The sequence below is a fragment of the Pipistrellus hanaki genome (assembly GCF_964339955.1).
Source record: "Pipistrellus hanaki genome assembly, chromosome: 11".
NCBI classification, from domain to species: Eukaryota; Metazoa; Chordata; class Mammalia; order Chiroptera; family Vespertilionidae; genus Pipistrellus; species Pipistrellus hanaki.
In genome coordinates, this window is record NC_140513.1 from 343,552 (window position 1) to 407,920 (window position 64,369).

Sequence of the window (64,369 nt, forward strand, 5' to 3'; positions counted from 1 at the left end):
CTGGGGCCTGCCAGGGCCACAAACCCTTTGGGGCTGGGGCCAGCTCTGGGCCCTCGGTGAGCCCTGGGAGCAGTAAGCATCCTCAGGGCTGGGGGGCTGGGGGTCTCCCCACGGTGAGCCTCCATCGCAGAGAGAGGCGGGAGGGGCTGCACAGGATGTGGGCCCATCAGCCTCAGGCCCTGCTTCCCTCACTGAGGAGAACGGGCGGAGGGGGAGCCCGCCAAGTTGCGGCCGGCTCCGCGCCAGGCCCGCGCTGGGCTCCGGGGGCTCAGCCGGTGTGAGAACGGCAGGGGGTGCGAGGGGAGGGGGCTGGCGGGCCAGGCGTGGACCTCCCCTCTCCTTGCTCAGAGTGGCACTGAGGAGTGGGGGCGACCTGCTTTGTCCCCACTGGGGGGGCTTCTGCTGTTGGGAATGCAGCAAAAGCCCTAGTTGCTATTGGAAACGGTGATGTCACGGGCAGGGGCGGAGCTTCAGTTATCCTTCTGGTTAGGGAAGGGGAGCAGGTCTGGGGGTGGAGGGGACAAAGAATTAGGGTCACCCGGACCAGAGGGAGGAGCGGGACTCTGGAGGGAGGCAGGATGGGGGTGCAGGGAGGGAATTAGGAGGCACCTTCGGGGGGGGGGGGAGCAGAAGACACACGACTACCCGCAGGTCCCTCCTGGAGTCTAACCTCAGTCCCCTCTGCTGCTAACGCCACTGCTGCCTTGGTCTCCCCATTACGGGGTTGGGGCCAGACCCCCGGACTCTGCTGGGAGGTCCAGCTCGCCCGGCAGCCTGCCATCCTTCTGTTCCCTTCAGCCTTTGGGGGGGGGGTGTCCAAGTCTCAGGCCAGGCAGGTGGGGAGTCCCTCATGTCTGAGCTTCTGGAGAAGAGAGCCCCCGCCCCCCCTCTTCCAGGAGGATGTGGCTGAGGCCCCTCCACACCCTGGGTCTCCAGCCCCAGAATCTTCCCGAAATATCCCGGAGGAGGAGGAGGGGGAGAAGGAGAAGGAGGAGGAGGAGGGCTCGTGCCCGCAGGCTCGCACACACGGGCACGCAGCATGCGGTCGTGTTCAGAGCCACCCGGGGCCGCGCACCGTGACGCGGGAAGCCCCCCTTACTCCGCCCCCCGCGGGCCGCTCACAGCTCGGCTCCGTCCCTGCAACGCCTCCACGGAGCGCGCACCCGCACCCGCACCCGCACCCGCAACGCCGGGCTCCCCCGCGCGCCCCGCGCTGGCACAGGCTCGCCGGCGGCGCGCTCGCTCCGGCGCGGGAGGCGCCCCCGCGGCTCCGTGTTAGGAAGCGGGGGCGGCGGGAGGGGTGGGAGACGCGGTCCCGCTCCCGGCTCCGCAGCTGCCGCAGTCGCCACAGCGTCAGGACCCGCACCGTCAGCACCGCGGACAGCGCCGGCACTCGGTGCCCGGACTCGCGCGCGCCCAGGACGGTCCCTCCTCCGGCCGAGGGCGCCGGACCCCCTTCCCTCCCGAGGACGCCCCGGGCCTGAGGCTCCGGGGACCCGGCGCCCGCCGCCCGCGGGGTCGGGTGCGCGCAGGCCGGCCGGGGCCCCCGCTGGGGCCGGGGAGGCGCTGGGCACCGCGCCGCCCGCCGCCCATGAGCAGGATGCGGCTGCTGCCGCTCGCGCTGCTCTTCTCCTGCTCCTTCGCCCGCGCCGCCTGCGACCCCAAGATCGTCAACATTGGCGCGGTGCTGAGCACGCGGAAGCACGAGCAGGTGTTCCGTGAGGCCGTGAACCAGGCCAACAAGCGACACGGCGCCTGGAAGATCCAGCTCAACGCCACGTCTGTCACCCACAAGCCCAACGCCATCCAGATGGCCCTGTCCGTGTGCGAGGACCTCATCTCCAGCCAGGTGCGCTCCTGCCCCAGCTCCCCCTCCCCGCCTAACCTCACCTCCCCCCTCCCCCTTCCCCCTCCCCCTCCATCCACCTTCCAGCCCTCCTCCTCCTCCTCCTCCCCCCGCCCCCCGCGGAGAGGGCCCGTCAGCTGCCTCGGGCTGGAGGGGCTGGATTCATTGGCAGCCAGCGTCCATCTGGCCCCCAGACTGGGAACCTGCCACCCACCAGCGACCAGAAGGGCTCAGGCCTGACCAGTGTGTGCAGACGTGTGACAGGCAGTCAGTGTGTGTGTGGGGGGGGGGGGGAGGGATGGGGCTCCGGGTCCAGCGGAGGCGCCTGTCCAGCCAGAGAAGCAGGGCTTTGAGCAGGATGGCGCCCCGGGCATCATCGCTCTGGCTTCTAGTCCCCCTTCCCCTCCTCCCGCCCCGGCCACGGGTCTGCTTGTTTGGGGACATGCCAGTGCTGGAGGCGGGAGCAGGGCTGGGGCAGGAGGCAGCGGGCACAGTGGGGGAGCCAGGCACCGAGGCTGCGGGGGAGGACACGACTGGGGTGGCGCGCTGGGAGCCATCCGCCCAGAACGACCGCTGAATGCCAATGAGCCTGCGGGACACCGCAATGCAGCCGCTTATGTAAGAGCAGGGCAGCCCTGGACCTGCACCCCCACTGCGAGGGGGCGGGGCCTCACGCTGTCTGTGAGGGGGCGGGGCCTCACAATGTCAGCGAGGGGGCGGGGCCTCAAACCTTGTCTGTGAGGGGCGGGGCCTCACCCTGTCTTCGAAGGGGCAGGTCCTCACACCCTGTCTGTGAGGGGGCGGGGCCTCAGCCTGTCTGTGAGGGGGCGGGGCCTCACACCCTGTCTGTGAGGGGCGGGCCTCACACCCTGTCTGTGAGGGGGCGGGGCCTCAGCCTGTCTGTGAGGGGGCGGGGCCTCAGCCTGTCTGTGAGGGGGTGGGGCCTCAGCCTGTCTGTGAGGGGGCGGGGCCTCAGCCTGTCTGTGAGGGGGCGGGGCCTCAGCCTGTCTGTGAGGGGGTGGGGCCTCAGCCTGTCTGTGAGGGGGCGGGGCCTCACACCCTGTCTGTGAGGGGGCGGGGCCTCAGCCTGTCTGTGAGGGGGTGGGGCCTCAGCCTGTCTGTGAGGGGGCGGGGCCTCACACCCTGTCTGTGAGGAGGGGGGGCCTCGCCGCTGACTGTCTTCAGTGCCACCAGACTGCCACCTCTGCCTCTGACTCACCCGCCATTTGTGGATCTCAGAGGCGGTGCGGGGTGCTGCCTGTGGGCGCTCCCCGTGCTGTGTGGGCACAGATGGCGCACCCGCCTGCCCCCTGCCGGACACGGCCCGGGTGAGGGCACGGCCGCCCACGCTCGCGCTGACGCTGACGCTCACGCTGACGCTGTCCTCTCCGCAGGTCTACGCCATCCTCGTCAGCCACCCCCCGACCCCCAACGAGCACTTCACGCCCACGCCCGTGTCCTACACCGCCGGCTTCTACCGCATCCCCGTGCTGGGGCTCACCACCCGCATGTCCATCTACTCCGACAAGGTGAGCCTCCCCGGCCGCCCGGCCGCCCCGCCGGCCTGAGACCACGGCGCCCCGGCCATGGCCGTGCCTGCGGGCTCACGGGCGGCTGCTCAGACCGGGCCTGGGCTCAGGGACACAGGGCGAGGCGCCAGCACATGCAGCTGTGCGAGCTCTCACCCTCACACCACACCCTCACACACCCTCACACACACACACACCCACACACACACCCTCACACACACCCTCACACACACCCTCACACACACCCTCACACACACCCTCACACACACATTCACACACACCCCCTCACACACCCCCTCACACCACACCCTCACACACATTCACACCACACACACACCCTCACACACACCCTCACACACACATTCACACCACACACACACCCACACACACCCCCTCACACACACCCTCACACCACACCCTCACACACACACCCATACACACACCCTCACACCCCCCCTCACACACACCCTCACACACACCCTCACACACACATTCACACACACCCCCTCACACACCCCCTCACACCACACCCTCACACACATTCACACCACACACACACCCACACACACACCCTCACACACACCCTCACACACACATTCACACCACACACACACCCTCACACACACACCCTCACACACACCCTCACACACATTCACACCACACACACACCCTCACACACACCCTCACACACACATTCACACCACACACACACCCACACACACCCCCTCACACACACCCTCACACCACACCCTCACACACACACCCACACACACACCCTCACACCCCCCCTCACGCACCCTCACACACACACCCACACACACATTCACACCACACCCTCACACACACACCCTCACACACATTCACACCACACACACACCCTCACACCACACCCTCACACACACACCCTCACACACCCTCACACACATTCACACCACACACACACCCTCACACCACACCCTCACACACACACCCTCACACACCCTCACACACATTCACACCACACACACACCCTCACACACACCCTCACACACACATTCACACCACACACACACCCTCACACCACACCCTCACACACACACCCTCACACACCCTCACACACATTCACACCACACACACACCCTCACACACACCCTAACACACACATTCACACCACACACACACACACACACCCCCTCACACACACCCTCACACACACACCCTCACACACATTCACACCACACACACCCGCACACACACCCTCACACACACATTCACACCACACACACACCTCACAGACACACCCTCACACACACCCTCACACACACCCTCACACACACCCTCACAGACACACCCTCACACACAACCTCACACACCCTCACACACACCCTCACAGACACACCCTCACACACACCCTCACACACACACCCTCACACACACACCCTCACACACACACCCTCACACACCTCACACACATTCACACCACACACACACCCTCACACACACCCTCACACACACACCCTCACACACACATTCACACCACACACACCCCACACACACACCCTCACACACACCCTCACACCACACCCTCACACACACACCCTCACACACATTCACACCACACACACACCCTCACACACACCCTCACACACACATTCACACCACACACACACCCTCACAGACACACCCTCACACACACCCTCACACACCCTCACAGAACACACCCTCACAGACACACCCTCACACACACACTCACACACACCCTCACACACACACCCTCACACACACACCCTCACACACACCCTCACACACACACCCTCACACACACACCCTCACACACACCCTCACACACACACCCTCACACACACACCCTCACACACACACCCTCACACACACCCTCACACACCCCTCACACACACACCCTCACACACACACCCTCACACACACCCTCACACACACCCTCACACACACCCTCACACACACACCCTCACACACCCTCACACACACACCCTCACACACACACCCTCACACACACACCCTCAAACACACACCCTCACACACACCCTTACACACACACCCTCACACACACACCCTCACACACACCCTCACACACACCCTCACACACACCACCCTCACACACACCCTCACACCACACCCTCACACACACACCCTCACACACATTCACACCACACACACACCCTCACACACACCCTCACACACACATTCACACCACACACACACCCTCACAGACACACCCTCACACACACCCTCACACACCCTCACAGACACACCCTCACAGACACACCCTCACACACACCCTCACACACACCCTCACACACACCCTCACACACACACCCTCACACACACCCTCACACACACACCCTCACACACACACCCTCACACACACCCTCACACACACACCCTCACACACACACCCTCACACACACACCCACACACACACCCTCACACACACCCTCACACACACACCCTCACACACACACCCTCACACACACCCTCACACACACCCTCACACACACCCTCACACACACACCCTCACACACCCTCACACACACACCCTCACACACACACCCTCACACACACACCCTCAAACACACACCCTCACACACACCCTTACACACACACCCTCACACACACACCCTCACACACACCCTCACACACACCCTCACACACACCCTCACACACACCCTCACACACACACCCTCACACACACACCCTCACACACACCCTCACACACACACCTCACACCCCACCCACACAACTCACACACACCTCACACCACACACAACACCCCACACCCTCACACACACCCCACACACACCCTCACACACACCCTCACACCACACCCTCACACACACACCCTCACACACACACCCTCACACACACCCTCACACCACACCGTCACACACACCCTCACACCACACCCTCACACACACCCTCACACACACCCTCACACACACCCTCACACACACACTCACACCACACCCTCACACACACACACCCTCACACACATTTACACCACACACACACTCCTCACACACACCCTCACACACACATTCACACACACACACACCCTCACAGACACACCCTCACACACACCCTCACACACACACCCTCACAGACACACCCTCATACACACACCCTCACACACACCCTCACACACACCCTCACACACACCCTCACACACCCTCACACCACCCCTCACACACACCCTCACACACACACCCCTCACACACACCCTCACACACACACCCTCACACACACCCTCACACACACACCCTCACACACACACCCTCACACACACCCTCACACCACACCCTCACACACACCCTCACACACACCCTCACACCACACCCTACATACACCCTCACACACACCCTCACACACACACCCTCACACACACACACCCCTCACACACACACACACACACACCCTCACACACTCTCACAAACACCCTCACACCACACCCTCACACACACATTCACACCACACACACACCCTCACACACACACACACACACACACACACACACCCTCACACACACCCTCACACATATCCTCACACCACACACACACCCTCACACACACCCTCACACACACACCCTCACACACTCACACACCCTCACACCACACACACACCCTCACACCACACCCTCACACACACCCTCACACCACACACACACCTTCATACACACACCCTCACACCCTCACACACACACCCTCACACACACACACCCTCACACACACACACCCTCACACACACCCCCTCACACACACATTCACACCACACACACCCTCACACACACCCTCACCCCACACCCTCACACCACACCCTCACACCACACTCTCACACCACACACACACCCTCATACACACACCCTCACACACTCTCACAAACACCCTCACACCACACCCTCACACACACACCCTCACACACACCCTCACACCACACCGTCACACACACCCTCACACCACACCCTCACACACACCCTCACACACACCCTCACACACACCCTCACACACACCCTCACACCACACCCTCACACACACACCCTCACACACATTTACACCACACACACACCCTCACACACACCCTCACACACACATTCACACCACACACACACCCTCACAGACACACCCTCACACACACCCTCACACACACCCTCACAGACACACCCTCATACACACACCCTCACACACACCCTCACACACACCCTCACACACACCCTCACACACCCTCACACACACCCTCACACACACCCTCACACACACACCCTCACACACACCCTCACACACACACCCTCACACACACCCTCACACACACACCCTCACACACACACCCTCACACACACCCTCACACCACACCCTCACACACACCCTCACACACACCCTCACACCACACCCTACATACACCCTCACACACACCCTCACACACACACCCTCACACACACACACCCTCACACACACACACACACACACACCCTCACACACTCTCACAAACACCCTCACACCACACCCTCACACACACATTCACACCACACACACACCCTCACACACACACACACCACACACACACACACCCTCACACACACCCTCACACATATCCTCACACCACACACACACCCTCACACACACCCTCACACACACACCCTCACACACTCACACACCCTCACACCACACACACACCCTCACACCACACCCTCACACCACACCCTCACACCACACACACACCTTCATACACACACCCTCACACCCTCACACACACACCCTCACACACACACACCCTCACACACACACACCCTCACACACACCCCCTCACACACACATTCACACCACACACACCCTCACACACACCCTCACCCCACACCCTCACACCACACCCTCACACCACACTCTCACACCACACACACACCCTCATACACACACCCTCACACACTCTCACAAACACCCTCACACCACACCCTCACACACACATTCACACCACACACACACCCTCACACACACACCCTCACACACACCCTCACACCACACCCTCACACTCCCTCACACACACCCTCACACACACCCTCACACCACACCCTCACACACACCCTCACACACACCCTCACACACACCCTCACACCACACACACACCCTCACACCACACCCTCACACACACACACACCCTCACACACACACCCTCACACACACACACACACCCTCACACATACACACCCTCACACCACACACTCAGTCTCTCTCTCACACCCTCACACCACACCCTCACACTACCCACCCTTAAACCACACCCTCACAAACACACCCTCACACACACACCTTCAAACACACACCCTCACACCACACCCTCACACACACACACCCTCACACACACCTTCACACACACACACTCACACACACTCACACACACTCACACATACCCTTACACCACATACACACACACCCTCTCACACACACCCTCACACACACCCTCACACCACACCCTCACACCACACACTCAGTCTCTCTCTCTCTCTCTCACACACACACACACATACACTGTCACACCACACACTCAGTCTCTCTCTCACACACACCCTCACACCACACACTCAGTCTCTCTCACACACCCTCACACCACACACTCAGTACATGTGATCGACACACTGCTTGGTTGCCTCCCGCACCCGTCTCTACCCAGGCTTGGACCCTGTCCTGAGGTCCATGCCCTGACTGATCATTGAACCCAAGGCCCTTTGATCTGTGGGCCAAGATCTAACCAGTTGGCCAAACCAGTGATGGCCAAAGGGCCATTCTTGTTTTTTGATTTTTTACAGAGAGGAAGGAAGAGAGATAGAGAGCTAGAAACGTCGATGAGAGAGAAACATCGACCAGCTGCCTCTTGCACACCCCCCACCGGGGATGTGCCCGCAACCAATGTACATGCCCTTGACCGGAATCGAACCCGGGACCTTTCAGTCCGCAGACCGACGCTCTACCACTGAGCCAAACCAGTTTCTCTTGTTTTTTAAAGTATATTTTTATTGATTTCAGAGAGGAAGAGAGAGAGAAAGAGAGAGAGAAAGAGACATCCATGATGAGAGAGGATCATTGATCAGCTGCTTCATGCACTGAGGATTGAGCCCACAACCAGGGCATGTACCCTGACTGGGAATCGAACCCAGGACCTCTTGGCCTGTGGGAAGATGCTCTAACCACTGGGACGACCAACCAGGGCTGAAGAGGTATTCCTGCCCTGGGCTCCAAGGCACTGCCCCAGGCCACGGGGTAGCAGGTGGAAAGCAGTCTGCAGGTCCCAGGTCCACAAGATTGGGGGTCACAGAGACACCAGTGGGGCGGCCAGTGCTGCCTGGACAGTCCGGGGACCAGCTGGGAAGATGGGGCCCCTTCTCACTTCCCCCCCTGGAGATGCTGAGCCCAAGGGCAGGGCAGGAGGCACAGCCTCCTGACATATCCTGGTCACCTGACACTGGGAAGGACCTGGGGGAAGCCCAGTGGGGATATCTGAGAGGCTGAATGTCAGGGAGAACCATATATATATACTAGAGGCCCATTGCACAGAGATTCCTGCAAGAACAGGCCTTCCTTCCCCTGGCTTCGCTCCCAGCCACCACCCGGAGCCTTTGCAAGTCTTCGTTCCCGGCCAGAGTGCAGCTCCTGTAGCTCCCTCTGCTCCCTACCCTCCCCATAGCAAGTGTCCTGCCCTACCCTGCCCTGCCACACCTGCATATGCAAATTAACCCACCATCTTTGATGCGTTAATTTGCATACTTCTGATTGTCTGATGGATGTCCTGGAGGTACGGTCAATTTGCATATTTCTCTCTTATTAGTGTAGCTACTATAGGCCCAGCACATGAAATTGTGCACTGGGGTGGGGCCTTCAGCCCAGCCTGCACCCTCTCACAGTCCTGGAGCCGTTGGGGGATGTCCAACTGCTGCAGAGGAGGAGGAAAAGGCAGCATGAGCCTGGCTTCTGGCTGAGTGGAGCTCCCCCTGAGGGAGCACACTGACCACCAGGCGGCAGCTCCTTGCCCCCTAGTGGTCAGTGTGCATCTTAGCGACTGGTCCTTCTGCCATTCGGTCGATTTGCATACTAGCCTTTTATTATATAGGATATTATTGATCTCGGAGAGGAAGAGAGAGGGAGAGAAACATCAATGATAAGAGAGAATCACGGATGGGCTGCCTCCTGCACGCCCCCAACTGGGGATCCAACCCACAACCCAGGCCTGTGCCCTGACCAGGAATCGAACCCTCACCTCCTGGTTCATAGGTCGATGCTCAACCACTGAGCCACACCGGCCGGAGTCAGGCTCAGGGAGCATTTTCTGAGCCCACATCACCCCATGGCGGCAGCTGGCCGTGGGGAGGTGGGGCTCCGTGGGGTGCTGAGGGGGGTGCGACCGTGGGGAGGAGGGGGGAGCAGGGGGAGCCGCACACTCAGCCGCCCCCCCTCCCCCGCAGAGCATCCACCTGAGCTTCCTGCGCACCGTGCCGCCCTACTCCCACCAGTCCAGCGTGTGGTTCGAGATGATGCGCGTCTACAGCTGGAACCACATCATCCTGCTGGTCAGCGATGACCACGAGGGCCGGGCCGCGCAGAAGCGGCTGGAGACGCTGCTGGAGGAGCGCGAGTCCAAGGTGGGCGCGGGCGGCCGCCGCCCGCTGTCTCTCTCCATCCTGCATGCCAGCACCTCGTCCGGCGCCCGCCCCAGCCTGTCCTCGGCTCATTTCACTCGCTTCTGCCATCGAGTCCGAATCTCCTCTGTGTCCGTCCCTGCGGGCGAGGCAGGGCCGCCTGGAGCTCCGCAAACACCCGCCCGCCGCCCTCGGGGTCCCCTGGACCCCCTCCTGCCTCTGAGTCCCCAGCCTGCCCTCCAGGGTCCCCGTCTGGACCCTCCTTCCTGCCCCTGAGTCCCCCAGCCCACCCGCCGGGGTCCCCTGGACCCTCCTGCCCCTGAGTCCCCCAGCCCACCTGCCGGGGTCCCCTGGACCCTCCTGCCCCTGAGTCCCCCAACCCGCCCCCCCGGGGTCCCCGTCTGGACCCTCCTTCCTGCCCCTGAGTGTCCCCAGCCCACCCTCCAGGGTCCGTGTCTGGACCTCCTCCTGCCCCTGCAGTCCCCCACCAGCCACTTTCAGTACTGGGGCCGCTCCTGCCCCTCCCCAGCAGCCTGCCCCGGGGTGCACTGCTCAGGGACCGCCCCTCCCAAAGGGCCCGGCTGCCTCCCAGCTGCCACCATTCAACGGCCCCTCCCTCCACCTCACAGCGCCCATCACCCTCCACCAACCTCCACCTGGATCCTGCCCCATCAGGCCCCACCCCCTCTCTCACCTCCCAGCACAGGCTGGCTCCGCCTGGAGGCCATGGGACACCTGCTCCTGGGGTACACAGACCCCTCCCAGCCCCACCCCCACGCTGTAGGGCTGCTGAGCGACAAGAACCGCAATCTCTGGGGGTCCGGGTGACCCCCCCTCACTGCCCGCCCCCTGCCACCTGGTGCTCACCAGAGGCCCAGGGAGGGGCTGCCGCAGCCAGAGCCTGGCCCTCAGCGCTGGCCCCAGCCCCGGGGGGCGGGGGCGCCAAGCTGGCACAGAGTGGGGAGGCAGAGAGGAGGGAGGCAGAGGGGGGAGTGCAGCAGGCCAGGGGGTGGAGGAGCATGTTCTTGGGGTGTCAGAGGGCGTCAGCAGGCTTAGTGCCATAGACCCCGAAGGAAGAGTGGGTGCTGGTTGGGGGTGAACCTGAGAGCAGACCCAGAGGGCCTGGGGGTGTCTATTTGGGGGTCAGCTGAGGCTGGAGGGAGGGAGGGCTGGCTGCTAGCACCCCAAACTGGGCAAGCAGGTCCTGTGGCGAACCACCCGGGTCTCACACACTCACATGCCCAGTGTACACCCACCCTCACCAGACACCCCCCACACCAGCCACACATGCACACCCTCACGGTCACTCCACACCTCCCCCAGACCCTTCCCTCAGGCCAGCCACCGGGCACCGGGGCACAGGCATGTGGCCTTGGACACACTCACCCACCAGCTCACACACATGTTCCTGTGTACACACACACACACACACACACACATGCCCTCACACACACCCTGTGGCTTATGTAGGCTCATGCTCCCAGGCACGTGCCTGCCCCCCTGTGCACACGCGTGTACACAACCCCTCTCCTCTCCAGAGGGCAGTCACTGAGTCACTGAGGACAGAGCACGGGCCCTTAGGAAGGCCCGGGAGGGTGTGGGGAGGCGGGGAGTCAGGGCAGGCCCCGGAGAGGCTGCTCACCCCATTCAGGACTGACGTGGGCACAGCAGGTGCACGGCGGGCGGGGCGGCGTGGGGACGGGGGGAAGAGGGGGTCCCTTGGGATCCTTGTGGCATGGGGGAACAGGGGCGCCTTCCTCCCACGTATGACTGACTCGAGAGCCAGCTCCGCGGCCCCGCCACCAGCACCCCGCCCCGCCCCGCCCGGCCCAGGTGTTTGCGAGCTCCAGGGACGCGCCATCTGCAGACGTCCGAGGAGGTGGTGTGATTGCTTTGGCGCCGTCATTTCAACCGTTTATAATCTTCTTCTGTGTCTGCATATTTTCTCTGTGCACATTATTCATCAGAGTAAAAAAAGGAACTATGACAACCTCGACCAACTGTCCTATGACAACAAGCGCGGACCCAAGGTATATATGCATGGACTGCACGCCACCCACGACAGGGGCTTGGCCGGCGCCGGCCCGAGGCCGCCCTCCGGCCCGGGCCCAGGCGAGCGCAGGCCGAGCAGTGACAGCGAGGTCAGGAGCAGGCAGCCGCAGGCAGCAGCGGGCAGGCTGCGCGGGTCCCGCCGGCCGGGCCCTGCGGGAGAGCAGGCCGCTGCAGGAGGAGGAAGTGCATGCGAATCACGGGGCCCCCGGGTGTCCGCGTGGAACCCAGGAGGGAGCTCGCCCGGCCAGCCGCCCGCTGGGGTCCGGGCCGCTCTGCGGGGCAGCGGAGCCGGGCGGAGAGGACCTCCGTGGTCTGGGCCACGTCCGCCCCGTCTCCGCTCCCGGTGCGATCCACACCTCGCCCGGTGTCGTCCGCTGCACGCTCTCTGCGTCTCGGCCCATCGGTTGCATGCTCGGCACACAGAGGACCACAGTGGCAGGCGGAGAGAGAGGCCCGAGAGCAGGCAGCGCAGGCCGGCGAGCAGGCGCAGGAAGGACGAGGTCAGGCAGGCCAGGCGCCAGGAAGGCGCGTGGACAGGGCAGGTGGCAGGTGCAGGCCTGGGTGGCCCTAGCGGCTGCGGCCCAACGCTCGCCCCCGAGGCGCTGTGTCCCCGCCCGGCCGCCCGCTGACGCCCCCGCTCACACCACAGGCGGAGAAGGTGCTGCAGTTCGACCCGGGGACCAAGAACGTGACGGCCCTGCTGATGGAGGCGCGGGAGCTGGAGGCCCGGGTCATCATCCTCTCGGCCAGGTGAGGCTCCGCCCCCACGGCACCTGGGGCTGCCCCCGGGCCAGAAGCCCCCCACCTGGGCCAGGGCTGGGGGCACCACTGCCCCTCAGCGTCCCACGGGCCCTTGCCATAGACAGCCCTCCACGGGGACCTGGTGGCCTGGAGACCTCACAGGGGGACGCCTCTCTGCCCACCCTCCCTGCCCCAGTCACCACGCCCCTTGCCCTGAGCTGGGCTGGGTGGCCTCAGGACCAGCTCCTGCCCTTAGGAAGTAACACTGCCACTGGGACCGGACTCAGGGAGGGCTCAGGGGTCGGTGTGTCCGGCAGGAAGGCCTGTGGCAGGGGCAGGCCTGGAGCGGTGGGAGGAGGCGGCAGGGGAGGGGAGCACGTAGGGACAGTGGACCCAGGGTGTCCTTGGCAGGGCCCGGCCCCGCCCCCCCCCCCCCCCCCCAGGGACCAGGGACAGTAAAAATCTCCCCTTGCCTGGGCTGGGCCTCCTGGGGAGGGAAGGTCCAGGCCCCAGAATAGCACCCGGAAGAGGCAGCCAGGAGGGGGCGGTGGGCCCACCGCTGGGCTCCAGCCGAGGGCAGAGAAACAGCAGGACCACCGGCCCAGAGGGCGCCCCGAAGCTGCTGCCCTGCAGGCGAGTGGGCGGGCACACTGAGTCCCAGGCAGGGACCGCTTGCACAGGGACTGTTTGGCACATCCTGTCAGCAAGCCTCGGGCTCAGAGCTAGGTGCCCCTGACAGTGGTGAGCATGGTCTCAAGAGTCACGAGTGGCTTGTCCACGCTGACCGTCCAACCCCAGGCCCCCTGGGGAGGGGGGCTTCGGAGAAGGGTTTAAAAATCCCCCCCCAGGCAACGTCAAGAGGGCACACAGCCCCTCCCTGAGAAAACCCACCCAGAGCAAGCCCCACCTGGACCTCCCCTGCCCAGAGAAAGCCCCGCCCAGAGAAAGCCCCGCCCAGAGAAAGCCCCGCCCATGATAAACCCGCTGTGGACAAGCCCCGCCCAGGACAAGCCCCGCCCAGGGAAAGCCCGCCTGGACGCCCTCCTTTATTCCCCATTCCTTCCACCCTCACTGGTCCTGGGGCTGGAGGGAGCTGGGAGGCTGTGGTGGTGGAGGTGAGGGGCTGGTGGGTGCACCAATGGGCAGACAGGCCAGTGGACAGGTGACTAGATCAGGCCCTTCACCCAGAGCACAACCGGAAGCCGTGACCTCAAACACAGCTGTTCAACTGGGTGCACATTGGCAAGGCCAAGGTCGTGCCACCCAGGCCTGCCCATCCGCACGCTATAACCGGAGTGGCCAGCAGCACATGAGCCAACCTGGGACCCCGCCACCCCAGGTCCTCTGGGGAGGGGGCCATCTCCTCCGTTTCCCTCTGCTCCCTGGGACCCTGCACCACGCGCTGCAGGCAGAGAAGGGGATGGCCTGGGAGGGTCGTGTCCTGTGTCACTAGTCAGTTTGCCAGATGTGGCTCCAAAGAAAGTAACCGTCAGCTCAGAGAAGGGGACGTAGTCACAGCAGATAGAGACAGTCACAGGAATTATGTGCACACCACACACATACAAACACACACCCTGTACACCGCATGTACACACATTATATGCACACACCATTGTCACTACCACACACATGCAGACACCATGGGCACACAATACACACCAAACACATGCACATACATGAACACACAGCATGCATATACAGTATACATGCGAACACACACATTCCTATAGACATACACATGTGCAATATAGACATCATATGTAATGTGTGCACATGCTCACACACAGGTACCATAGACATCATACACAGGTGCACACAAGATAATGCATGTGTGCATAAGCAGGCAAATCACACACAAATGAATACATAGACAGAGTCATGCACACACCTATGTGCAAGTACACATATGTACTCCAATGTAATAGTACACGTGTGTGCGTGGTATGTGCATAACCACACGCACCATACCACATGCTACCTCTGTGCATACATCCCGCACAGGTAGGTACACTGCCCACCAAGGCTCGGCACTCACAGCAGCCACCACCCACCAGCACCCTCTTGAATTCATCCAGGCAAGGCCTCCGGGCTGGCAGGCCCCTCCCCTCACACGCTGGCTCCTCGGGGCAGAGGCCAATCTCACCCAGAGAGCCGACCAGCCCCAGAGCCCTCCGCCCCAGACAACCAGCGGCAAGGCTGTCCTCCACTGTCCCCCGGGAATGCCAGCACCTGTCTCCAAGACCCTGGCACTCCGGTCTGACACATGTTGGCTCCTGCTTCATGGGCTTTGTAGAGAAACCCCATCAAGCCAATCTTATTATTATTATTTTTTAATGTTTTATTGATTTTTTTTTACAGAGAGTAAGGGAGAGGGATTGAGAGAAATATCGATGAGAGAGAAACATCCATCAGCTGCCTCCTGCACACTCCCTACTGGGGATGTGCCCACAACTAAGGTCCAACCTAGGACCCTTCGGTTTGCAGGCCGACGCTCTATCCACTGAGCCAAACCGGCTATTATTATTTTTATTATTATTTATTTTTTACCAATTTTCTACCAAGTGCAGAGGATTCATTTCCAGACATTTCCTTTTCCTCTTCCTGGGATTTTTGCTGAGACGGCTGTCTCATGAACCAGGTTGATGACCTGGCCAGGCTTCTGTCCACGCTGTTATTGATGAACCACTTACACGATATACGCTTAGGTGTGTCAATCCACTGCCCACATCACGGGCCCTGCCAGGCTGGCGGGCACACTGTGCCCCACACCCACGGTTTGGTTTTGCCTTTGCTGGTGGTTGTGGCGGAATGCTCTCATTTAGGCGACCCAGGTGCCGCTGCCCTGCTCGGCTTTGCTCACATCTGGCGCTACCATTGCCATTTTTTAATTAATTAATTATTTATTTATTAATCAATCTTTATTGTTCATATTATTACAAAGGTTCCTCATTTCTTCCCCCTTCCACCAGGTTCCCACCCCACCCTCCGCCCCCTCCCACCCCCCATTGTCCTCATCCATAGGTGCACAGTTTATGTTCAGTCTCTTCCTCCCTCCCTTTCCCCAGAACAGTCAATCCACTCCCCTCCCATATCACCGACTCTACTACAATGAACTGCTATTATTGTTCATCAGGTTTTTCAATCTTCTTTTGTTTTGTTTTTTTGTTTTTTTTTTAAATTAATAAACTTTTACACTTCTAAGAATAAATTTTAAAATCTAATAATTTTAAACCTTGTTTTTTTTCATTGCCATTTTTTTTAAATATATTTTATTGATTTTGTACAGAGAGGAAGTGAGAGAGATAGAGAGTTAGAAACATCGATGAGAGAGAGTCATCGATCAGCTGCCTCTTGCACACCCCCCACTGGGGATGTGCCCGCAACCAAGGTACATGCCCTTGACCGGAATCGAACCCAGGTCCCTTCAGTCCCCAAGCAGACGTTCTATCCATTGAGCCAAACCGGTTTCGGCTCATTGCCATTTTTTTAAAAAATATATATATTTTATTGATTTTTTTTACAGAGAAGAAGAGAGAGAGGGATAGAGAGTTAGAAGCATCCATCAGCTGCCTCCTGCACACCCCCTACTAGGGATGTGCCCACAACCAAGGTACATGCCCTTGACCGGAATTGAACCCGGGACCTTTCAGTCCTCAGGCCATGCTCTATCCACTGAGCAACACCGGTTTGGGCTTACCATTGCCATTTAGAGCGAAGGCTTTCCTATCTCCACCAGCTATTCCCTGAGAACATTGGGACAGACCTCTTAGGCAGCTCAGCCCTTGGGCGTCTGTCCATCGCCTCTGACCCGCTGCCCCTATGAGGGACCTGCACGGCCAGGTCCACATGGGGCCAGCCCAGCCGGCAGGACTCCCAGCGCCCGCCCCCCAGCCCCCCCGCAGCCCCATCAGCCCAGGTCCTTGTCCTGACCAGACGGCCCCAGCCCCGGCCCAAGGGATGAGGACGCTCCGAGGTCTCAGAAGCACGTGTGTGCCCAGGCATGGCATGTGCTCTGTCGGGCCAGGGGTCCCGGCCCCGGGGCAGGCAGGGCCCGGCCACTTGCCCAGACTCCGGAGGGAGAGCAGCAGCCCTCCTGCTCGCTGTGGCTTCTGCTGCGATGCCCAGGGCAGATCCCAGGCTCTGGGTCCCACCAGCTCCCAACCAGCTGAGAGCCCCCAGCCCCTCACCCCAACGCGGCCGTGGGAGCCAGAGGGCATGTGGCTGGTCCCGGAGCTCAGGGGAGCAGGGGCACCGGAGTGAGCGGCTCAGGCCCAGGCCCAGGCCGGACTCAGCCCTCATCAGCACTCACCAGCCCTGGTGCCCATTTCCCCTCCTGACACTGGGGGAAGCCTGCCCCTTATGCAGCACTCAGAACAGTGCCCCCTAACGGGCGACTGAGTGATCGATAGAAAATGATCCATCGCCATCCCCGCTACCCTGTCCTGCTGGGCAAGGGCAGCAAGAGAGGCCTGGGGAGCTAGGGTCTGGGCCGCACCCCGCCTCACTCTGCGGTGGTTCCAGGCCCCCTCAGGGGAGGGGCGGGGGAGAGGCAGGGACCGGAAGGGGACCTAGGAATCCGGAGGAGCCGCCGCCAGCCGCCAGCCTCGGGAGGGGAGGGCGGGAGTCCCGGCCCATCACCCCCGTCTGCCCCACAGCGAGGACGACGCCGCCACCGTGTACCGCGCCGCCGCGATGCTCAACATGACGGGGTCGGGGTACGTGTGGCTGGTGGGGGAGCGCGAGATCTCCGGGAACGCCCTGCGCTACGCCCCGGACGGTGAGTGCGGGGCTCTCCGGGGCGGCGGGCGGTTCCCCACGCGGGATTCCCGGCGCTAAGCCTCGCTCCCCGCAGGCATCATCGGGCTGCAGCTCATCAACGGCAAGAACGAGTCGGCCCACATCAGCGACGCGGTGGGCGTGGTGGCCCAGGCCGTGCACGAGCTCCTGGAGAAGGAGAACATCACCGACCCGCCGCGGGGCTGCGTGGGCAACACCAACATCTGGAAAACCGGGCCGCTCTTCAAGAGGTGGGCGGGGCCGCTCTGGGAGTGGGCGGGGCTGCTCAGTGTGGTTGGTCAGCTCTTGAAGAGGTGGGAGGGGCCGCTCTCGAGATGGACAGGGCTCTTTTTTTTTTTTTTTTTTTTTTTTTAAATATACCGTTTCCCCGAAAATAAGACAGTGTCTTATATTAATTTTTGCTCCCAAAGATGCGCTAGGTCTTATTTTCAGGGGATGTCTTATTTTTCCATGAAGAAGAATACGGTACACATTTATTGTTAAATGAAAATAAAGGAAATTTATTACCTGTATACGGTACGGTAGTACGGTAGTTGTCAACACAAACCAGACAAACTGTGAATCCTACAATATCAAGAATTTACTCATTTATTCAATGACAATCATATCATCTTCTGGAACATCATCATAACAATCCAATTCATGAATTTCCTGGTGAATTTCTTGTGACTCCATTTCTTTCAGAATCAGTGGACCAAATCTCTCATGTTTAGCAATAGCATTCTGAGACAGAGCCTAGGGGGGGCCTTATTTTCGGGGGGGATGCATTATATTTCACTCAGAAGGAAACTTGTAAGTAGGTCTTATTTTCGGAGGATGTCTTATTTTCGGGGAAACACGTTATTTAATTGATTTTTTACAGAGAGGAAGAGAGAGGGATAGAGAGTTAGAAACATCGATGAGAGAGAATCATCAATCAGCTGCCTCTTGCACACCCCCTACTGGGAATGTGCCAGCCCCTTGACCAGAATCGAACCTGGGACCTTTTAGTCCGCAGGCCGACGCTCTATCCACTGAGCCAAACCGGTTTCAGCTGGACAGGGCTCTTAGGAGGTGGAAGTAGTGGCTCTTCAGCTGGTCCAGCTCAGCTGGCTGCCCACAAACTACAGACACAGTCACCTAACTCAGGTCCCTCCTCCCTCCTTTCCTCCCCTCCACCCCTGCGAGCCTGTAGAGAGAGCCAGGGTGGCCGCAGACCCAAGGAGAGAGCCGCAGTGACGCGGGCATTAACTCGCAGCCCTAGGTGGGCAGGCCCAGCCCTTCGCTAGGTCCCACCCCCAGCTGAGTAACAAGCACTGAGCTGCACGTGCAGAGCCACGGCCCACCGTGTCCACAGCAGGAGCACACACAGCTGCAGATGTAGGGCATACGTACACACATGCACACACGTGTGCACAGCTCAGAGAGACATGAAGCACACACATGCCACATGTGCATGCTTGGGATTGCATACCAAGGATCACATGGGCACACAGAAGGTCCCGATGGGTATGCCACATGCACATGCGTGGTGTGCACACGCAGACAGGACCTCACGTGCCTTCCCCATGGAAAACCGGTCTCCGTCCTTTCCCGCGTGTCTGCCTCCGGGCAGTAAGGCGAGGACAGGCCTGTGCGGAGAGAATGTCCCGGCCTACAGGGAGCCCTCACAGCGGGCCGGCTCCAGGAGCTGCTCTGAGGCCGGCCGTGTGCCGTGCGCCCTCCCGCCAGGTCACAGCTCCAGGGGCTGCCAGGGCTGGGCACGAGGCGGGGCCAGGCGGCGTGGGAGGCGGGGCCAGGCCCTGGGGAGGCTGGGGATGGAGGGAGGCCCTGAGGAGTCACGGGGAACCCCTGCCTCCCAGGGTGCTGATGTCTTCCAAGTACGCGGAAGGGGTGACTGGCCGCGTGGAGTTCAATGAGGACGGCGACCGGAAGTTCGCCAACTATAGCATCATGAACCTGCAGAACCGCAAGCTGGTGCAAGTGGGCATCTACAATGGCACCCACGTAGGTGGGGGTCATGAGGGGGTGGGGGCTGGGGCCTTAGGGTCCTGGGGCCAAGACCCCTGCGTGGCCACCCTCCATCTCATACTCCCACCCCCAGGTCATCCCCAACGACCGGAAGATCATCTGGCCGGGCGGGGAGACGGAGAAACCGCGAGGCTACCAGATGTCCACCAGGCTGAAGGTGAGCCCACCGCCCCTCCCGCCCCGCCCCGCACCCTGGACACCCCTACAACCCGCAGACCCCGGGGAGGGCCGGTGCGGCCAGTGACCATGCCGGAAGGGAGCGGGGACTGGACAGCACATACCCGGCTCCGCACACACCCGGCTCCGCACACACCCGGCTCCCATACACACCCGGTTCTCAGCACACACCCGGCTCCGCGCACACCCAGCTCCCGCACACACCCGGCTCCCAGCACACACCTGGCTCCCAGCACACACCCGGCTCCCAGCACACACCCAGCTCCCAGCACACACCCGGCTCCGCACACACCCGGCTTCGTACACACCCGGCTCCCGGCACATACCGGGCTCCACACAGGGAGCCGCGGGTGGCGGGGGGAGGGGCAGAGATGGGGGAGGGGGAAAGCTACCAGTCCCCATCCCGTGGCTCTCCAGGGCCCTGCTGACCAGCCCCACTTAAGTCCAGGGACGCTGTGAGGGACAGGACTTCTCTGAGGACGAGCTGCTGGGGACCCAGGGCAGGGGGTGGCCACCCTGTGGGCTGCAGCCTCAGCTCTCGGTCCAGGTTCTGGTTCCGGAGTTGCCCACTCCACTCTGCTCATCTCTCCTGTGGGCAACCCTAGCCAGCCCCACCCCAGCTTCCTGCCGTGACCGGATCACACTGCTCTCTCCACCCGGGCCTCCCGCATTCCCATGGGGTCCACTCCCTCCTGGGCGCTCCCTGGGGCTCTGGCAGCCCCGCCCCATGGCCTCCAACCTTCCTCGGCCCGACGCTCCCCAGAGACTTGGGGCTCCCCCTGGGCCCCTTCCCTCCTGCGGTGGCTCTCCTGGAGGCCCTCCCCTTGCTGACCCACACTGAGCCAATGTTCCTTCTTTAAAATACGTTTTTAGCCGAAGCCGGTTTGGCTCAGTGGATAGAGCGTTGGCCTACAGACTGAAAGGTCCCACGTTCGATTCCGGTCAAGGGCATGTACCTTGTTTGCGGGCACATCCTGGGTAGGGGGTGTGCAAGAGGCAGCTGATCGATGTTTCTCTATCATCGATGCTTCTAACTCTCTATCCCTCTTTCTTCCTCTCTGTAAAAAATCAATAAAATATATTTTTAAAAAAATAAAAATAAAAAATAAAAAATAAATAAATAAAATAAAATACGTTTTTATTGAGTTCAGAGAGGAAGGGAGAGAGAGAGACAGAAACACAGATGATGAGAGAAAACCATGATTGGCTGCTTCCTGCACACCCCTACAGGGGATCAAGCTGCAACCCAGGCCTGTGCCCTTGACTGAGATCGAACCCAGGACCCTTCAGCAGCAGGCTGATGCTCTATCCACTGAGCCACACCAGCCAGGGCCAAGCCAGTGTGTTAGATCACCAACACCTCCTCCCCGAGTCCCAGGCCCTGCCTCTCAGCCCTGCCTGTGTCCTGGGCCCACCCGCCAGGCCTCTCACCGGAGCCCTTGGCCAGCACCGGCCTGAGGGTCGCCACCTCCTCAAGGGGCCGAGGGGCCTTTCTCTGAAGCTCAGGCCCCACGTTCTGAAACGTTTGAAAACACCAACAGCCACACGGTTCCATCTGGGCTGCAGCTTTGTACTTTGTACTTTTTTTCCCCACTGACTTTTTCATTTATTTATTTTAAATATGTTCTTAGTCATTTTAGAGAGAGAGGGAGGGAGAGAAACAGCAATCAGTGGCCTCCAGTCTGCACCCCGACCCAGGATTGAACCTCCAACCTGGGTGTGCCCTCACCCGGAATTGAACTGGCGGCATTGCGGTGCACGGGACCCACTGAGCCACACCAGCCAGGGCTCCCTGGCTTTTAAAAAACACAAATGTTATCGTTGCTTAAGAGAAAAACATGGTGAATGTTTAAAAACTCACCAAGCTCCTTCAGGGACTCCGGACCCCCAAGGGAAAGCCAAATGCTGCCCTTGCCCCTGAGAATACGCCTGTCCCCGCTGCAGGACCAGGCTCCTCCTTCTCCCCAGCAGAGGGCGCCGCAGGGATCCCTGCTCGCCTCAGACTCAGCTTCAGTGTAGCCTCCCCTTGCTCCTGTCACCCCTCTGCCCGGGACCTGTTCTCCCCACCCCCAGCCTACAAGCCCCTGCAGGAAGGGGAGGAGAGCGCGCCCAGCATGAGCCCCAGCGAGCCCGGACGGGAGAGGCAGGCATGGCAGGGAGGGTGGCGTCACAGGGGACACGGGAAGGAAGAATGATGGCCAGATAGGGACCCCCTGCTGGGGAGGCTGCGCAATCAGACACGGGAACTGCGGGCCCTGGATCGGGTGCCGGCTCAGAGGGACACGGCCCTGTCCTCATGGGCCCGACTCTGGGCTGGGGCACGGAGGTCCTCATCCCCGAGACAGACTGGCCATTCCAGCGGCTTCTTTATGGAGGGAGCGAGGTGTGAGCCACGAACCGAAGGGCAAGGGGCCAAGGGAAGGGCCGTGTTTTAGGGAGCCCGTCCCTCCGGGGTGCTGGGTCTGGGCCCTCCTGGGGGCAGCAGGGAGGTGATGCTGAGGCCGGTGCTGGGGAGGGGGAGGCTCCTGGGGCAGCAGGAGGGGGGAGTCAGGATGTGGGATTTGGAGGGGCTCCAGGAGTCTGGGCCCCTGCCGGGGGGTGGGGGGGAGAGGGAGGGAGCGCGTCAGCATCGCAGGAGGCCGCTCCGGACCTCCCCACCCTCCTACCCGCCGCGGCCGAGGGCAGGTGCTCCAGACCGGGTCTTCCCTCCCCCAGATCGTGACCATCCACCAGGAGCCCTTCGTGTACGTCAAGCCCACGATGAGCGACGGCACGTGCAAGGAGGAGTCCACAGTCAACGGGGACCCTATCAAGAAAGTGATCTGCACGGGGCCCAACGACACCTCGCCGGGCAGCCGTGCGTGGGGGCCGGGCGGGCACGGGGCGGGCCGGGCCGCTCCGCGTGGAGCCCGGTGGTCACCGCCCCTTCCTCCCGCAGCGCGTCACACGGTGCCTCAGTGCTGCTACGGCTTCTGCATCGACCTGCTCATCAAGCTGGCGCGGACCATGAACTTCACCTACGAGGTGCACCTGGTGGCCGACGGCAAGTTCGGCACGCAGGAGCGGGTACGGCCGGGGACCCCGCAGGACCTTCGGGATGGAAGGGGTTGCTACTGGCAGGGTCCTGAGTGGGCGGGGCCTTCAGGCAGGGCGGAGTCAGAAGTAGACAAAGCCTTCCTATTGGGCAGGGTCTGGAGTGGGCGGGACCTCCTTGTTGGGCGGAGTCTTGAGCGAGGGGGCCTTCCTACTGGGCAGAGTCAGGAGTGGGCGGGAACTCTGTTGGGCGGAGTCTTGAGCGACACAGGGGGCGGGGCTTCAGGTTGGGTGACCCCACCGGCTGCGTCCCCGCAGGTGAACAACAGCAACAAGAAGGAGTGGAACGGGATGATGGGCGAGCTGCTCAGCGGCCAGGCGGACATGATCGTGGCTCCACTGACCATCAACAACGAGCGTGCCCAGTACATCGAGTTCTCCAAGCCCTTCAAGTACCAAGGCCTGACCATCCTGGTCAAGAAGGTGGGCAGGGCCCGGCAGGAGGGCGGGGGTCCTGGAGGGGCGCAGGCAGGAGGGCGGAGGTCCTGGGGGGGGCCCGGGCAGGAAGGAGGGAGGTCTGGGGGGGCCCGGGCAGGAGGGAGGGGAGCCTGGGGGGCCTGGGCAGGAAGGAGGGGGTTTTGGGGGGGCCCGGGCAGGAAGGAGGGAGGTCTGGGGGGGCCCGGGCAGGAGGGAGGGGAGCTTGGGGGGGCCTGGGCAGGAAGGAGGGGGTTCTGGGGGGCGCGGGCAGGAGGGCGGGGGGTCCCACCCAGCGACGCTGACGCGCTCCCGCCCCCCCCCCCCCCGCAGGAGATCCCGCGGAGCACGCTGGACTCGTTCATGCAGCCGTTCCAGAGCACGCTGTGGCTGCTGGTGGGGCTGTCGGTGCACGTGGTGGCCGTGATGCTGTACCTGCTGGACCGCTTCAGGTGAGCGCGGCCGGGGGCCGCACCTCCCCTGCAGGGCGGGCAGAGCGGCGAGGGCAGGCGGCTGCCTCTCCCGCCCTCTCCCGCCCGCCCTCTGCGCCCCGCAGTCCCTTCGGCCGGTTCAAGGTGAACAGCGAGGAGGAGGAGGAGGACGCGCTGACCCTGTCTTCCGCCATGTGGTTCTCCTGGGGCGTGCTGCTCAACTCGGGCATCGGGGAAGGTGAGGCTGCGGGGTCCTGCGCCTTCGCCGCCCCGCCCGCCCGCCCGCCCGCCCTCCCGGGCACAGCTGAGCTGCCGCCTCCGTCCCCAGGCGCCCCCCGCAGCTTCTCGGCGCGCATCCTGGGCATGGTGTGGGCCGGCTTCGCCATGATCATCGTGGCCTCCTACACCGCCAACCTGGCGGCCTTCCTGGTCCTGGACCGGCCCGAGGAGCGCATCACCGGCATCAATGACCCGCGGGTGAGGCCCGGCCCTCCGGGGGCGGAGGCGGGAGGCCCATGGGGGTCACCTCGAGGGGGCCCGGGGCCGGGGAACCGCCGTGAGCCCACCTCTGACCCCGCAGTTGAGGAACCCCTCCGACAAGTTCATCTACGCGACGGTGAAGCAGAGCTCAGTGGACATCTACTTCCGGCGGCAGGTGGAGCTGAGCACCATGTACCGCCACATGGAGAAGCACAACTACGAGAGCGCGGCTGAGGCCATCCAGGCCGTGCGGGACAAGTGAGGGCGGGCCGTGCGGGGCACGTGTGTGTGTAGGGGGGCCGGGCAAGCAGGCGTCCACCTTAAGGAAAAGCGAGGATTGGGAACCGGGGGCGCAGACAGAGGCTCCGGCTGGCGGGACAGGATGGAACCGGGGGCGCAGACAGAGGCTCCGGCTGGTGGGACAGCATGCCGGGCGGGCGGAGGGCAGCCTGGCTGTGGGGGCTCCCATGACCCCGACCCCGCCCGCAGCAAGCTGCACGCCTTCATCTGGGACTCGGCGGTGCTGGAGTTCGAGGCCTCGCAGAAGTGTGACCTGGTGACCACGGGCGAGCTGTTCTTCCGCTCCGGCTTCGGCATCGGCATGCGCAAGGACAGCCCCTGGAAGCAGAACGTGTCCCTGTCCATCCTCAAGTGAGCCCGCCCCGCCCCGCTCCCTCAACTCGTTCCACTCAGGCCCCGCCCCTCAGCTCGCCCTGCTTAGGCCCCGCCCATCGACTAGTCCCAAGCCCCGCCCATCAAGGCCCCGCCCCAACTCACCCCAAGCCCCGCCCCAGATCCGCCCATCAACCCCCAGCGCCCAAGCCCCACCCCCAACTCATCCCGCCCAGGCCCGCCCTGCCCGTCAACTCGCCTCAAGCCCGCCTATTCAACTCCCCTACTCAGACCCCGCCCCCTCAACTCACCCCGCGCCCCCCCTCGCTTTCAGAGAGCCTCCCCATCCCGGTCCAGAGCAGACCCCGCCCCACCCATCAACTCGCACCCAATTCCCCCCCCCCCCGCCCCCCTTCATGCCCGATTCCGCCCCCAAAACTCGCCTCGTTCAGGCCCCGCCCCTCCTCTTGCTCCGCCCCTCAGCTCATCTCCAGGCCCCGCCCCCATCGCCCAGGCCCCGCCCCCACCGCTGCCCCGCCCCCAGGTCCCATGAGAACGGCTTCATGGAAGACCTGGACAAGACGTGGGTGCGGTACCAGGAGTGTGACTCGCGCAGCAACGCCCCTGCTACCCTCACCTTCGAGAACATGGCAGGTGGGTCTGCCCGCTTCCCCTGAACGCCCCTGAGGACATTGGGTGGGGTGTGTGTGTGTGTGTGTGTGTGTGTCCCGGGCCTGCGGCCAGCACTGAGGCCGGGCCTGGCCTGCAGGCGTCTTCATGCTCGTGGCCGGCGGCATCGTGGCCGGGATCTTCCTCATCTTCATCGAGATCGCCTACAAGCGGCACAAGGACGCGCGCCGGAAGCAGATGCAGCTGGCCTTCGCCGCGGTGAACGTGTGGAGGAAGAACCTGCAGGTAGGGCAGCCACCCCGAGGCCTGGCGCCCAGGCCCGCCCGGCCCAGCCCTCCTCCATCCCCACAGGCCGGAGCGTGGCCCTGGCTCCCGGAGCCGTGGAGCCGGACCGGAGCTGGGAGCCTCAGCCAGGGGCAGCGTCGGTAGGGGGCCGCCTGCGGTGGCCGCCCACCGCTGGGCCGGGCCGAGGGAGGCCACGTGCCCGCTCCGAGCCTCTGCCTGGCCTCTGTCTCCAGAGCCGCCCGCCGGCGCCCATCCCGTAGGAAGGCAGACTGAGGCAGAGTAAGACAGGGACCCGCCCGGGGGTAGCACGTGAGTCTCAGACGCATCTGCCTCTCCACCCTTGCCGCCCGCACCCCCCTCAGCGCCCGGGCCTCCTTCCTGGCTGCCTGCTGTGTCCTGTGCTCCGTGGGGTCCAGCTGGCCCTGCCCGCTGCCCAGGCTGCGTCGCTGGGATTGGCTGCCAGCAGGGGGCAGGCTGCATGAGGGGCAGCCATGCCCACCTGGGGCGGGGCAGGCAGTGGGGGGCTGGCAGAGGTCAGCCTGTGCATCTCTTCTCTTTCTCTGGGTGCCTCTCCAGAGCCTGTCCGGGGTGAAGCTGGCAGAGCAGAGAGGGAGGGCTTGGGGGGGATGGTGGCTGGAGCCCCCGCCTCTCATCTGCCCGTCTTGCTCTTAGGACCCGGTCGCTGCTCTTACTGGCGGGCACAGACCCGAGGCCAGGGTCCCCGGAGTGCCTCTGTCTGTCGCTCCGATTCATCCGGACGCCCACCTTTGGCCCCGCGGCCCCTTCTGACTCTCCAGGGGCCCCCGCAGGGTCAGGACGGCCGGAGAGCCGAGGGCCCCTCCTCCCGGGACAACTGCCAGGGAGCCAGGCGACCTCCCAGGAAGAGAGCCAGACGGGACCCCCGAGTCTAGCCCCAGCGCGAGGAAGGTCAGGCCCGACCGGGCAGGAGCGGAGGCCGCCCGCGCCCGCGGCACGCCCTGGGCCCGGCGGCCGCGCAGCGAGGCAGGCAGGAGCCAGGGCCGAGCGGCCAGCCAGCGGCCCCGAGGAGCAGCGAGGGCAGGTGTGGCCGTCCCCCTTAGCCGTCTAATCACTTATACATATTCATTTTAGGATAGAAAGAGTGGTAGAGCAGAGCCCGACCCTAAAAAGAAAGCCACTTTTAGGGCTATCACCTCCACCCTGGCTTCCAGCTTCAAGAGACGTAGGTCCTCCAAAGACACGGTAAGGGGAAGAGCGCCCGTCCCCGTCTCCGACTCTTCTCTCGCCCTGCGTGTCTGTGTCCCGTGCATCAGGCGTGCCCCCCCCCTCATCCCACCCACCACCCATCCCAACCGCTGTGGCTCTGCCTCATCCGACTCACCCGGCACACTAGGTCTCTCTCCAACTCTCCGGGCCCTCTCCGGCCCCCCATCGGCCCTCACGGGTCCTCGTCCCCATGTGTCTCTGCGTTAGTCCCCCATCCATGAGCCACGCGCCATCTTGAAGCTGTGTCATGTTGTTGGTCAGCCGGTCAGCCAGAGCCCCCTCCGGTGGCCGCTCCACTCACTGTCACACCAAGGTGCCCGCCGCCCTCGACTCCCGGGGAGGGGTGGCTGTGACGTCCCATCCGTCCATCTGTCCGGCTGCCGGGCCTGCACCCAGACACGTCTCGCCTGTCTCACCAGAGCCATGCCTGTTGCATCCCCTCCATGTGGTCTCTGTGTGGGCCGGGCTGGGGGCCGGGCCTGGCTCCCTCGGGGTGGACGGCTGGGGCCTGGACTTGGCACAGGCCCCCAGCCACAGGGGACCCTCAGGCAGGTAGTGGCTTGGACCAGAGGGGGCAGCCCCCACCCCAGGCGGAGCAGGGCTCCCCAGGAGGCACACCAGCTGCCCCAGAGGGTCTAAGGACGGGTGGGGGTGGCCTCCAGAGCAAGGGGCACAGAGGCCCCCAGACAGAGGCCTCCCTGGAGGAGACCAGCACTTCAGCTCCTGGCCCACAGGCCACGCCAGAGCCAGGCCTGCTGTCTGAGCCCGGGCTCCCTGCCCTCCTGCCGTGGGCATCTTGTCCCAAAAAAGCTTCCCAAAGCGACCCAGTCTTGCTAGGCGCACCCTGGTCCCAGGCGGGAAGGGGGCTGTGTAGGCACTGAGCCCACAGGAGCGTGCTCCAAGGTAGCAGTGGGTTGGCACCCTGCCCCATGCACAGGAGGAGGGCAGGCCCCCAGGCCCCCTTGGCACAATGTGAATTGAAGGTGAAGCCACCAGAGGGCACCAAGGCCCCCCCCCCAATGAGGCCCGTCTGCCCCTCTTCCTCAGGGGCTGGTGGGTAGTGAGTCGGGGGGGCTGGAGTTCAGGCTGGGAAAGGGGGCAGGGCACAAGCCAGGGCACCACCAGGCAGGCAGGGAGAAGAGAGGGTGCACAGGCCCAGAGTGGTGAGGGTGGGCAGTCCAGGGGTGAGGTGTCCCCCCATAGCACTTTGGGAAGGCAGCCTCAAGGAGCACACAGTCCCACAGGTGAAGCTGCTTCTGGGGTGTCACTGCGTGCTGCCCCCACCCCCAGAGCAGGCAGGCCCGCCCCTACCTGGTCCAGGTGCAGCTCAGACTCTCAGGGCCTTCTGGACACACCCGAGCCTCCCTGGACACCAGGGACCACCCCAGGCCAGCTCCGTCCCCCCCCCCCCCCGGCATCCGGGCCTGGCCCTTCCCTGCAGGGTGACGGGGAGACCGGGCGGGAGGGCAGCCCGCTCCCATGCGGCTTCGGGGGGCACCTGCTGGAGGGAGGTCTGGGTGGGGGCTCTGGGGATGGGGGGTCGGTCCGGCTGCTGAGATCCTCTGCCCCGTCCTGTGGCCGGTCCGGGCCAGGGTGGCACTGGGCGCTCAGGGCTGGGGTCCCGGTGGCCGCGGGGCCAGCGGGTATTGATTGTTGGTTCTTATTTATAGAGCACCGGGGGTGGACGCGGCGCTTTGCAAAACCAAAAAGACACAGTGCTGCCGCGACGCGCTATTGAGAGGGAGGAGGGCCAGCTGCAGATGTGTGCCCGTCATAGGGAGAGCTGAGACGCCCCGCCCGCCCTTCCGCCCCCCTCCCCCGCAGACAGACAGACAGATGGACGGGACCGCGGCCTGGCCCACGCAGAGTCCCGGAGCACGACGGGGTCAGGGGGAGGAGCGCCCTCAGCCTCCCCCAGGCCGCGCCCGCCTGCCCGCCGGCCGGCCGGCTGGCCCACCCGCCCAGGCCCCGCGCGTGCCCCCGAGCGCCGGCTAACGGGCCGCCTTGTCTGTGTATTTCTATTTTGCAGCAGTACCATCCCACTGATATCACGGGCCCGCTCAACCTCTCAGATCCCTCGGTCAGCACCGTGGTGTGAGCCCCCCGGAGGCGCCCACCTGCCCCGTTAGCCCGGCCGAGGACACTGATGGGTCCTGCTGCTCGGGAAGGCCTGAGGGAAGCCCGCCCGCCCGAGACTGCCCACCCCGGCCTCCTGCCCGTCCGCCCGCCCTGCTGCCCGGCGGGCAGCCCTGCTGGACCCAGACGCGCCAGAGCCGAGCTGGCTGGGCAGGGCCCGGGGTGCTCCGGCAGAGGCAGGGCTGGGTCTCTGAGCAGGGAGAGGGGCTAACCTGGCCCCAGGCAGAGAGGCTGGGAGCAGAGACTGAGCCCCCTTCTTCCCGGGCCACACCCAGAGCCCCAGTGTGGGGCCTGTGGCCCCTGGCGGCTCCTAGCAGCCTGGCTCCCCCCTCTCCTCTTCTGACCTCCCCTTCTCCCCATGACCCCTTTTGCCGACCGGCCCTGCCCTTCCTTGACTGCAGACCCTGACTCCCCAGCGGCAGCCTTCCCAGGGGCTCCCTGGGGCTCCCGCTCGCTCGGACCTGCTCCTCCAGACTGACTGCGCCTCCCTCCGCCGCTCCGGCCCGCAGCCCCGGACGGCTCCCCACCGCTGGCTGCGGCTGCCCTCCGCCCTGCCCGCCACCTGTACAGGCCCAGCCGCCGTGTCCGGTGCGTGCGCGCCGTCCCCGCAGCCTGAGCGCGATGCGCGCTGACCCTCCCCGAGCCCGGAGCGCCGCGCGCCGCTCCGGCCAGTGTGTGCCGTGGTGATGCCTAAAAGAATGTACAACAGCTCGGTCTGCGTGGCTTGTTGACCCTGGAAGGGGCGGGAGGAGGGCGACGGTGGGGGAGGCTGCGGGCCGCCGCGCCCACTCAGGTCCCGGCGGCGGCGGCGGCGGCGGGGCTCCCGGGGTCCGCGGGCGGCGCCCCGCGCTGGCCGGCGCTGGGAGGTCGTCTCCGCGGGGCGCGGGCGGCGGCGCGCTGGCGACGCGCGCGGCAGGCGGTGACCATCAGGCCCAGCGCCAGGCAGGCGGCCAGGCTGGCGAGGAAGCAGAGGGGCCCGAGCGCGTAGATCACCAGCAGGTCCCGCGGGGCGAGCGGCCGCGCGCAGTGGCTGAAGGCGGCGTCGGGGAAGGCCGTCAAGGGGCGGAGGGTCAGGCGCCCCGGCGACACGCAGAGCAGCGTCTCGGCCTCTGCGGGACACGGCGCGGCGTTAGGCGGAGGCCGGGCGGCAGCGGGGCCGCCCCGTCCCGCCCCGCCGGCGCCCCGGGCTCACCTGGCGCGGGCCCCGGGTGAGCGCGCAGCCAGGCGCAGAGGGGGCGCAGCGCGCAGCCGCAGGCCCAGGGGTTGCCCCGCAGGCGCAGCGCGCGGAGGGCGGGCAGGCCGGCCAGCAGCCCCGGCGCCAGCGCCGACAGCTCGTTGTCCCGCAGGCTGAGCGCGCGCAGCAGCGGGAGCGCGCCCAGCGCCGCGGGCTCCAGGCGCGCCAGCCGGTTGCCCGCCAGCGAGAGGCTGCGCAGCGCGCGCAGCGCCGAGAAGGTGCCGGGCGCCAGCGCCTCCAGCTGGTTGGCGCCCAGGTCCAGCCGCTGCAGGGCGCCCAGGCCCCAGAAGGCGCGCGCGTGCACCCGGCGCAGCCCGTTGTCGCGCAGGTCCAGGCGCAGCAGCGCGCCCGCGCCGGCGAAGGCCCCGGGCGGCAGCGCGCGCACGCGGTTGCGGTCCAGCAGCAGGTCGCGCGCGCCGGGGCTCAGGCCGTCGGGCACCTCGGACAGCGCGCGCCCCGAGCAGTTGACCTGGCCGCCCGGCGCGCACGCGCAGGCCTCCGGGCAGGCGGGGGAGCCCGGGCTTCCCATCGGGGTCCCCGTCGGGGTGGCCGCTGCCGGCGCTGGAGCCCGGACCGGCCACGGCGACAGCAGCAGCAGCCACAGCGGCGGCCAGGAGACAGCGGAGGCGTTCGGCATGGGGGCGCCGGGGGACCCGCGGCGGGAGCGCCCTCCGCTGTGTGTTCCCGGAGCCCGTCCGTCCCTTCTGCGCGGCGCAAATATGAACTCTCCCGCCCCAACGCCGGCAGTTCCTGTCCGGGGCCGGGCCGGCCTGGGGCGGGCACTAGGCACGGGGCCAGGGCCCAGCGCGGCCGGCCACCTGTCCCGGAGCTGCGGCTCCTCTCGGCCCCGCGCCAGAAGCGGCGCAGGCGAGGTGTCCCCGCCCTGGCCTCGCCCCACACCCCGAGCTCCTCCGAGGCCTGAGCAGCTGGACCCCACACACAACTCCCGCCTGGAGGCGACGCCCCAATGGCAATGGGACCCAGTGCGCCCTGCTCCTCGCGGTCTCTCCCCGTTGGGAGCTCAGTGAAGATACACAGTCCCGCCCCCCAGTGGGGAGGTTTCTTCCCGGAAGTGCAGGACTGGTATTGCAGGAGCATGGGGGGGTGGGGCGGGAGAGAAGGGGCGCTGAGCCTGGGGGACAGGCCCAGCGGGGGAGGGAGGCTGCTCACCTGAGGCTGGGGAGACAGGCCTGCCCCCCCCCACCCCACCCCAAGGACTCCCCTGGAATTCAAGGAGACTGTGGGTTGGGCAGGGATACCACCAATTCTCACGGCTGATTGCACCTGCCCTGGGGTTTTCCGAGGGATGGGCGGGGCCAGGGCCCTCCAGCCTCAGGGCTGGGTTGAGGCTCCGCTGGAGGAAGTAGAGGACCGGGCTGTGGCTCCCAGCCCTGGGGGGAGGGTGGCCCTGCAGGTGCCTGAGTTCTGGGGCCCACCCCATCACAGGGAGGGGCGGGAAGGAGACGGAGAGAACAGTAAATAGGACTTCATTTCCCTCCCCGGTGGCCACCGCCTACTCGGGCAGCGGTGGGCAGAGAGGCTCCTCCAGGGCCAGGCCCTCGTCCTCCGCGGCGAGCTCCTCGGAGTCCATGAGGTTGGACTCCACCTGCACCGTCTGCAGGTCCAGGTGGTCCTCCTGCACCAAACTGCGTGATGGGCCGGTCAGTGCCGCCCCGGCAGGGAGCGGGGAGCGGGGAGCAGGGCAGGCTCACCCAGGGTCCCCCGCATCACTCACCTGGCCTCCATGGTGTCCATGTTGGAGCCGGGGCACGTCTCACTGGGGGGACGAAGAGGGTGTGACTCCCAGACAGCTGGACTGCCCCCCACGCCTCCCCCAGCCCCGTCTGGGAGCGCCAGGCCCGGCCCCTGTGACTTCCCATCCTGGGGGCAGGAGACCCCTCGGCGGGACCCAGGGCCCGGGGCCGGCAGGGGGCCCTCCCCCGGCCGTGGGGCGCACACACCTCCTGGCTCGGATGACGCCCACCACCACGATGACCAGGGCGAAGAAGCAGCTGGCGCTGATGCCCACCAGCACCACCAGCAGCGCGATGAGGGCCTCGCGGCTGAGGCCCAGGCTGCAGTCGCAGTGGGTTCCAGCTGCAGAGATAGGGCCCCCATGAGGACCCCCGGCCACCCCACCCCGGTGCCCACCACGGGGACGTGGGCCCACGGGGACGTGGGCCCGCGGGGCCGCTGGGCGAGGGGCGGGAGCGGCACCTGCAGCTGGGATCAAAAGGGACAAACACGTGAGGCCCAGGGGGCTGCCGAGCAGGCAGGCGTCGGGCTGCGGCCAGAAGGCCATGTCCAGCCTCCAGCTGACCACGCGCCTCTGACGGAACTCGGGGCAGGCGCTGACCTCACAGTGGGCCCTGAGGCAGGGAGGGTGGGGGCAGGGCCCAGCCTGAGCCTCACTTGCCCTTGGGTGTGGGGTTGGGGCAGGGAGGGTGGGAGGGCCTGGGAGTCCTCAGGGTCCCGTCAGATGGAGGCAGAGGCCACCTCAGCTGTGGGGCGTGGGGCGGGGCAGGCCCTGTGGTGGTGGAGACGGTGTCCCAGACCAGGCAGCTCACCGCGGCTCCCAGGAGCTTCTCTCAGGACGGCCACTGCTCAGGTGGGGCCTGGTGACCACTGTCACCGCCCTCCTGCCAGGGCCGGTCGAGCAGAGCCCGAGGATGGCCAGGAAATAGCCCTGTGCCCTTGCCCTCGCACTGGCTGTTTGGGGGAGGGTCCGGCCCGTACCCAGGGATGCCCAGGTCTGAGGGCCCCAGGGGGTCCCCAATCACCCAGAGGAGGTGGGAGGCAGTGCCCACAGGTCACCATACTCTAGAGGCAGGCGGCTCAGAAATGGCTGCGGGTAGTGTCCTGGGCTCAGGCCCCTCAGAGGGTCTGGTCCCTGCCAGCCCCCTGCAGTCCAGGCCAGCACAGCCCAGGGGACTCGCCTGCCAGCTGGCACGGCCGAATTCACCTTGGCCTCCTCCCCACCCGCCTACACGGCCCCTCTGCCAACACCCAGGCAGCAAGAGTTAGTGCCCGCCCCGCAGCGGACCACGGGCTGGGGGGCATGGCTGCGTCCCAGCCGGCCACAGGTCATTGGGACCTCCCTGACCGACACAGGCGCCCCCCTCTGGTGGGGCCCAGGGGACCTCCTGGCAGCTCCCGACACCTCTCCACCTGCCGAGTGCTGTGACCTGACAGGTCACACCGCACTCACCGAGACGCAGGGCAGGTGTGCAGGTGGCCCGTGCCCGGGGCTGGCACTGGCACCGGCCAGGCCGGTCCGGCAGGTTTGCATCCTGGTTAGGATGACAAAGGCGCCCGGCCCCGTGCCAAGCAGATGCTGTGTTTGTTGGGAGCCTCAGGGCCGCTGGGCCCGGAGCGGGAAGTCCTCTGCTGACCACAGCTCAGCGGCTCCACACCCACAGGCAGGGCTGCTGAGTGACAGCCTCCAGGGCTAGAGCTCTGAGCCCGTGGCAGGCAGAGCTCAGAGGGTCCTGAGTCGGAGATGCACTGGGCCCCGTGCGAAGCTGGCCGTGTGCAGAGGCGGGAGGGCGCAGGGAGAGGGCCTGTGGGACCCACGGGGTGTCTGGGCCGAGGGCTCCAGGCCAGGACAGGGGGCACACTTGTTCTGAAGGGACTCTGCTGCCTGTGGGGCAGTGCCAGGCTCAGACAGGTCCTGCCTGAGGTCTTGGCACCGGAGGCTGTGCCCAGAGCAGCTGAGGCCGGGCCTGGCCAGTCTGCACCCGGGTTCTGTGTGTGGCACTGTGCTGGCCAGGTGCGCTGCTGGCCTGGAGGGTGGGGCGGGGACAAGGCCTGGAGGGCATGTCCCAGGCAGCCCCTCCGGCAGGATGCTGGAAGGCCCAGCTCAGCAGGGATTCACAGCTCAGCAGGGATTCCGGCCACCGGCGCAGAGCTCGGGGGCTGGACCCCCGGCCGGGCGGAGGGAGGCACCGCAGGCCCCTTCCCGAGGCCAGAGGAGTGAGGCTGGAGCTGGAGGCCTGGCGGGTGGGGGTGGCCGAGGGCCCGAGTGGGCCTCAGGCATGGCCACAGGAGGAATGCCTGCAGGCAGAGCACAAACGCCGAGTGCACAGGTCTCTCCCAGGCTCCCCCCCCACCCCCCACTGCCCCGGGAGCTGGGTCAAGTGGCTCAGAGGAACGTCCAGGTCACGAGGGGCCCACAAAGCCAGCGGCGCAGGGAAGGGTTGAAGAACCAGCTGCTTTACTGTGTCCTCTGGGGACTGGGCAGGGGTGGCCAGGGGACAGGTCACAGGGTGGGGGGCGGGACCAGCAGGGGCGTGGGGGCTGGGCGGGGGGCGGCTGTCCATCCTGAGGCCGCGGCCGGCAGGGGCAGGGCCGGGGCGTCAGCTGCAGCTCTTGGGCAGGCGGTAGACGCCGGCGGCGAACACCAGCTGCTGGTCGCGCACCTTCTTCTGCAGGAAGGCCTGCAGCTCCTGCAGGTCGATCTCGGCCAGAGCGGGGCCCGTGACCACGAACATGCGCAGCATGCTGTAGATGCGCTCCAGCGACAGGCTCTCCAGGTTGGTCAGCATGGCCTGGATGTACGTCCAGAAGAGCTGGGGAGAGCGCGGGGTCAGCCGGGCCGCCTCGGCCGCTGCCCACCGCCCAGCCCCGCCCGCCCAGCGCCCCGCCCCACCCCGCCGCCCGCCAGCGCCGCACCAGCAGCTCCTCCTCCTTCTGGTCGGCCTGCGAGGCCATGCCCGAGTCGCTCTCGTCGTCGCTGTCGATGAGCACCATGTTGTCGCGGTCCTGCGGCCGCTCCTCCTCCACCACCGAGAAGGTGCCGGCCGGCTCCTCGCGCAGCACGCCCTGCTGCAGCCACACCGCCATGCGCCGGCGCAGCAGCACCACTGGCATCTTCACCGCCTTGCTCAGCGCCTCCAGGGTCCAGCTGGCTGAGGGCGGGCGGGCGGCCAGGCAGTGGGCGGGCGGGGCCAGACCCTCCTCTGCCCGTCACCCCAGGCCCGCGGGGAGGGCGCTGCCCAGCCCTGCCCGCCCTCCGGCAGCATCAGGGCCGGCCTGAGTGGCCGCTCACCTTGGTCCTGGAAGTACAGCAAGACCACGGCCTGCACGGGGGTCACCGCCACGGACAGCGTGCGGTCGGCCAGCTCCACATCCATGGTCACCAGGCCCAGGGTGTGCTTCCAGCTGAGGGTGCGCATGGCCTGCGGAGGGCAGGGTGAGCGCCTGGCCAGGAGCAGGGGCCCGACGGAGCCCGCGCAGGCAGCCTGCCAGGCAGGGAGCGCAGGCAGGCAGGGCTGCGTCCCCGTCTGACGAGCACCCGCCAGGGACGCTGCGGAGGCCGGGCTGGTCTGGGTGGCTTCACTCAGACACGGGCCGCAGCACGTGCGACTGGGGAGCCTGGGCCCTCACGTGGCACGACCGGAGTCCTCGTACGAGGAAGGACACACAGATGGACACGGGAAAAAGCCACGTGAAGACAGACGTGGCCACCAGCCAGGACGCGCCGGGGCTGGCCGGCCTCCCAGGGCCCTGCTGCTCGGGTCTCCTGGCCTCAGACCGCCCCTGCTGCAGGCCCCTGGCCTGGGCGTCCTGTGGCGGGCACAGGGACAGGCTGGGTCGGGAAGGGGTGCTGCTCTAACCGATGCTGACACGCGTGGCCGGGAGGGGTGGGGAGGGCGGCGATTTGCTGCACGGACTGCCTGAGGGCCAGGTGCCAGGCACACGACAGTGACGGCACCCGTGAGCCCGGGAGGACGAGGGCCACGCTGTGGAGCGCAGAGGTGGGAGCAGACATGCAGGGGCCGAGCTTGGAGGCTGAGCTGTGGCTCCCAGGCCGAGGGCGGGAGGTACAGCCTGGCCTCTGGTGTGAGGGAAAGCCGGCACTGGGTGCCGCAGACAGAGCCAGAGCGGAGCCACCGGCCAGACGTGAGGGCGCCACCTCTGGTGTGGACGCCCCGAGTGAAGCCAGCAGGTCCTGAGAGTCTGCTCCCGGGGAAAGGCTGCCCAGACGGAGGGGCAAACAGCAGGAGTGCTGGGCGGGCAGAGCCAGGGCCCCCGCCATCAGCCTCCAGCCTCAGGACCAGCGTCACACATGCTCCCTGTCGGAACCAGGGCAGGTGCCCGCCCTCCCACGGCTCCTGGGGAAGAGGAACTGCCCGCTCGGCCTCACCGGCTCTGGTGACGGGGTGATGCTGAGAGGTTCTGAACTCAGAGTGGGAGCTGGAGGAGGTAAGCCTGGGGCTGCATGTGCGAGAGGCACGTTTAGGGGCCCAAAGGGTAGAACTTTGGGGCAGAACTGGGATCTGAGATGTGACGTCCTGACCCCTGTGCCTCGGGAGGCGGCCGCACTTGGAAATGGCTCATTACAGACGCAGTCGGCACGCTCAGTGTGACTGTGTCCTGAGGGCGATGGGGGCCCCGGCCGAGAGGCCATGGGTGGCAGCACAGGCCGGAGGGCGGCACCTGCACTGGGCGCCAGAAGCTGGGAGAGGCAGCAGGGCCCTCGTGGACCCTGGTTTTGGACCCTATGCGCCAGAACTCAGGCAGCAATCCTGGTTCCGAGGCCCCGTCTGTGGTGGTGCAGGGCCATTCAGTCCCGGGACAGCTGCTCTGGGCCGAGCTGCTCCCCGTCCCTCCAAAGCCGGGGCGGCCGGCCGTCCCTCCACCAGCCCTCAGTGGGGCGGCCGTCCCTCCAAAGCCCTCAGCGGGGCGGCCGGCCGTCCCTCCACCAGCCCTCAGCAGGGTGGGCAGCGGGCGGTGGGTGGCGGGCAGCCCTGACGGCGGCAGTACCTTCAGCTTCTCGTACTTCCGGCAGTAGACCTCCAGGGCCTCCCGGATGTCCTCGGGCACCTCCAGCTTCTCGTCCTTGAAGGGGGGCCAGAACTCGCTGGACAGGATGACGGCGTAGACCCCGAACGGCGGCTGCTCCTCCAGCGGCCGCTTCTCGTCCTCCTCGCGGATGTTGGCGTTGATGCGGCGGGAGTCAGCCATGTCCTGGGGGGGGGGGGGTCTCACCAAGGGCCAGGGGGCGGGAGGGGGCGGGCGGGGGCGGCGGGGAGGCAGGGGGCGCGCGCCCACCTTCAGCATGACCTCGCAGAAGTGCATGGGGGCCTCGCCGAACCGCAGCTTCAGCAGCTCTACGTTGCGGATCTCCCTAGGAGGACGCGGCTCAGGGGGGCCCTGCGCCACCGCGGGCCACTCCCGGGCCTCCTGGGCCCCCGGGCAGCCCCGGGCGGGGACCCAGGCCTCCCGGCACACAGGGGCCGAGAAGGGCCCGCCCGCCCGCCGCGCCCGCGCCCGCGCCTCACCGCTCGGGGCTGAAGCTGAACTGGTGCAGCAGGCGGTCGGCCAGCAGCGAGCGGTACTCGTTGATGAAGAGGTCCTTGCTGCCGTAGATGCTGACCAGCAGGCTGATGATGTCCGAGGAGCGCCGCTTGGAGCTGGACTTCCCTGCGGACGGGGGTGGGGGTGGGGTCACCTCCCGGACGGCAGCCCTCCCCCGCTGAGCCGGCGAGGCAGGACGGTGCCAGGCTGGGAGCCATTGACCTCTGACCCCTCAAGCCTCAGGACCACGTGGCAACCACCTGGAAACCAGAGCCGCACCCAGCGGACCCTCCCCAGGCAGAGCGGTGGGGCGGGGCGGACCTGGGTCAGCGTCCACAGGGTCGGGGACCCAGTCCTCGGGCTCGCCCGAGTCGTCCTCGCTGTCCTGGCCGGTCTCCAGGCTCGCCGGGTCCGTCTTGGACAGCTCGACGGCCAGGTCCCCGGTGCCGTCCGAGTCCCCCGTCAGCCCGGCCACGATCTGCCGCACGGTGTCCTCCCGGGTCCTGCGGGCGCACGGCCTCAGCCTCCCGCCTCCACCGGCCCCGTGCTCGCTCCCTCCCGCAGCCAGGCCCGCCCGCAGGTCAAAGACGAGCAACGGGTAAATAAAGCCAGGTAACATAAAAGAAGTGACTGGGAGAGTGAGATGACCAGGAGAGCAGGGCCAGCCCTCCCTGGCAAGGCCACAGGCACCGCAGCCCCAGCCCAGCCCCCCACTCAGGCCCCCCATCCCGCTGTGGCCCGGCTCCGCCTGCCAGCCTGGGGCCCGGTCAGAGGAGGCGCCGTCAGCTGAGCGGGGTGGGGCCCCGGGAGCAGGGCCCCGGGAGCAGGGCCCCGGGAGCAGGGCCCCGGGAGCAGGGCCCGGAGCGGGGCTGCAGGAGACGGGAGCAGGGCCCCGGGAGCAGGGCCCCGGGAGCAGGCCCGGAGCGGGGCCCCGGGAGCACGGGCTGCAGGAGCCGGGAGCAGGGCCCCGGGAGCAGGCCCGGAGCGGGGCCCCGGGAGCAGGCCCGGAGCGGGGCCCCGGGAGCAGGGCCCCGGGAGCGGGCCCGGAGCGGGGTTGCAGGAGCCGGGGCCCCGCTCACCGCAGGTAGCGGCGGACGGGCTCACAGGCCACCTCCAGGATGACCATGGAGGGGTCCAGCACGCGCAGCGCCTTGATGGCCGAGATGTAGAGGGTGATGATGTCACACGTGTTGACGCCTACAGCCGGGAGAGGAGGCTGGCGGTGACAGCAGCTTCCAGGACGGCCACCGGCCAGCCAGGGGCCAGGTGACCACTCCCCAGATCTGAGCCCCCACCAGCAAGCAGTCTGTGCCAGGGCTTTGTGCACCGCCCCACCACCAGGCCACCCCCCAAGGGACCCCCAAAGCTGCTCCTACCCACCTCCCCCCGCCCTGCAGGTGGCCGGGAGACTGGACTCTCAGCCTCGGGTCTGGACCCTGAGGTCAGTGGGGTCGGCCCAAACCTGGGTGGAGGAGCCGCGTCTCCAGGGCGGCCTTGAGGGACACGAGCAGCTGCTGCCGCTGGTCCGTCCTCTCCAGGCAGTACTTGAGGTCCTCCACGGCCGGCCGCGAGTCGGGGAAGTCTGCAGGGAGAGGCCGGCCCTCTCACCGACACACACACCCAGGCGGCAGGGCCTGGAGGGGCAGAGCCACCCCCACTGGACACTACGCTGTCCTGGGGCAGACCGCCGGGCACCGCGAGCTGGGCCGGAGCGGGGCTGGGAGGCCCAGGGGGCCGGGGTGGCCACCAGAGGCACCGTCCCCCCCGCCCCCCCACTGGCGGGGGGTCCACCCGGAGCGGGGAGCCGCGCAGGGAAGGGGGCGGGGCGGCCGACCTCGGATGATGCTGAAGAGCTCCTCGATGCGCAGGCCGGCGTAGGTGCGGTAGAAGAAGCGCTGAGCGTGGCAGCGCCAGCGGCACAGCGTGGGGCCGACCTCGGGGGACGCGGGCCGGGCGGGGCCGTCCTGCAGGAACACCTTGCCCAGCCAGCCGACCACCCTCTCGATCCACTGCGGGGAGAGCACGTGTGGCGGGGCCGGACAGAGCCGGAAGCGGCCCCGACGGCGCCCTGGGCCGGGCCTGGCAGCCCCCGGCCACCTGCTCTGGCCCAGCAGGGGGGTGGCCCAGGGGGCGGCGTGGGCCACCATAACGCACCCCGTGCCCCTCCACACGCAACAGCAGCCGGACGAGGACAGACACAGGCCCACGGGGACCACACAGCCAGTGCCCACCTGCAGCTGCTCAAGGCGTGCTGAGCGTTTCTGAGCAGTACACACACCAGAGGTCCCGCCAAGACCCAGGACACACCCCATCCCAAAAGACGCCCAACCCTGAGACACTGCACCAGGGGCCAGGCCGAGGCCACGCCCCCTCAGACCAGGGCCGAGGGGACACCTGCTTCGAACCCCCCACCTGATCGGCTCCCACAGGTGCGACACTAGGACACGGTGGAGGACACTAGCAGTGGGGGCAGCGGGGGGACCTCACGGCTGGTCCCAGCTCTTCCATGAAACCCAGAGCAGAGTCCAGGCCCAGACCCCCAACAGCGTAGGCGCCCCGAGGCCCTCACTGGGACACACCAGCCCCCCGAGTCACACTGACCTGCTGAGCAGGCTGGCACCCAGGAGCCCATGAGGACGCCTCCACCCGGCACCCGGGTTCCGCTCAAGGAGGCCGGTCCCTCAGGTCCCCAGCTCTGGCAGCGCCAGGTTTGCCAGAAACCCCTGCCCCTGCCCCTGCCCCTGCCCCAGGACCCGCCCGGGACTCCGCCCTGGGGGGGGGGGGCCTCACCTTGTGGAACTCGCGCAGGAAGGAGCGCTCATACTCGCCCCGGCACCGGTCCTCCATCCTCTCCCGGGTCACCTGGTGCAGCGTGGTGGTCACGGCCTCGGCGCTGACCCGCTCCAGCAGACTGAGCCTGTGCCTGGAGGAGAGCCCTGCCATGGAGCACGCGGAGCGCGCGCACGCACACGCACACGCACGCCTCCCCACAACCCTCCTGGCAGGGCACAACCCCACTGTGCCCGGGGATGCTGGGGGCACAGAGCACCGGCACCCCACCCTCCCCAGCTGACCGCGCTGCCTGGGCTGGGACACTGACCCGCCCGTGCCAACAGCAAGTGAGGCTCTCAGGGTCAAAACCTCGGATGCCACTGCTGGTGGCCTTAGCCCAAAGCCTGGTCTGCGACGGCGAAGGGACCCGTGAAGAGGTGATGAGGACTGCTCTGTGTCACGTCACCTGGGACGGACCCCTCAGGGCACAGGGCAGCCCTGGGCCCCTACAAGACCCTGCCTAACGGCCACCCTGCTGCCTCCTCATTCAGCGGGACATCGTCCTGAGTGGCCAGAGGGTGCAGGCCGTACGACAGGACCTGCCTCCAAAAACAAGTCCTCCCCTCCTCAAAGGACTGGAGAGGCCCCTGCCCGGCCAGCCTTCTGTGCCACAAAGGAACAACCACAAGCCAACCTCTCACAACCACAGGGAGGAGGCACGCCCCCCTCCCCCGGAGCCTGCACGCCGCGGCGCTGGGAGGGCATCTGGAGTCCTGGGGCTCAAAAGAGCAAAGCGGGAGCCCGGGCTAGCGCAAATGACCGAGATAACGGCCTTGTCCGGGGCAAAAGCTGTCACGTTACCAGCACAAGGACCCTGGCAGCCCTCCCTCAGCCGGGGCCATGGCTATCAGGACAGATGGCACAGACCCCGGCCAGCTCGCCAGCTCACTGCAGAGGCCAGCGGGACCCAGGGGAGCCAGCAGGGGGCGCGAGTACTCACAGGACCTGGCTGAGCTGGTGGAACTGCTCCAGGGCCTGGCGGCACCAGCACTGCTGCTTGTCACTGCCGCACCCCGCGCACAGGGGGCTCTGCAGGAGCCGGTAGTACCGGCGGCGGGCATACCGGCTGTCCAAGTCCCCCTCCAGTTCGGGGTCCGTGCCCCCTTCTCCTTTCCTCTTGCTCTGCATGTAGACTCTCAGGAAACGCCCGTAGAGGCGCTGGACCATCTCCTGGAAGGTTCTGGGCGTGGAGAAGAACAGGACGCCGCGCAGCGTGGTGTGGACCTTGTCCCGCAGCCCCTGCGCGCCGGTGCCCATCAGCAAGCCCAGGCGGGTCCACTTCTCCAGGAGCTCCAGGCTGCGCAGGTAGGGGTCCAGGCGGCTCTCCAGCAGTCCGAACGCGTCCAGCAGCAGCAGGAGGCACTGTGGCTCGTCCGCGCAGCTCTCACGCTGGGAGACGGCGTTCCAAAACTCCGGGGAGATGTTGGCCTGCAGGTCGTTCTGCAGCACCTCGATGAACCACTCCTCCAGCACCGAGTGCAGGCCGTGGGCCCTCAGCACCTCCACCGCCGCCCGCAGCTCCTCCTCCTTCGGCGGGACGGCGCCGCTGGTCCGGGAGGACGCCTGGAAGGCAGAGGACGTGCGGAGTGAACGCGGCGTACAGGGGAGGAGGGCGGTGACAGGTGGGGCAGGTGGGGGCGGGAGGCGGCGGAGGGGGGGCTGCGGAAGCCCCGCTGCGCTGCCCTCGCCCAGTGCAGCGCGCCCACCCGCCCCAGGGGCCGGGAACCCGCGCGGCCTCACCAGCCCCAGCGCTGCCGGCGGCACCAGCCCGGTGCTCACGGTGTTCCAGGCCCCGCGCAGCTCCAGGGCCGGCCCGGGGGGCCCGTCCTCCGCCACCACCGCCGCCGCCATCCGAGCCCACTGCCTCCCAGAGCCGCCAGGCGCCGCGCGCGGTGATGACGCATGCGCGCAGCGACGACGCACAGGGAGGCGCGCGGCGATGACGTCAAAGCCGGGCGCAGGCGTGGGCGGCAGGCGGCGCGGCGGTTGGGGCGGCGGCGGGCGGCGGCAGCGACATGACCCAGCAGGGCGCGGCGCTGCAGAACTACAACAACGAGCTGGTCAAGTGTGAGCGGCCGCGCCGCCCCGGGACCGGAGGGAGGGCGCGGGCTGGCCGGCTCCAGGCCCGGGCGGCGGCGGGCGGCAGCGCACGACCGAGTTTGTGGTCCTGTCGGTGCGGCGGGGGCCGTTGGGACCAGGTCCGCGCACCGCCTTGGTGTGGCGCGCCTTGCGGGGCGTCTGCGGAGTGAGCCCGAACCAATGGCTCGAGCGCGTCCTGCCTCCAGGGCCTGTGCCCGGGGGTCTCGTGCGGGGCCTCCTTGAGCCCCGGGTCCCTGGAAGGAGGTAGGACCCTGGCCTGGCTCGTGGCAGGTGGCCCAGCCGCACCGGGCCCCCCACCACCCTGGTGTCCTCCGAAGCCGAGGGTTCCAGAGTGGGTGGGAGGTGCGCCCCCTGCCGCGCCCACAGCCTGCCCCTCGCGCCCCAGGCATCGAGGAGCTGTGCCAGAAGCGGGAGGAGCTGTGCCGGCAGATCCAGCAGGAAGAGGAGGAGAAGCAGCGGCTGCAGAATGAGGTGAGGCAGCTGACCGAGAAGCTGGCCAGAGTCAACGAGAACCTGGCGCGCAAGATCGCCTCTCGGAATGAGTTTGATCGGACCATCGCGGAGACGGAGGCCGCCTATCTCAAGGTGGGGCTCGGCCTGTGTGCCCAGGGGTTTCTGGGCTGGGCGCCCCCACGCAGAGGTGGCAGGACTGCGGCCCAGGGCCACGTGGAGCCTGGTGTGTCCCAGAGCTAAGGAGGCTCTCCTGGGTGTGAGGAAGGGGCTTTGGGCTGGACTCGGGTGGGAGGGGCGCTGCCGACCCTTCTCCTCTTGGCTGCTCCTGCCCCCCAGCCCCTTGGCCTGGCCCTGGGGGGGCTTGGCTGTGGGAGCTCCAGCAGGACCGTGTGTCTGCCCCCAGATCCTGGAGAGCTCGCAGACTCTGCTCAGTGTGCTGAAGAGGGAGGCCGGGAACCTGACCAAGGCCACGGCCACGGAGCAGAAGACCAGTGCCGGCAAGGACAGCTGACGGTGCGGGCAGCAGCGCCTCCCTGCTCCCTCCACAGCCCATCCCCAGCGCGTCTGTCTGCCGAGCACCTTGTTCATGGCGGCAGCTGCCTTCCGGTGGAGCCCTCACCTCCACTGCCCAGGGGCCCAGCCTCCCAGGTGGGGTCCTGTCCATGCGCTTACCCAGGCAGTGGGGGTGCAGGCTCTGGGTCAGCTCTGCCCGGGGCCTGTCTGAAGCCCCATATCCCCCGGACTGCAGGACAGTCCTGCTCCTAGTCTCCGCCTCACGGGGTCCCTCACGCTCCTCAGCCGGCAGGTGCCCAGGCTAGGCCATCGGCAGGGGCCTCCTTCACCTCAGCCTGCCCGAGAGGCTGGTGACTGTCAATAAAGGTTCTTTCTAAAGCTCCATGCCTCCCTCCTCCCTGCTGCCTGTGTCCCATCAGGAGAGGCTCCTCGGTGGGGTGGGGGTGGGAGGCCTCTGCCCTGGGAGACAGAGCTGAGGGTGTCCCTGAGCATCTCCTGCGACCCTCACGCCTCCACCCTCTCCTCATTCCTGGCCCTTCACCTGACCAGCACACGCAGCCTGTCCTGAGGGCTCTGCCTGCTGGTGCTGGTCCCGGCCGTGCCTCCACACGAGGCCTGACCCAGGGAGAGGGCCTGCATTCCAGTCACCCAGCAAGGCCTGTGCCTCGGCTCTATGACCCGTCTCTGCCTCCACCTTCCCTGCCACCCACCAGGCACGCCCCCGTCCTCTAGGTCCACCTGCCAGCCCGTCAGGTCCCGCAGCTGCTTCGGGCGAGGGGGAGGCTGGCAAGTAGGTAGGCTGAGAGTCAGACACCAGGCCTATCCTCCCAGGGAAACACTCCTCCCTCGAGCCTGGGCTCCATCCCCTGCCCTGCCCTCGGTCCCTTCACACCCAACACCCACAGCACCCACCCTGCCACATGCCGTCCAGGCCCCAGGGCAGTTCCAGCTGCTGTGCCAGTGCTGGTGGCAGGGGCTGCCCCAGAATGAGGCACGCACGGGGTGCTGGGAGGGCAACGGGCTGTGGGGGGTGAGAAGCAGCACTGAGGTGTGGGGGTGCCCCCCCTCCCGCAGAGGTCCAAGCTGGGCCCCGTCACAGCCCAGCGGGCTCCTCGGCTGCCAGCACCTCACTCGCGCCCTGTACACCAGCTCAGGCCAAGGACCACGCGAGGAGGGGCTGGTCCAGTGCTGTTTATTGCGTCCATCAGAGGGAGAAACAGGCTTCCGTTCATCACAGAGGCCGAGCTCAGACACGGGGGGCGGGGGGCGGAGGGCCTAGAGTCCTGCAGGGGACGGGCAGCTGTGTCAGTCCTTGGCCCTGGGCACACCCAGCGTCACTGGGCATGGCTGCCAGCAGGACCCTGCCCCCAAATCGCGGCTGCAGAGCGAGACCCCCAGGGAAGGTGTGGCCCCTGGTGGCCCAGGCTCAGGCCTGGAGCAGCAGCATGGTTCGGAGGCCCCAGGAAAGGGGTGGGCTTCGGGGGAGCAGAGCTGGCAGGGCAGAAGGGGGTCTGCAGAATGAGGGTGGAGCCCTGCCATCCTGGTGGGACCGGCGTCAGAAGTACAGGGCTGGCTCGCTGCGGAAGTCCGAGAGGTCGTTGTGGCTGGCGGGGGTGAGCTGAGGGGTAAGAAGGCGGTCAGTGGGGGCAGCCAGGCCTGGGAACCTGCCTCCACCCAGTGCTGGGCATCCTCCCTGCCCCCTCACCATGACCTCCTTCAGCGAGGGCTCCACCTCCCGCGGGGCCTGTGCCAGAGGCTGCTCCTGCCACTTGCTGAAGGCCGCGGAGTGCTTGGGCGTGTAGCTGGACAGTCCTGCAGGCCAAGGGCACACGTGGACATGTGAACGCGTGGGCATGCGGCCCAGACTACCGACTGGGCTGTCCACCTGGCCAGGCGGGCACTCACCTGAGCTGCCGTCTGGCAGGCGAGGGCTGTCAGGCGCCACGCTGTTCACGAAGGTGGCTCGGGGCAGGAAGAGCGCAAAGGGCTTCTCCACCGCCCCATTCAAGCCAGAGCCATCCTCCTCCCCTTCCTCCTCCTCCTCCTCCTCCTCGCCCTCGGCCTCCGCCGGGGCCTCCTGCACCAGCGAGCTCTCGGACGGGTACTCAAACGTGGTGTGCAGGCTCTTGTCGTTGAAGGAGATCTTCATCTGGGGGCAGAAGGCACATCAGGCAGGGCCTGCGCCAGCCTCCGCTGGACCCCGTGACCTCCAGGGGCGGGGGGCTGTCAGACCTGAGCTGGGCAGGACATGCCATCAGCCCTTCAGAGGCTGGGGAGGGGCTGCCTCTCCGAGAAGACCTCCACCCGAGCTCTGCAGGCCCCAGGCCCCGGGTCACATCACCCTAATGCCCGCCCCCTCCAGGGACAGGCCCAGCCAGCACCCTTGGGGTCCCCAGAAGCCTCAGAGGCAGCTGAAAGGGTCAGAGGGAACCTCAGAGCAGAGCGCTGGCCACACCTCCTCCCCCTGCTGGCTGGCACAGGAGCAGAGTCCAGGTCAGGCGGCGCTGGGCCCCACCTCCTCAGCTCCTGCTGCTGGCTGGGCCTCTCCAGAGCTGGTTCAGCACGTCCAGCTTGCTGAGCCCCTGGATGGCGCTGCCCACCCAGCTCGACAGGGACCACCAGGGCCACCGGAGGTGCAAAGCCAGGTGCCTGCCACAGGCCAGCATGGGAAAGCAGCCCCAAGGGCCTCACCCATTCAGACTGAGGAGGCGCCCGTCAAGGCTGCACCTGTCCTCCCTGCCCGCCGGCCCTCGTCTCCCTGCCCCTTCACAGGCTCCAGGATTCACGTTGGAGCCGAAAGCCCCCGGCCTGCTGGGCTTGGCGGGTGGGCCCCGCGGTAATGAATACTCGGCCACGCGCCCGCAGCAGATGGAAGCAGCCCTGCTGGAACTCGAAATATTAAACTCCCGGGCACAGGACACCAGCAGCCAGCTCAGGTTCCTCCTCCTCCCCTGGAAGGAGCCGGAGCCGGAGCCGGCCCAGCATGGAGCCACGGGCCCAGGGACAGGACAGGTGGGGCCTCGGCCGCAGGCAGGACCACCAGCGTTCATGGCCAGACACACACTCTGGCCGCCCCCCGCCCCCGGAGCCCTGCTCAGCTGGCACCTGCCCGCCCACCCGGCTCTGGGCTCCCCGCTCAGCCCGGCCACACAGACACCTGCTGGGCAAGTCCAGGCCTGGCCCCTGCCCCTCATCCCAGCCACCCACAGGCAGGGGTAGGGCAGGAGCAGCTGCCCGTCAGGCAGAGCCGGGAGCGAGATGGCTGCTGCTGTCCCTGGGAGCCAAGGGCAAGGCCTGGCACAGGGTGGCCAGCAGAGCCCACAGGTGTCCACCCGGCCAGCTGGCTTGGAGATGGAGCCGCTGGCCCTCGGAGGCAGATGCCCCTGGAGCCCCAGGCAGGATGGCTTCCCCTCCCCCACACCCCAGGGGGAACAGGGCTCCCAGTCACCCCAGGAACATGGCATTGTCTCTGAGACCCGGAGTCCTCCAGCCCATCCCCCTGCGAAGACACAGGGAGGGCCGGCCGGATCAGCATGCCCTCATCAGTGCACATGACTGGCTCCTAGGGAGGGGGCTGGGCGCATGCCGGCTGGAGCCTGGCACAGCCGGCCGGCGGGTGGGGGCGGGGCAGTCCCCAGGATCCGCACCAGCCCCCGCCCCCCCCCGGGTGCCCATCTTCAGGTCACAGGATGCCCCGTGACTCACACGGGGGCCACCCCAGACGCCGGGCAGGCAGAGGGCGGGAGGGCTGGCACTTGCACACACCCAGTCACCTGTCTCTGGGGAGTTTGCTGACGCGCAGCCAGCAGGTGGGTCCCGGCTCCCCGGCTCCCCCCCCTCCCACTCTCACTGGGCCTTTGTGCCCCTGGCCCCGCCCACCCACGCAAGGCAACCGGGACTCTGGGCTGACTGGGCTCAACCAGCTCCAGCTGGGATGAGGCCCCACCCTCACTCTCCACACCTGTTGGCCCCACCCCCACCCAGTCCAAGCTCTGACCTCCCAGGGAGACCCCCTGCGGGCGGAGCGGGGGGGGGGGGGGGGGGGGGGGGGGAAGCTGGGCAGGGTCCAGACCTGTCCCGGGTCTGGGTTCTAGGGCGACCTTGGGGGCACCTGCAGGAAGCTGGGGGGTGGGGGCCCCCTCAGGGCAGATGAGAGGCGAGGCCAGGCACCTGGTACGCGCCCCACACGACAGGAGGGTGCGGCCCCACCCTGGCAGGGAGGTGGTGGCGGAGGTGCCTCGGCCGTGCCAGTGGGTTGGGAGTTGGGGTTGGGGTCACCAGCATGGGGGGAGGGCAGAGGACCAGCAGGGGAGGCGCTGAGAGAGTGCAGAGGAGGGAAGGAGCCACAGACAGGCCGGAGCCCGGCCCCTCACAAAGGGAGGCCCAGCGGGATCCCCTGGGAGGCGGGTGGAGGCTCAGGCAGCCCCACCCAGTGGCCGGGGCGGCAGGGTGAGGGATCAAGGCCGCAGCAGCCACCCCAGGTCCCCGGAGAGCGATAGAGCATCTGTGATTCTGAGCGATAACTAAGTGGGGAGGTGTGCCCGCCAGGCAGGCCTCCCGGAGCACCGGCGGCTGGTGCCCCCACCACCGGGGCAGAGCGGAGCCCTGGGAAGCACACAGGGCACAGCACCCTCCAGGGCGGTGCCAGCCGGGGGCAGGCTCCCCGAACCCGCGGCCCCAACAGCCCCCGGGGGACCCCGAACCTGCCTGGAAAAGGCACCAGCACCTCCTGCACTGCCCAGGGCGGCAGCCCCTCAGGGGTCAGAGTGAGTGTGGTCACTCCAATGTCCTCCGGGCCGGCAGCCCACCGAGTCCCACAGGGGTGAGGGAGCAGGTGCTGGGTGGTCGGTGAGGACAAGGCCAGGGCCCAGGGCCTGGGGGGCCCAGGGACCAGACAGAAGAGAGAGGGGCAGCCCGAGGCTGATGGAGTGCTCTAAAGGGCTGGGCAGCCCCACCCCCCACCCCACCCCCCATTTGTCTGGCCCTTCCTGGGCAGGGCAGCTGGTGCATCCCAGGCAGGAAGTTGCTGCCAGCAGGTTGCGCTGCTCCGGCCAGGCCCCAGCCAGGCCGCCTGGTCACGCCAGGCTCGTCCATCTGGACCCAGGACCCTCAGGATGGCCGGAGCCCAGAACGGCTTCCTCCCATCCCTCTCCCTGCCCCACCTCGGCCCCGCGCTGAGCGACCCCAGCGCAGTGCCCAGCTGGGGGGGCAGAACAGGCTCGAGCCTGCAGCCTCCGTTCCAGGAAGGAGCCAGGCTCCCGCCGGGACAGGCCCACCCTGCGCCCCGTGACCTCACTGTCATTCCGGGCGGGGCGTTATCACCTCCAGTTCCCGGCTCACGGGGAGTGGAGGTCAAGGGTCAGAAAGCAAACGAGGGAGGGGCAGACGAGGGCCTGCAAGTTGGGGTGGGGCTGGTGGCCATGGCTACTGGGTGGATGGGGCAGCTGGAAGGAGAAGAGCAGGGAAGGGAAGGGGAAGGGGAAGAGCAGGGAGGGGAAGGGAGAGGGGAAGGGGGGCAGATTATGGCGGGTGGCCCCAAAGACAAGGCCAGGCCGGGCGGGCAGCACTTGGGGAGCCGGCGTGGCTGCCTGACCCAGCAGTGGGAGCTGGCAGGGGCACAGATGCCCTCACCAGGGGAGGGGAGGATGGCACCAGGAGGAGAGGCGGTGCCAAGGCCACTCCAGGGCAGGAAGTCAGAAGGAAGGAAACAGGAGGAGGTGGCGTGTCCGGGAAACTGAGGCTGGAGCAGAGGTGGCCTCAGGGCCCAGGACCCCAGCAGCTAAGGGAGGGGCCCTCGGTTCCCCAGGAAGGGCACCCGCCCGCTGCCCGCAAGGGGGTCACGGGAGCTGGCCTGGAATTCGCCTCCGGCCGATGCAGGCGATAGAGCGGCCAGAAGAATCTGAGGAACGTAGTCCTGTGCCCGGAGGGTTCCGGGCCACCAGGCAGGGCAAGGCTAGGGAAGGAGGCTCCCTGGGGCACCTGGGTCTCTGCCCTCAGCCCCTCCCAGCAAGGTGGGGTGTCCTGTCTTTCCCCAGCATCACACCCCAGCATCAAGCTAAGCCTGGCACCCACGAGCTCCAGACGCTCTCACCAGACCAGGTCCGACTGCTCGGGGGCTGGGGTCCCTCCAGCCCCTGCCCCTCCCCCTGCCGTCCTGGCACTCGCTGCCTGAGCCGGCGGGGAGTCCAGGCGGTCATGCAGGGCGCCCCCGCAGTCACCCGGGGACCAGGTGAAGCCACAGGCTCACACTTTTTTCCAAACGGCCTCAGGGAGACAGCCCTGCGGGCCAATTCCAGGCAAAGCCTCCAAAGCCGACACAGGTGCTGCGGGCCCGCCCTCCACACTAGCCTATCCAGGCCGAGCGGCGATCGGTGCCCACAGCCCCTGGTTCACAGGGCCCTACGGGGGCCCAGGTCAGGGGCCCCCAGCCCCAGCTCCCCTGTGGCCCCCGAAGCAGCCCCTCCCAGGCCAGGGGTCCTCCTGACCGGGCACCCGGACCCACCACGCACCTTCTTCCGGGAGGAGCCGGCCTTGGTGAGGCAGGACTTCTGCAGGGCTAGGTAGCCGCCGATGACCTCGATCTCGTGCGCCGTGGGGTAGCGCTTCTTCGGCGCGGTCCCCAGGCCGCGCTCCCCCTCCGCCTCCTCGGCCTCGGGGGGCCCCGGCTCCCCGCCGGCCTGCAGGGCCCCGGGCTTCCGCTTGGGCACCACCGTGAAGGTGCTGCCGCCCTGGTGCAGGCGCTCCGACGGGCGGTGCTGGGGAGGCCCCCCGGCCCCCGGGCAGGGCAGTTTGGCTTCTTGGGGGGCCTCGTCGTCGGAGTCCACCTCGTCGATGAAGGTGACGGGGAGCCCCGGCCTCCCAGGCTCCCCGCCGTTCTTGGCCACGCCGGGACCCCCGGAGCCCTGGAAAGGCTCGGCTTCGGCGGCCGCGGGGAGGGAGGGAGGCGGCAAGGACGACCGCTGCCACCGAGCCGTCTGGTCCACGAGGGCAGTGGCCGGCCGGGGGCAGGCCCCCTCCTGGGCCCTCCAGGGGCCCCGCTCTTGGGCGGGTGCGCCGGCAGCCCCGGACGCCAGCTGGGCTCCGCGCTGCGGGCGCTGGGAGGCCCCGGCAGCCGGTCCCGCTGGCAGCCTCGCAGGCTGCCTCCCCGGGGGCGGAGGGGCCCCGGCCGCCTTGCGCTTGGGGACGAACACGAAGGAGTTTCGGGAGTTCGCGCGGAGGCTGGCCAGGGCCCGGGCCTGCAGGTCCCCCGCGGGAATCGCGTCCATGTCTGGCTTGGAGGCAGGCCGGATCTCGAAGGAGTCGTTGGCGCTGGTGGCCGAGGAGACCCAGTGGCGCTGGCTGGGAGTGGCACTGGCGGGGCTGGGCCTGGGCAAGGCCGGGGGCGAGGCGGGAGTGGCACTGGGGGTCCGGGGGCTGGGGGGCGGGTGGGCGGGAGGCTCCCCCGACTCCACCTTTGGCTTGTGCCCGCCGGGCCCAGGGCCGGAGCCCGCGAAGCCGTTGGCAGCGCCGGCCGGGGGCTCCGGGGCGGCGGGCCCGTTGGGGAGCGGGGGAGCGCCCGGCCCGCGGTGCAGGCCCCGAGGGTGGACGGTGAACGAGTTGCTGCCGGTCTTCTGCACGAAGTCGCTGCGCCGGGCGCCGGGCCCCGGGCCGCGCCGCTCGGGCTCCGGGCAGGCGGCGCGCTCGCCCAGGCGCGGGGCGGCCGGGCCGAGGCCGGGCTGCTGGGGCGGCGGCGGCGGCGGCGGCGGCGGGCGGCCGCGCTCCGGGCTCCCGCGGCGGCGCGGCGCGGCCGGCGGGTCGAACTTCTGGAGCAGCCGGCTGACGCGGCCGGGCGACGGCGGCGCCTCGTACACCAGCACCTCGGCGGCGCGGATGCGGGCGGCCAGGCCGGCGGCGGGGTCGGGGGCGGCGGGCGGGAAGCCGGGCAGCGACTCGATGATGAGGATGTTGTCGGCGCGGATGGTGCGCACGCCCGGCACCCGGCGGTACAGCTCCAGGAGCTGCTGCACCGGCCGCGCCCCCGCCGCGCCCGCGCCCGTGCCCCCGCCGCGCCGCGCGCCGCGCCGCCGCTCCGACTCGAGCCGCATGAACGGGTTCTCACTCAGCGGGCCCAGGCTGTCGGCCAGCACCAGCCGCTCGCCCGCCGGCTCCGCGGGTCCCGCCGCGTCCGCCGCGGGCGCCGGCGCCGAGCCCCCGCTCAGGGCCGCCAGCTTGGCCCGCTTCCGCTCCAGGATCTCCCGCTTCCAGGCGGGCATCCCGGCGCGGGGCCCCGGGCCCGGCCGCCCCAGGCCGGCCATGCTGCGGAGCGGCAGCCCGAGCCAGCGCGCGCTGGGAACTGCGGCCGCCGCCCGCCGGTAGCCCTCGCGCAGCGGCCACGCCCACTCCAGCGGCCGCCGCCCATTGGAGAAAGACGTTCTGAGACCCGCCCCACGCCCGGCGGCCCCACCTATGACAGGAAAGGATGGCTAGCCGAGCGGATTGGAGAAGGCTCTCCCTGACCCCGCCTCCCCGAGGACCTCATTGGATAACCTCCGCCGCCGCCGCTGGCTGCCATTGGAGAAGGCCCCTTTGAACACGCCCCTGATACCTCGCGCTGCTCATTGGAGGCCCTCACTTCCGCCTCTGCGCCCCGCCCTGGATGCCCTGGGGGTGGGGCCTGGCGGGGGCGGGGTCCGGCGGGGCGGTAGTTGGACCCCAGCGCCCAGAGTTGCGGATGACCTTGGCCAGGCGGCCAGGTAACTTCCTCTGGTGCCAGCGCCCAAGCCAGCCCGCCTACTCCCCCCTGGGAGCGCGGTGGAGGGAGGGCCTGCCCAGGACCCGTAGGCTATCTCCGCTCCTGTGGGCGATGCTCGGGCTGCACACCAGTCCCTCCCGGGCCATGCCGGCCCACCTGCGGCACTTAGCGGACCCCACAGTGCTGAGGAATGGCCCCGAGGGTGGACGGTGAACGAGTTGCTGCCTGGCTTTGCCGGCCCCAGAACCTGACTGTGTTGCTCAGACAGGTGGGGGCTCTGTGCCACACTTGGCCATCCAGGAGTATGGAAGCTGCGAGGAGGCACCAAAGCTGAGATTCCTCCCCGTACACAAGCAGGCCCACGCTCTCTAACGCCCCAAGAGCCACAAAAGCCAGGCCCTGTGTCCCACCCTGCTACCTCCCCAAGCTACTACTGAACTTCCCTCACCCGAGGCTGCTGGGTCCCACCGACCCTGAAGACACAGCCCCCGCCCTCGTGCCATGAGAAAGCAGATTCCCCTGTGGGCTGCCCAGTGCCCACCACATGCTCTTAGGTCCCCGGGACTCGGGAGAAGGGGGACCTGGGGAGCACTGACACAGATGCCGCCCGCAGTCAGCAGGCACAGCACTGCCCCCCACAGACTGGTCTCTCAGGGAGGGAGTTCCGAGGGAGCGGGGCAGGCTTCAGCCGAGGGCTCTTCTCCGCTTCTGATGCCGCGGCAGTAAGTCGCCTTCCAAAGGAAGTGAACCTTATTACTCTTGTCACTTCTACAGCAACCCAACTCCCTGATTCTGAACTAACAAAATAAAACAGGCAACCTAAAAATAACATCCATCCGAAACTCACTCCCGTCCTAGGTGGCTTGGCTCAGTGGAAAGAGCGTTGGTCTGGGGACGGAAGGGTCCCAGGTTCAATTCCGGTCAAGGGCATGTACTTAGGCTGCCAACTGGATCCCCTGCCTTGGTGAGGGCGTGTGCTAAGGCAACCAATCGATTTCTCTTTCTCTCCCTAAAAATCAATGGAAAAATACCTGCAGGTGAGGATTAACAAACAAGGAGACTCACTCCAAACGTTCAGCTTGTATTTGGCTTTGGCACAAGTGACGCCATGCCTGGGTGGGAAACATGTCTGTAGCTGCGGTTCAGACCAGACCGAGCCAGTCTCCAGCTCAAGCATCTCCGTGGCCACGCAGCACACGTACGCCCTCAGCCGAAGGTCACAAAGCTGCTGGGCTAGAACGAGGCCCACAGACCTGTTCTGTAAAGGCCAGACAGGAAATATTCTAACCCACTGGTCCTCACCGGGGGCGGTGTTTCTCCCAGGAGACCTGGCAATGCCTGACACACTTTTGGGTGTCACCAATGAGACACCACTGGCACCTATAGAGTCAAGGCCGGGGATGCTGCTCCACAGTCTCCACTGCTCAGGAGAGCCCTCTGGAACAAAGAACCATCTTACCCAGAAGACCGCGGTGCCGAAACGGAGGCCTGTACATGGCAGGCACACTGGCTTTCTGTCATTCTTCTGTTTCCTCACCCCTTTCAAGATTAGGGCACAAAAAAACAGGCCTCAGGCCATAACCTGTGACCCCTGCTCTACGGTGTCAGCAGGGTCCACAAAGACCACACGCTGGCCGATGCCAAGGCTCGGAGGCCACACAAACTACTCACTAGGATCTCAGCATGGCCTTACCCCATGTCTTCGTGCGGCTCCCAAGGCAGGCAGTAGGAATTCTCGGAGGGAAACCTTCCCCCTCCACCCATGAGGCTCCCGCAGGTGCCAGCCCTCCTACAGCCTCAGCTCTGCCACCAACTGCCACGCCCAATGGGTCAGGCAAACCACGGCGCTTCAGCAAAACATTCTATTTTATTTTCTTATCTCAGCAAATGTTCTCATCCGGCACCTGACTGGTACCAAACCAAAGCCCTCAGGCCAACAAATGGGAGCTGAGACCCTCTGCGAGCTTCCGGCTGCAGGTCTCAATGCCTCTGAGCATCCGAGCACCTGCCCCTTTCTGGTCCCTTAGTGAGGCCTACGTATCTCAGGTGCGCTCACGGTGCTGGCCACCAGGTGGCGGACAAGTCCTCACCCCGCAACCTGCTGGGACCGGAAGCCAAGCAGAGTCTGGAACACAAAGTTCTTTTCTCAGGTGCCAGGGCTCCAGACAGGGAGGGTCCTGATCATGCTTATTCGGCACCGTCCTGGGTGCCTTGGCTGGAATGAAGAAGGGGCCATCTCTCTCCCCAGCGGCGGGGGGAGGAGATACAGCTGCTTTACACTTGTTAGAGCTCAGACACCTACGGCAGCCTTGTCTGGGTGAATGGGACCATGAGCTCTGAGGTCAGTGATGCCGGCCGACGTCGCAGCCGGGGCATAGAGGGAACTTTCCCAGGATCCATGAGAATACTGAGCCCGCTAGGACATTTTGCTTCTATGCCGTTTCCAGCTGTCAGAGGAGTTCAGTCCTGTCATGCTTGGGTCCATCGCAAGATCTCAATGCAGATGCGCTATTCAAAGGAAACAACAGGAAGTAGATTTTAAGCATCCAGGATTTTTCATCCCTGCTGAGGGAACAGTTTCAGACAAGGCCGGCCTAGAGAAAAGGGAGCACTCCGCAGGGTACAAGTTGAAGTTGCTTTCAGATCCAGACTTCTCGTCCGGGGCGGTGGGAGACTGCGCCCTCACACTTCCGGGGTGGTCCTCAGCTCTGGGCCCAGCACTCTGGCTGTGGAGAGCGAGCTCCCTCTCCAGCCCCCTCTGCAAGGCTAGTTGACCCGGCAGGCGCGGATCATGAGCAGCTGCAGGAGAATGAAGACGGGAGACGTGATGAGGCCGAACCAGAGCTCCCGAGCCTGCTCCACCAGCTTCTGGCACAACAACATCTCGAACACGAACTTGAGGCTGAGAACTGTGAGGATCCAGAAGAGGCGGAGCACGGCCAGCCGCTTCTCCCCGTCCTGGAAGAGACGCACCGACACGATGGTGGTGAAGTAGGTGCTGAGCCCGTCAGCGGCGAAGAAGGGCACGAACACGTTCCACCAGGAGAGGCCGGGGGCCAGGCCGTCCACGCGCAGCGCCAGCAGCACGGAGAACACCAGCAGGGCCAGCAGGTGCACGAAGATCTCGAAGGTGGCGAAGCCCAGCCACTGCACCAGCTCCCGGAGCGAGAAGAGCATCGCGCCGGCGGAGCGCGGGCCCGGGCCCCGCCGAGCGTCTCACCCGCCGGGCCGCGCCTCCCCGCCCCGCGGGCCTCGCCAGGCGCCCGCCGCTGCGGACGACGGGCGACGAGCGGCCCGGCTGCCCCGTTCCTCGGCCCCGGTGCGTCGCCGATCCCCCGACCCCGGCCCGGGACCCAGCACAGGCCGCCAGCGGACGCCCGGCTCGCTCGGACGCCATGCCCCGCTGGACGCAGCCCCAGCGCGTCACTTCCGGGCGACGCCGGAAGCCGGAAGTCAGAGTCGTTCCCGGCCGCCTGGGCTCTCGGGGCAATTTGTGGGTCGTGTTGCGGGGCGCAGAGGTCCCCTCACGCCCTCACGCCGCCCCCCTCCACCACCGCCACCCGATGCCGAGCCCACGGCTCCTGGTGCTGTTCGGCAGCCAGACGGGCACGGCCGAGGATGTGGCGGAGCGGCTGGGCCGCGAGGCCCGGCGTCGGCGTCTCGATTGCCGGGTGCAAGCCCTGGACTCCTACCCGGTGGTGAGGGCTCCCTGGGCCTCGGCGGGGAGCCCGGGCTGCCTGGGCGCCGGCCCCAGGGCGTCGGGTTTGGTCCGAGAGGACCCTCCTGTTAGGGAGGATTTGGGGGACCGGAAGGCGTGTGGAGGAGGGGCGGGGGCTCCCAGGGGAGAAGGGGGGCCGGGGCCCGCGGGTCTCCTCTTGTAACCGTGCCCCGCCACCAGGGCACGATCAGGGCTAGGAATTGAGCTGTGAAGCCAGTGACCACATGTCCACCCTTATGGGGCCAAGCACAACGCAGAAGCAGCAGGTTTCACGGGCAGGGACAGTGCCAGGAAGCACAGGCTGCCGGGGAAAGAGCCAGATGGGGTGGGGGCAGCAGGAAGCGCTGTCTGTCCCAACCCGGCCCGAGGGATGCCGGGTCATCGCAGCCCGAGGCCTTACACGTGTGTCTTTCTGTTGAGGTGAATCTGATTAACGAGCCCCTGGTGGTATTTGTTTGTGCAACTACAGGCCAGGGAGACCCCCCTGACAACATGAAGGTAAGGCTGCCGCGGCGGCTGCGTGTGCTCAGGCGGGAGATCCCTGCCCGGGACCTCACCCCCTCGTCATGGGGTGTGGGGGCAGGGTCTGAGAGGCACAGTGAGCCCGTGCCCTTTGGCAGTGCTGTGGGCGGCGGCAGCTTTGGGTGTGAGAGGAGCTGGGGTTCTGGTTTCCTCCCAATAAACTCCTCCAGGCACCACGGCTCCCCCTCCCGCTGTTCTGGGTGTGTGAAGTGACAGTTACATTCCTGTTCTAGTGAAACCACCACTTGGGGTGGGGGTGGGGGGGCAGGATGTAGGAGAGCAAGGACAGTGGGGCGGGGGGGCCTACCCAGCACGGGCAAGAGACTAAAGGTGGATGGGTCCCCGAGACTTTAAGGAAGACTCGACAGGACACAGAAGCAAACGGATTTCAAAGATGAGAAAGAAGGCGGTGGGATCAAGACAGGGATTCAGGCTCAGGTACAGGAGGGATGGTCGTCGCACGCAGGGAAAGGGACCAGTGAGGTCCTGTGCCCGGGACCGTGCAGGTGGCGGTGGGAGGTGGCCCGGGGGCTCCAACCAGGCCCGGTGGGGCCGGTGTTGGAGAGGCCGCAGTGGAAAGCCCCCCCTTGGCCCCCCAGGTCATGCTGTCAGGACCGTGGCCCAGCAGAAGAGGGAATGCAGGGTCTCCACGCACAAGAGGAGCCTTCAGAGGAAGGTGTCTGCTCAGGCCGCAGGGAAATGATGAGAGAGAAAGCTGAGGCCTCCCGTGGGGCTTATCAGCGAAGGACTGGTGACCTTGGGGTGGGGAGAGGCTGGATAAGGGTCACTGGCTACTGAGAGGGGAGGGAGTCTTTTAGGAACTTCGGCGTTAACGCAGAAAGGCTTCGGGCTGTGCTGGGGCTGAGGGATTAGAAGGAAGGAACTATAAGATGGGAGAGGCCCGGGCCAGTGGATATGCTGGTGGGGTCAATGGCTGGAGACTAAAGAACAAGAGGGGGTGGGTCTGATGTGGGAGACTCGGGGTCTCCAGGACCCCAGACAGGAGAGAAGGCAGGTTGGCAGGATCAAAGGCAGGAGGCAGGCCCAGGCTCAGGCTTTTCTGTCAGCTTTTTTCCCCCCTTTTTTTAATATATTTTATTGGCTTTTTAGAGAGGAAGGGAGAGGGATAGAGAGTTACAAACATCAATGAGAGAAAAACATGGATCAGCTGCCTCCTGCACACCTCCCACTGGGGATGTGCCTGCAACCAAGGTACATGCCCTTGACTGGAATCGAACCTGGGACCTTTCAGTCCACAGGCTGATGCTCTATCCACTGAGCCACACTGGCCAGGGCTCTGTCAGCTTCTTAAATACAAACAGACCACGGAGCCAGCGCCCGCCGCAGGGACCGCCCTGTGAGAGGCGGCCAAGGGCAGCGAAGAGCAGTCGGCGTGCTCCCCGCAGAGGGAAACGGGCCCACGGCCACACGGGAGACGCACGCTCGGCAGTGACGCCAGGGAGGTTGAAAGGATAAAGTTGAGACATTCTTCCAAAAGGAACAAAAGATACGATGTTAGAACTCAGTTCCTTCCAGGGGCCTGGGATGAGGAGGTAGGGAAGGCGCCAGGGAAAGTTACTCCCTGTCCCAGGCTGGGAAAGGCCCACGGGGCAGGGCACGCAGGGCCCCCGACCAGCACATCCTGTGGGGGTCACTGGGGACAGCGGCTCCTCAGCAGTGACCCCCCACCCGCTCAGAGCTCAGGTTCGGGGGGGGGGGGTTCAACCCAAACTCCCCGTGGCCGGTCAGGGTGGGAGGGCAGGTGTGCGAGCTCCGGGCCCGCCACACGAGGGTCCCCTCCCCTGGCATGACAGGTCCGTGTGGCGGGCCCGGGTCAGCGCGGCTGGAGGTGCTGCAGGCTGAGCCTCAGGCAGCTCTGCAGACCCTGGGCCTCGCCCTCGCAGCTCCCGCTCGGCTCAGCCACCAGGGGGGGCCCCAGAGGAAGGACGGTGCTGCCGAGGGGGGCGGGTGGGGGCGGACTCAGCCCAGAGCTGCGCGGTGGAGGCTCAGAGCCCCCCGCCCCCAGGGACCCCGGGGATGGGGACTCTTGGTGTGGAGGAGCAGGCCCTTCCTCCAGCCTGGGGAGAGCTGGGGGTCGGCCGCAGTGCCAGTCTCCCCCACACACACACACCCCGGCAGTGGCTCTGGGGCAGCCTCTCGCAGTCCCTGCCTCTCCCGAGTGCCTCGCCTCCGCGATGGGATGAACATGGAAGGCGGTCTGTTAGCAGCGGGGAGAGCGGGCCCTGGGGAGGCCGGGACCCGCCCTGCGGCCCGCCTGGGCTCGGTGCCGAGCGGGTCCTGACTCACGTCTCCGGGGTCTCAGAGCTTCTGGAGGTTCCTGTTCCGGAAGAACCTGCCGCCCGCCTCCCTCTGCCAGGTGGACTTCGCCGTCGTGGGCCTCGGGGACTCCTCCTACGCCAAGTGAGTGGCGCCAGGCTGGCGGGGGCTGTCCTCGGGCTGGCGAGGTGTCGGGGGGGGGGCCGGCGCCCCAGCCTCCAGGGCTCCCGCCAGGCTGGGACCTCGCCCACCGGGGCTCCCTATGGGTGCCTCTGTGGGTGGGCAGGGGGTCCAGGCCGGGCACCCCAGGGGACTTCCCGCTGACGCCCGCCAGCGCCAGGTATTCACAGGCCCCAGGACAGCCGCTCTCGCCCCGCTTTACAGAAACGTGCGGTGAGGTGCTCGGCTCGTTTCAAACCGTGCAGAGGCCCGCGGGGGTGGGCACTGGGAGCAAAGGGCCCCGGCCAGGAGCCCGTGGCCACCACCTCCCCTCCATGTCCCTCCGCGTCCTCACGACCACCTGGGTCCTCGCAGAGGGCCGGGGCTGCACGCGGCATCAGGTCACGGGCGTCAGAACCCTGGCCGTCCAGCCGGTCAGGGCTGAGGGGCCACGCCACGGAGAGGTGCCTGTGAGAGGAGGGCACGCTCACTGGAGGGAAGGAGAAAACTGGTGACTGGCCCTCGTGCTCACAGCGTCCCCGGGACGGCTCCTTCCGGGGCTGCACTGGCCAGACCACCTGGGAGATGGGGAGACGTGGGGCTGCCCTCTGCCCTCTGCCCTGCGTGGCTGGCTGGGCCATCTCCTCGCCTCCCGCCCAGCGTCCATAGCAGCCTCCCTCTCTGCTCAGGTTCAATTTTGTGGCCAAGAAGCTGCACCGGCGGCTGCTGCAGCTAGGGGGCACCGCGCTGCTGCCGGTCTGTCTGGGCGACGACCAGCACGAGCTGGGGTGAGCGTGGGGCTGGGGTGGGCGTGGGGCTGGGGTGAGGGTGGGCTGGGGTAGTCTGGGGCTGGGGTGATGGTGGAGCTGGGGTGGGCGTGGGGCTGGGGTGGGCGAGGGACTGGGGTGAGGGTGGGCTGGAGTGGGCGTGGGGCTGGGGTGAGGGTGGGCTGGGGTGGGCGTGGGGCTGGGGTGAGGGTGGAGCTGGGGTGGGCGTGGGGCGGGAGTGAGCGCCCCGGGCCAGCCCTGAGCAGCCTGCACTGCGCTGCCCTCTCCAGGCCGGATGGCGCCATCGACCCCTGGCTGCACTCGCTGTGGGAGAAGGTGCTGGGGCTGCACCCCGTGCCCCCTGGCCTCGGCGTGATCCCCCCTGGAGTCCCGTGAGTGGCTTTGGTTCGGGGCCTCGGGCGCACCGAGCGGCTGGCCACCGCCCCCCGGGCCTCGCCTGCGGGTCTGACGGGCGCCCCTCCACAGCTTGCCTTCCAAGTTCACCCTGCAGTTCGTTCAGGCCTCTGGGCCGTGCCCCTCGGAGCAGCACGCGGCCCAGGCCGACCCCCCCAGTCCCCCCTCAGAGCGGCGGCCCTTCCTGGCGCCCATGGTCACCAACCAGCGGGTCACCGGCCCCTCCCACTTCCAGGACGTGCGTCTCATCGAGTTCGACATCGCGGACTCGGGCATCAGGTGAGGATCCGTCCGGGCACCGGGCCAGGCCACGGGGAGGGCCTGGTCCTCCCTGAGCCTCGGCCGGCGGACGGCAGCCAGCGGCAGGCGGGCACCTCGGTCCCAGGGCCCAGCAGCCCCCCACACACACACCAGCCCTCGTCTTCTGCGTCCGCCTCCATCCGAGTCCCCAGCTCCCGCCCCGCCCTCCGTGACTTCCCACAGCTTCGTGGCCGGCGACGTGGTGCTGATCCAGCCTGAGAACACAGCCCCGCACGTGCAGCTCTTCTGCCAGGCGCTGGGCCTGGACCCCGACCGGCTCTTCACGCTGCAGCCGCGGGAGCCCGGTGAGTGGGGGCCTGCGGCCTCCCCTGCCCCCACCCTCACCCCCACCCTCGCCCCCGCCTCGCCCCGGCCCAGCCCACCGCCTCCTCTCCTGCTCCAGGTGCCGCCTGCCCCGCGCGGCTGCCCCAGCCCTGCTCCGTGCGGCACCTCGTGGCCCGGCACCTGGACATCGCCGGCGTGCCGCGGCGCTCCTTCTTCGAGCTGCTGGCCTGCCTGTCGCCCCACGCGCTGGAGCGAGAGAAGCTGCTGGAGTTCAGCTCGGCGGCCGGCCAGGAGGCCCTGCACCAGTACTGCAGCCGGCCCCGCAGGACCGCCCTGGAGGTGCGGGCGGCGGGCGGGGCCAGGGGGCCGGGGGGCCCTGGCAGCCGGGCCGGAGCCGCCCGTGGCCACCGGCTGCCACCCGCTGAGGCCGTGTCTGCGCAGGTGCTGTGTGACTTCCCGCACACGGCGGCCGCCATCCCCCCGGACTACCTGCTGGACCTCATTCCCCCGATCCGGCCGCGCGCCTTCTCCATCGCCTCCTCTCTGCTGGTGAGCGGCCACCGGGGCCTGCCGGGGCCACCTCCCCTCCCCCAGGCTCCCCTCCCCTCCCCCAGGCTCCCCCTCCCCTCCCCCAGGCTCACCCTCTCCTCCCCCAGGCTCACCCTCCCCTCCCCCAGGCTCACTCTCCGAGGCCAGGTTCCAATGGGGGGCAGGTGCCACCTTCCTGCCCCCACCCATCCCGCCCCTGCCAACCTGCTCCGCAGGCTCACCCCACGAGGCTGCAGATGCTGGTGGCCGTGGTGCAGTACCAGACTCGACTCAAGGAGCCCCGCCGGGGCCTCTGCTCCTCGTGGCTGGCGTCGCTGGACCCTGGGCAAGGTGCCCTCCGCTCTCCGGCAGGTGGGGGTTTGGGCGAGGCCCTGGCCCTCCAGCCGCGTCATGCCGCCTTCCTCCCGCCGCAGGCCCGGTCCGGGTGCCCCTGTGGGTGCGGCCCGGGGCCCTGAGCTTCCCACAGGAGCCCGGCACCCCGGTGATCATGGTGGGGCCCGGCACCGGCGTGGCCCCCTTCCGAGCGGCCGTCCAGGAGCGAGTGGCCCGGGGCCAGACAGGTAAGCGGGCTTGGCCGGCCGGGCGGGCGGGCGGGCGGGCGGGCGGGCGGCTAAGCCTACGGCAGGTCCAGGCTCGAGGCCCCTCCGTCCTCAGGGAACCTCCTGTTCTTCGGCTGCCGCTGGCGGGACCAGGACTTCTACTGGGAGGCCGAGTGGCGGGAGCTGGAGGAGAGGGGCTGCCTGACCCTGGTCACAGCCTTCTCCCGGGAGCAGGTGGGTGTTTGGAGGGCGGGCGGGGCGGGGCGGGGGTGCGCTCACACACACACACACACACACACACACCCCGTCCTGTGTCCTGTCCGGTCCCGCAGGAGCGGAAGGTGTACGTGCAGCACCGGCTCCGGGAGCGAGGGCCGCTGGTGTGGGAGCTGCTGGACCGCCAAGGCGCCTGCTTCTTCCTGGCGGGGTGAGCCGGGGCGGGGGGGCCAGGGGCGGGGTGAGCCGGGCCGGGAGCCGGGGAGGGGGCCAGGGGCGGGGGGAGCCCGGGGCGGGAGCCGGGGAGGGGGCCAGGGGCGGGGGGAGCCGGGGCGGGAGCCGGGGAGGGGGGCCAGGGGCGGGGGGAGCCGGGGCAGGAGCCGGGGAGGGGGGCCAGAGGCGGGGTGAGCTGGGGAGGGGGGCCAGGGGTGGGGTGAGCCGGGGAGGGGGGGAGCCGGGGAGGGGGGCCAGGGGCAGGGGGAGCCGGGGAGGGGGGGAGCCGGGGAGGGGGGCTGAGGAGGGGGGCCAGGGGCGGGGGGAGCCCGGGAGCAGGGAGCCGGGGAGGGGGCCAGGGGCGGGGTGAGCCGGGGCGGGAGCCCGGGAGGGGAGCCAGGGGAGGGGGGAGCTGGGGAGGGGTAGCCAGGTGCAGGGTGAGCCTGGGTGTGGGGCCGAGCACTGGCCCTCGGGCACCAGGCAGCACTGAGCCCGGGCTGCCTGTCTCTCCAGCAACGCCAAGGACATGCCCGCAGCGGTGTCTGAAGCCCTGGTCTCCGTCTTCCGGGAGGAGGGTGGGCTCTCGGACCCAGAGGCAGCCGCCTACCTGGCCCAGCTGCAGCGGACCCTGCGCTTCCAGACCGAGACATGGGCCTGAGGAGCTGCCTGCCGCCGGCCCTCAGGCTGCCCTGCCGGGCCCCACGTGGCGACCGCCCGCTCCCTGTGTGGCCACATGCATCCGGGGCCTCACTCAGCCGCCCGTCCCTGGCTCCAGCCGGCCTTCCCCACTGGCCCCGGTTAGGTCCTGCTCGGGGGCACCCAGGAAGGCACCCTAGCCTGACAGGCATCAGGGGGCTCCCCCGGACACCAGATTCCAAACAGCACAGGAACCCCCGGGGGCCGAGGTCCCCCTCTGCCTGGTGGGCACCGGCCCCAGTGCCCGGCCTGGGGGCGTCACCATCCCCGCCTGGCTGCAGGAAGACTCAGCAATAAACGCCGGCTCAGGTGCTGCTTCCGACCTGTTTGTTCTCATGCTGTTCCGATGCCTCAGGGCTGGGCCTACAGCTCCTGACGGAGACAGCGCCCTGGTGGGGACACAGCCGGGCTCAGCACCGGCTCAGCACCTCGGGGGAACACTTG

At 66.9% G+C, this 64,369-nt stretch overlaps 9 protein-coding genes across 16 annotated transcripts in view; 4 read left to right on the forward strand and 5 right to left on the reverse strand.

Moving 5' to 3' along the window:
* The first annotated feature begins 1,053 nt into the window (after positions 1–1,053).
* Positions 1,054–30,816, forward strand: GRIN1 (glutamate ionotropic receptor NMDA type subunit 1). 8 transcript variants are annotated; one of them, XM_084898500.1, is made up of 21 exons: positions 1,054–1,849; positions 3,241–3,375; positions 10,832–11,008; positions 12,973–13,035; positions 13,707–13,807; positions 18,454–18,575; positions 18,651–18,825; positions 20,437–20,581; positions 20,679–20,762; positions 23,498–23,639; positions 23,721–23,848; positions 24,134–24,298; positions 24,623–24,741; positions 24,846–24,958; positions 25,049–25,197; positions 25,301–25,458; positions 25,690–25,851; positions 26,357–26,466; positions 26,582–26,727; positions 27,838–27,948; positions 29,643–30,816. In XM_084898500.1, exons 1-21 carry the CDS (start codon positions 1,592–1,594, stop codon positions 29,757–29,759), a joined length of 2,880 nt encoding a protein of 959 aa, XP_084754626.1. In that variant the 5' UTR covers positions 1,054–1,591; the 3' UTR covers positions 29,760–30,816. The 8 variants fall into 8 exon arrangements, with proteins under 8 accessions (XP_084754626.1, XP_084754627.1, XP_084754628.1 ...); XM_084898501.1 differs by having other exon boundaries at positions 1,055–1,849; positions 30,002–30,816; XM_084898502.1 differs by lacking the exon at positions 12,973–13,035 and having other exon boundaries at positions 1,055–1,849.
* A 56-nt stretch (positions 30,817–30,872) lies between these two features.
* LRRC26 (leucine rich repeat containing 26) lies at positions 30,873–32,421 on the reverse strand. Its single transcript, XM_084898508.1, has 2 exons — positions 31,301–32,421; positions 30,873–31,217 (listed from the first exon to the last, which is right to left on the reverse strand). The coding sequence occupies exons 1-2, from the start codon at positions 31,977–31,979 to the stop codon at positions 30,898–30,900; spliced, it is 999 nt and encodes a 332-aa protein (XP_084754634.1). The 5' UTR covers positions 31,980–32,421; the 3' UTR covers positions 30,873–30,897.
* TMEM210 (transmembrane protein 210) lies at positions 32,421–33,668 on the reverse strand. The gene is made up of 5 exons (XM_084898509.1): positions 33,560–33,668; positions 33,304–33,439; positions 33,078–33,119; positions 32,547–32,988; positions 32,421–32,512 (listed from the first exon to the last, which is right to left on the reverse strand). Exons 1-4 carry the CDS (start codon positions 33,642–33,644, stop codon positions 32,856–32,858), a joined length of 396 nt encoding a protein of 131 aa, XP_084754635.1. The 5' UTR covers positions 33,645–33,668; the 3' UTR covers positions 32,421–32,512; positions 32,547–32,855.
* Positions 33,669–35,538: 1,870 nt separating this feature from the next.
* ANAPC2 (anaphase promoting complex subunit 2) lies at positions 35,539–43,377 on the reverse strand. The gene is made up of 13 exons (XM_084898514.1): positions 43,214–43,377; positions 42,414–43,036; positions 41,432–41,564; positions 40,476–40,650; positions 40,104–40,223; positions 39,721–39,838; positions 38,963–39,144; positions 38,626–38,767; positions 38,396–38,471; positions 38,108–38,311; positions 36,390–36,519; positions 36,014–36,249; positions 35,539–35,910 (listed from the first exon to the last, which is right to left on the reverse strand). Exons 1-13 carry the CDS (start codon positions 43,322–43,324, stop codon positions 35,698–35,700), a joined length of 2,463 nt encoding a protein of 820 aa, XP_084754640.1. The 5' UTR covers positions 43,325–43,377; the 3' UTR covers positions 35,539–35,697.
* A 43-nt stretch (positions 43,378–43,420) lies between these two features.
* Positions 43,421–44,923, forward strand: SSNA1 (SS nuclear autoantigen 1). The gene is made up of 3 exons (XM_084898522.1): positions 43,421–43,540; positions 43,959–44,158; positions 44,430–44,923. Exons 1-3 carry the CDS (start codon positions 43,489–43,491, stop codon positions 44,535–44,537), a joined length of 360 nt encoding a protein of 119 aa, XP_084754648.1. The 5' UTR covers positions 43,421–43,488; the 3' UTR covers positions 44,538–44,923.
* A 796-nt stretch (positions 44,924–45,719) lies between these two features.
* TPRN (taperin) lies at positions 45,720–52,940 on the reverse strand. Its single transcript, XM_084898516.1, has 4 exons — positions 51,049–52,940; positions 46,445–46,688; positions 46,245–46,351; positions 45,720–46,157 (listed from the first exon to the last, which is right to left on the reverse strand). The coding sequence occupies exons 1-4, from the start codon at positions 52,831–52,833 to the stop codon at positions 46,095–46,097; spliced, it is 2,199 nt and encodes a 732-aa protein (XP_084754642.1). The 5' UTR covers positions 52,834–52,940; the 3' UTR covers positions 45,720–46,094.
* A 2,178-nt stretch (positions 52,941–55,118) lies between these two features.
* TMEM203 (transmembrane protein 203) lies at positions 55,119–56,689 on the reverse strand. Its single transcript, XM_084898521.1, has one exon. It carries the CDS (start codon positions 56,445–56,447, stop codon positions 56,037–56,039), a length of 411 nt encoding a protein of 136 aa, XP_084754647.1. The 5' UTR covers positions 56,448–56,689; the 3' UTR covers positions 55,119–56,036.
* Positions 56,690–56,759: 70 nt separating this feature from the next.
* The window catches only part of NDOR1 (NADPH dependent diflavin oxidoreductase 1), a 7,978-nt gene continuing 368 nt past the window's right edge, over positions 56,760–64,369 (forward strand). The window contains exons 1-14 of the mRNA XM_084898515.1: positions 56,760–56,968; positions 57,409–57,486; positions 59,834–59,931; positions 60,636–60,734; positions 61,004–61,105; positions 61,200–61,406; positions 61,611–61,732; positions 61,831–62,051; positions 62,154–62,261; positions 62,477–62,591; positions 62,675–62,821; positions 62,916–63,034; positions 63,133–63,227; positions 63,743–64,369. The exon at positions 63,743–64,369 is cut by the window's right edge and continues 368 nt beyond it. Of these exons, the coding sequence (XP_084754641.1) occupies positions 56,834–56,968; positions 57,409–57,486; positions 59,834–59,931; positions 60,636–60,734; positions 61,004–61,105; positions 61,200–61,406; positions 61,611–61,732; positions 61,831–62,051; positions 62,154–62,261; positions 62,477–62,591; positions 62,675–62,821; positions 62,916–63,034; positions 63,133–63,227; positions 63,743–63,887 (1,791 nt within the window). The 5' untranslated portion in view covers positions 56,760–56,833 and the 3' untranslated portion in view covers positions 63,888–64,369. The remainder of the gene's footprint in view (positions 56,969–57,408; positions 57,487–59,833; positions 59,932–60,635; positions 60,735–61,003; positions 61,106–61,199; positions 61,407–61,610; positions 61,733–61,830; positions 62,052–62,153; positions 62,262–62,476; positions 62,592–62,674; positions 62,822–62,915; positions 63,035–63,132; positions 63,228–63,742) is intronic.
* Positions 63,963–64,369, forward strand: part of LOC311630247 (ring finger protein-like) — a gene marked incomplete at its 5' end in the record, with an annotated part of 2,538 nt that continues 2,131 nt past the window's right edge. Inside the window, 2 exons of the mRNA XM_084899118.1 lie at positions 63,963–64,026; positions 64,112–64,250. Of these exons, the coding sequence (XP_084755244.1) occupies positions 63,963–64,026; positions 64,112–64,250 (203 nt within the window). The remainder of the gene's footprint in view (positions 64,027–64,111; positions 64,251–64,369) is intronic.

What these genes read in the sequence shown, in the direction of transcription:
- GRIN1 (XM_084898500.1), top strand. Translation starts at nt 1,592, where the DNA reads ATGAGCAGGATGCGGCTGCTGCCGCTCGCGCTGCTCTTCTCCTGCTCC. An exon ending in TGTCCATCTACTCCGACAAG is followed by an intron (nt 3,376 to 10,831) that starts GTGAGCCTCCCC and finishes CCTCCCCCGCAG; the next exon opens with AGCATCCACCTGAGCTTCCT. An exon ending in CAACTCGGGCATCGGGGAAG is followed by an intron (nt 24,959 to 25,048) that starts GTGAGGCTGCGG and finishes CTCCGTCCCCAG; the next exon opens with GCGCCCCCCGCAGCTTCTCG.
- LRRC26 (XM_084898508.1), bottom strand. Translation starts at nt 31,979, where the DNA reads ATGCCGAACGCCTCCGCTGTCTCCTGGCCGCCGCTGTGGCTGCTGCTG. An exon ending in TCACCCGGGGCCCGCGCCAG is followed by an intron (nt 31,218 to 31,300) that starts GTGAGCCCGGGG and finishes CGTGTCCCGCAG; the next exon opens with AGGCCGAGACGCTGCTCTGC.
- TMEM210 (XM_084898509.1), bottom strand. Translation starts at nt 33,644, where the DNA reads ATGGCCTTCTGGCCGCAGCCCGACGCCTGCCTGCTCGGCAGCCCCCTG. An exon ending in GGCGTCATCCGAGCCAGGAG is followed by an intron (nt 33,120 to 33,303) that starts GTGTGTGCGCCC and finishes TCGTCCCCCCAG; the next exon opens with TGAGACGTGCCCCGGCTCCA. An exon ending in ATGGACACCATGGAGGCCAG is followed by an intron (nt 32,989 to 33,077) that starts GTGAGTGATGCG and finishes CCCATCACGCAG; the next exon opens with TTTGGTGCAGGAGGACCACC.
- ANAPC2 (XM_084898514.1), bottom strand. Translation starts at nt 43,324, where the DNA reads ATGGCGGCGGCGGTGGTGGCGGAGGACGGGCCCCCCGGGCCGGCCCTG. An exon ending in CCCGTCCGCCGCTACCTGCG is followed by an intron (nt 39,145 to 39,720) that starts GTGAGCGGGGCC and finishes GTGCGCCCGCAG; the next exon opens with GACCCGGGAGGACACCGTGC. An exon ending in CCCTGTGGACGCTGACCCAG is followed by an intron (nt 38,768 to 38,962) that starts GTCCGCCCCGCC and finishes CCCCGTCCGCAG; the next exon opens with GGAAGTCCAGCTCCAAGCGG.
- SSNA1 (XM_084898522.1), top strand. Translation starts at nt 43,489, where the DNA reads ATGACCCAGCAGGGCGCGGCGCTGCAGAACTACAACAACGAGCTGGTC. An exon ending in CAACAACGAGCTGGTCAAGT is followed by an intron (nt 43,541 to 43,958) that starts GTGAGCGGCCGC and finishes CTCGCGCCCCAG; the next exon opens with GCATCGAGGAGCTGTGCCAG. An exon ending in CGGAGGCCGCCTATCTCAAG is followed by an intron (nt 44,159 to 44,429) that starts GTGGGGCTCGGC and finishes GTCTGCCCCCAG; the next exon opens with ATCCTGGAGAGCTCGCAGAC.
- TPRN (XM_084898516.1), bottom strand. Translation starts at nt 52,833, where the DNA reads ATGGCCGGCCTGGGGCGGCCGGGCCCGGGGCCCCGCGCCGGGATGCCC. An exon ending in CCGGCTCCTCCCGGAAGAAG is followed by an intron (nt 46,689 to 51,048) that starts GTGCGTGGTGGG and finishes TTCTGCCCCCAG; the next exon opens with ATGAAGATCTCCTTCAACGA. An exon ending in CCTCGCTGAAGGAGGTCATG is followed by an intron (nt 46,158 to 46,244) that starts GTGAGGGGGCAG and finishes CTTACCCCTCAG; the next exon opens with CTCACCCCCGCCAGCCACAA.
- TMEM203 (XM_084898521.1), bottom strand. Translation starts at nt 56,447, where the DNA reads ATGCTCTTCTCGCTCCGGGAGCTGGTGCAGTGGCTGGGCTTCGCCACC.